This window comes from Lynx rufus, unplaced genomic scaffold (genome assembly GCF_022079265.1).
Source record: "Lynx rufus isolate CCGP_SWC_20201006 ecotype Redwood Valley unplaced genomic scaffold, mLynRuf1.p SCAF_12, whole genome shotgun sequence".
Taxonomy (NCBI): domain Eukaryota; kingdom Metazoa; phylum Chordata; class Mammalia; order Carnivora; family Felidae; genus Lynx; species Lynx rufus.
In genome coordinates, this window is record NW_025814826.1 from 46,748,001 (window position 1) to 46,820,089 (window position 72,089).

General features: G+C 39.1%; 1 protein-coding gene across 2 annotated transcripts; it reads left to right on the plus strand.

Moving 5' to 3' along the window:
• The first annotated feature begins 11,780 nt into the window (after positions 1-11,780).
• SLC30A8 (solute carrier family 30 member 8) lies at positions 11,781-58,647 on the plus strand. Of its 2 annotated transcripts, XM_047073798.1 has the most exons (9): positions 18,240-18,269; positions 19,111-19,152; positions 25,036-25,237; positions 41,479-41,625; positions 43,951-44,104; positions 48,130-48,280; positions 50,969-51,074; positions 56,688-56,822; positions 58,194-58,339. In XM_047073798.1, the coding sequence occupies exons 1-9, from the start codon at positions 18,240-18,242 to the stop codon at positions 58,337-58,339; spliced, it is 1,113 nt and encodes a 370-aa protein (XP_046929754.1). The 2 variants fall into 2 exon arrangements, with proteins under 2 accessions (XP_046929755.1, XP_046929754.1); XM_047073799.1 differs by lacking the exons at positions 18,240-18,269; positions 19,111-19,152 and adding an exon at positions 11,781-12,223 and having other exon boundaries at positions 25,038-25,237; positions 58,194-58,647.
• Positions 58,648-72,089: the final 13,442 nt, after the last annotated feature.

Genomic DNA, 72,089 nt, shown 5'->3' on the forward strand with positions numbered 1-72,089 from the left:
TGATGGACCAATTGCTGGGTTGAGCAACAGAGCTGAATTCTCTCCTAGAGCTTCTTGCTTTCTTCTTCATTTCTTTCCCAATGAAAGCGACTTCTGTGAATTTCAGCCTGTTCAGTTTGCTAGTAAACAAGTCATGAGGTGGATGCGGAATTGTATGTGCTCTTGGCTCATGGGGGAGTCATGGAACAGTGACAACCATCAAATCTTAGTGGTCCAGTAGGTAGAGGACAGGCTGGGAGTCTCCCAGCAAAAGCAAAAGGAAAGAAATAGCTTCATTATCGATGTTACTTTAACATTCACCAAACAGCAGCCTCATAAAAACCGGACAAATCTGGCTTAAGAAAGTGTGTGTGAGTGAATTTCAAGGGCAGTGAAACCACCGTGTGTGACACTACAATGGTAGATGCATGTCATTATACATCAGTCCAGACCATGGAATATACAGCACCAAGAGTGAACCCTAATGTAAACTACAGACATTGGATGATAATGTTGTGCCGATGTAGGGTCATCACTTGTAACAAATGTACCGATCTGGCCCTGATGTTAATAATGGAGGAGGCTGTGCATGTGTGGAGACATGGGGTATGTGGGAAATCTCTGTACCTTTCACTTAATTTTTCTGTAAACCTAAAACTGTTGTAGAAAATACAGTCTATTAATAATTAAAAATGACATGTATGTAATTAACTGTGGACAGGATTTTAAATTATTTCTAAAATGTACATTGAGTTGGACTACAAAAGAAAAAAAGTGTATGTGTGTATCTATAAGTGCACAAAGGATTCCATGAAGACATTTAGTTTATCCTTTAAAAAATTTTTTTAAAACATTTATTAATGTTTGAAAGACAAAGAGAGACAGAGCCTGAGTGGGGGAGGGGCAGAGAGAGGGAGTCACAGAATCCAAAGCAGGCTCCAGGCTCTGAGCTGTCAGCATAGAGCCTGACACGGGGCTGGAACACACAAACCACGAGATCATGACTTGAGCCAAAGTCTCATGCTCAACCAGCTGAGCCACCCAGGCGCCCCTTCAGTTTAATATTAAAACTGATTTATTCCCTGAATCCTGGCCTACAACCTTAGCTGGAGGACAAATTGTCCATTGCCTATCTTTTTGAATCTTAAACCTATTTTGCTGTGTATATATTTTACTTTTTAAACTAAAAGTATGTTTAAATTTTATTTACATGGTATTTACCTTCTGGTACATTTTGCTTATTTTATCTACAAATAAATTTTCAAATTTTAATGTATTTAATAATATTAAGTACTTGGAAATTGTTTTGTTACCTTTGTAGGAGGAAGAGGATTATTTTTACTCACAAGAGTCTTCTGAGGTGACCCAGTAACTGTCATTCAAAGTTTTCTGGTTAGGAAATTGGGGGCAGAAAGAAGCAAACTTATTTATTGATTGACATACTGAAAATCAGCAAAAGGAACAGACTGAGATCTTGCAGCCCCCAAATTTACTGACTGGGTACATTCGGTATGGTAGCATGTTCTCCCGAATAGTATCAGTTAAAATGGGTGGCTGGGCTGGATTCAGGTGTCAAACATGATAGTTCTGAGAAGACATACCTTCAGAGAAGAGTTTAATGTGTGGAAATAGACCCTGTTGTCTAAGCCCTTGGGTAGAAATAAATAACCTCTTCTACCCAGCAAAGACTTTGAATGAACAGCGAGTGATCAAGGGATTAGAATGGTACACTGAGAGGCCTGTGATCTTGCCTGTCAACAGCGGAAAGGATATATGTGAACAGACAATGAATCCAACGTGTTCAAATCTTAAGACTGATCAGTATACTTCACTTCAGCTGGAGGGCTGGTCTTTATTAATAAGCTAAGGTAGAAATGGCTGTGTGGTAGAAAGCAGATGAAGAACCATTCTTCATTTGCTGACAGCAGCATCCATAATAATGATGATTCTAAGAAGTAGTGAAGAATTAGTGTTCTTTGGGACATTACATTAATCATAGAATCGATTTCTCCTTCTTCCTTCAGTAGAAAATGGCCAAAAGGCACCTGACATTACTTACCAGCTTCCCTGGAAACTAACTTGTGACTAGGACGTGCAGGATAGGCCAAACCCCACTCTAAGTAACCAACTTCTATCAAAAACTCTTCCTAGTGTTTTGTCGTATGGATTTTTGTCGCATAAATAATACCGAAAATATGAGGACATTGTCATTGTGCCTTGGATATTAGTTTTTGTGGCAGTTTAATCTGGGCATTAATAATGTTTAAAATGAAATTTTTATTCTGCAAATGATGAATTATCACAATTCTGTTGAAGACTGAGAGAAAAATCTTAGTTTTAAATTCTGAAGGGTAAAGGCGATTATTACCCTAGGTACTTAAAGCTTAAAATAAGCTGTTACAAAATGCAATATTTTTCCATAACTTGCCTGTTACAATTAAATACATATTTCTGTTCTTTTTTGGAGTTAGCTGACCGTGAGGGAGACACAGACTCCCATCACCTGCTCAGTGGCCAATATCTGGGTGATCAAGTCGGGAATTTAGGATTGCAAAAGGTAATATGATATCTCACTTGCCTGCACTCGATGCAAATTCAAAGAACACATCCCCTGATGGTGGTGGAGAGACCTGTTACAACTGGATTAGCAGCATTTGAAAATGTTGACTCACTGGATGCAAATTCACTAACACCAAGAGAAGAGATGAATTAGTAAGCAGTGCCTTGTGGTTGTGCTTCCAAGCAGAAAACCCACCTGCCGTCCCTTGATGCATTTTGGGTTTGATGTGAAAAGCAATGGCTCAGTCTTTCAGGGGAAAGTTTCCAGGCGGCTTTTGTCTTGTCTTCTGGACTATCTCCTGAAAGGCAGTCTTGTCAGCCTCCAGTCAAATAAATCCAGACTTCGAGATTCAGAGGAGAAGATGAGCTATGTCTTTGCTCTCTTGGCATTCATCTGGGGACTTGTGTGAAAATCCTTCTCATAAGACGAAAGGCCCCTCAAGGTCTTTCACTAAAGGAAAGTAAACGGTACTCATAAGAATTAAATGGTAGCATTCCAGATAATGACAAAGGGGTCTCTCTCTCTCGCTCTCTCTCTCTTGTTTAATTCAGGAATTCAAAGCTTTAGGTTTTAGTGATGCTCTGTGCATATATAGATCAAGGAGCTAAAATATCAGAAAGTATGTTTTTGTCTACTTTTTTTTTATGATTCAAATAGGGAAATACTTTTCCAGACAGACCAATACAAGTGTTTGTCAGCCACAATAAAAATGCTCAGATAATAGTATCAAACATCCAAGAAATGTCCAAAAGCAGTAACAACAGAAATAAAATTCTGGTGATTAGACAAAACAGACCAATGGGATTGTTGTCCTGAAGCCAGAAACAGAATAAAACTTAGATTGGTTGAAATTTTCTATGTAAACTGAGAGATAGACTGGCTTTCTGAAGTGGTGTCATAGACAAATACTCATTAGCCACTCTGAGGAGTAATCCTCCATAAGCTCTTGCCTTGAAAACTAGATACTATGCTGGGGCGCCTGGTGGCTCAGCTGGTTAGGCTTCTGACTTTGGCTCACGTCATGATCTTGTGGTTCGTGAGTTCAAGCCCCACGTCAGGCTCTGTGCTGACAGCTCAGAGCTTGCAGCTTGCTTCGGATATTGTGTCTCCCTCTCTCTCTGCCCATGCCCCACTCACACTATGTCTCTCTCTCTCTCCCTCTCTCAAAAATAAAAATTAAAATTAAGAAAATAAAGAAAATTAGAGATTGCAGGTCCAAACTCTACCTTCGCTTCTAAAAGAGTAGAGATAGGACCAGGGAAAACAAAATGCAGATGGGTAAGAGAGACAAAGTCTCCTAAAAACCTTTTGCAAAACTTAATCTGCCAGACACCTGAAAGCAGTGGGCTGGATGGGCAGAAACAACCTCTAGGTGACACTTTGTTTGTCTCCACTGGATGTAAGAAGCAATCAGCAAGGGAAAGAAAAACTAATCGGATGAAAAGGACCCGTAGAGACGACAGAGAAGTGATCCTTCTGGAAACCAAGGTCCCTGGCCAGCCATGCACGAGGGTCCTCCTCTCAATGCAGAGCTCTTAAGGACCAGCATCCTCAAGAGCTTGCAAGCTCACCACCTAAGGGCAGCCTCCCCTGGTAGCCTTGAGTACTTTCCTTCATGCACAATCCCCTGGGATTAAAGCTGTCAGTCCTGGTCTCCCTACTGTCAAAGAAGTTTGTTGCAGTGAATTGTTTCCTGTAATGACTCTAGGGAAGAGACTCTGTCAAGTTTATTAATTTCATCAGTGCTTGGCACAGAGTCTAGCTAAATGAATTAACAAATACACACACAGACACACACACACACACACACACACACAGACACAACACACACACACACAGAGCTTATACATATATAAGCTCTCTAGAGTTTAGTGAGATGCCTGGCTCATAGCAATCACTTGATACCTTCTAAGTAAAATCGGACTTTGAATCATTATAAAGCTCTGATTTTGTTTGTTTCAAATTTATTTAGATCTCTTGCAAAAGGCAGTCAATTGATGGATTTTTTTCCCCTCTGGTAGCCCCAAAAGAACAAAATAATCTTCTACCTCATAGAAGTTTGAAATGATAGTTTGAAAAATCTTTTCTCATGAAAAATCTTTTCTCAAGTATTTCAATTACACTTTTTTCTTTCTGGTTGTTTTTGTCTGGTTAACTTTTGCTCATACAATGATGATCACTTTTATTCAAGCTGATTGAATAAGGATATATACCAGTTTTGTCATCAACATCCTAAATTATCTTTAATTCATCTGCAGTCTAACTAGACAGCTAATCTTTGACCTTCTCAAATAGAGAAGGTCAGTACACATAGGCCAAAATGATTGCTAACATCATTGTTTTTTCTTTGCCATTTTTAAAAATAAATTATATATATTTTTAGCTTCTAAGGAACTAGGTGATAAGAATCAGGAGGAATATTGACACTTTTTTAAAAAATTTAAAATTTATGTAAACTAAAAAATAAAAATAGCTCACCCATTTTTCCCACCACTCCCTCTCTCCCACGAGAGAACTTAGATTTTTGTATATATATTTATATATACAAAATTTAAGTATTTTAATTTTTAATTTAATTTAATTTAATTAAATATTTTAAATTTTATATATGAGATAGGCCACATGGGATTTATTTTTTTCTGACTTATTGCACTTAGCATAATGCCCCTGAGGACCATCCACATTGTTGCAAATGGCAATATTTCCTTCTTTTTTTAATGGCTGAATAATATTTCATTATTTACACATACCACAATTTCTTTATGTATTCATCCATTGGTGGACACTTGGTTTTTTTTTTTCATATTTTGGCTATCTTAAACAATGCTGCAAAAAGCATGGGGGTTCATATATCTTCTTGAATTAATTTTCCTATTTTCTTTGGATAAACAAATTGCTGGATGATACCATAGTTCTAGTTAAATTTCTACTTTATTCCATGGTGGCTCCACCAATTTACATTCCCACCAACAATGCACAAGGGTTCCCTTTTCTCTACATTCTTGCCAAATTTGATATTTCCAATCTTTTTGATAATAACCATCCTAATACGTGTGAGGCGATACCTCATTGTGGCTTTGATTTGCATTTTCCTGATGATTAATGATACAGAACATCTTTTCATGTACCTATTGGCCATCTGTATATCTTCTATGGGAAAATGTCTATTAAGACCTTCTGCCCATTTTTTAATGATTATTATCATAGTTTTTGCTATTGAATTGCATGATTTCTTTATATATTTTGGATACTAGCCCCCTGTCCGATACATGGTTTGCAAATATCTTCTCCCATTCAGTAGGTTGCCTTTTCATTTTGTTAATGGTTTTCTTTGCTGTGCAGTAGGTTTTAAGTGTGATGTAGTCCCACTTGTTCATTTTTACTTTTGTTTTTTTGCTTTAGATGTCAGATTCAAAATATCATCACTAACACCTATGTCAAGGAGCTTACTGCCTATATGTTCTTCTAGGATTTTATGGTTGCAGGTCGTTTGTTCAAGTCTTTAATCTATTTTGAATTAATTTTATATATCGAGTCAGATAGTGGTCCAGTTTCATTCTTTTGCATGTGGCAAAAAAGCTACCTGGAGTCTTTTGTGGTTCCATACAGATTTTAGGATTTTTTGTTCTATTTTTGTGAAAAATGCCATTGGAATTTTGATAGGGATTATGTTGACTAGATTCACTAGGTAGTATGGACAGTTTAGCAATAGTAATTCTTCTAATCCATGAGCATGGGATATTTTTTCATTTATTTGTGTCTCCTTCAATTAATGTCTTATAGTTTTCAATATACTTGTCTCTCACCTCCTTGGTTAAATTTATTCCTAGGTATTTTATTCTTGTTGATGCAAGAATGGGATTGTTTTTTTTACATTTAGTTTTCTGATAGTTCATTATCGCTATATAGGAATACAACAGATTTTTGTGTAGTGATTATGTATTGTACACCTTTACTGAATTTTTTTTATTAGTTCTAACAGTTTTTTGCCGGGGTCTTTAGAATTTTCTGTATATAATATCATGTTCTCGGCAAATGGTGACAGTTTTACTTCTTCCTTTACAATTTAAATGCCTTTTATTCATTTTTTCTTACCTGATTGCTCTAGCTAGGACTTCCAACACTATGCTTAATAGAAGTGGCAGACTGAACATCCTTGTCTTGCCCCTGATTGTAGAGGAATAGCTTTCAGCTTTTCATCATTAACAGGCTTATAATAAATGACCTTTATTATGTTTAGATACACTCCCTCCATATCTGCTTTTTTGGGAATTTTTAATCATAAATAGATGTTGTATTTTGTCAAACGCTTTTTCTGCATCTATTGAAATAATCATGATTTTCCCTTTCTTATTCTTTCTTGTACCTTTCTTATTCTAATGCCTTAAAATCATGGCTTGGGTCCTTGGAAGCCTCTCTTGCTTGCCAAAGTAAATAAAATAAAAAAGAGAGACATATACAGTTGTGAGAATGTGAAGCCGGCAGACAACTACTTTGGAGTTTGCAAGACAAAATAAACCATACCTATTCTGGAGAGTGCATTTAAGGGTTAATTAGTTTAAGACTGAAGAGTGCTTGCAAAAGGCATTGTGGTACATGGAGGCTAATCAATAAAATATATATTTCATAAACATTTTAATCACCTAGTCCCAGTACTCCTCTCTACCAAAACAGTGCTAGTTTATTTTTGTATTATTTATTTGCATCTATCAGGTTTAATAAAGTACTTCTTTTATTGTTTCAGTATCAATATTTTATCAAGTTTTTCTTTTCTCAGCAAATACAAATTGCATTTGCACTGAAACATTTCTATAGCTCAATCTTTTTAAAAATAAAAATGGCAAAAGAAAGAGTTATATAGTCCCAATTTATCAAGAAGAAAATAAAACTCAGATGGCTTTCAGTCTATTATCACGTAAAGTATGAAATATCAGGAAATGGCTTGTGTTTTATACATGTTTACTTTATATTAAAATGAAATTTTCACAAAGTTCTTTAAAATACAATCCAATTAAATTTTCAATGTCTCTGTTTTCACATTCCTGGATGGAGCTTTTGAAAAGCCCACATTGTAGTAATAACCATAAAACCACCTTGCTAAGGAAATGCTACCAAGCTTAGAAATAATATCTTTATAGTCTGTGTGGGAATACAGAAGTCTAGAATCTTCAGCAGGTGATTACAGTGGTTGAGTTCTCATTTCCTTCCTGTTGTGTCCTTTTTTATGGAGGACACATTCGGAATTGCACTTGGCTGCTAAGTGGCTAGAATGAGGAAAGCATGAATCTATTTGAGAAATCACGAATCACAGATTATTTGAGAATATTGAGCCTAGAGAGTTTGAGGGATTTTCCCCAAATCATAGAGCTGACAACAGGTTCAAGTCCCCAGGTCTTCTTTGCAATAACTTCTACTTCCTTGATGATTTCTTCTGTTCGTGGGTAATTCTTAGCCTTCTGCTAAGACTGGGGCCAGTTTTTCAGGGACAGCCAAGACATTTTACTTAGACATGGTCAAGTCCATAGCAACTCACTTCTATATGACACTGGTTATATGGCAGATATCATGCTAAGAACTTTTTTTTTTTTCCAACGTTTATTTATTTTTGGGACAGAGAGAGACAGAGCATGAACGGGGGAGGGGCAGAGAGAGAGAGGGAGACACAGAATCGGAAACAGGCTCCAGGCTCTGAGCCATCAGCCCAGAGCCCGACGCGGGGCTCGAACTCACGGACCGCGAGATCTGACCTGGCTGAAGTCGGACGCTTAGCCGACTGCGCCACCCAGGCGCCCCTAAGAACTTTTATAGACATTATCTCTTTTACTCTTCATAAGCACTCTGTAAAGAGGGACTCCACTAGTGTACCATTTTACAGATGAGAAACTGAAAACCACAGAGGCCAGATAACTTGTTCAAAGTCACACATGTATGGAAGTGGTCAAAGCAGAAACTGAAACTAAGTCATTCTGATTTGAAAGCCCATGCATTAAACCACTTTACTACATTGCCTTTCCACACAAACAAGAACATGCCAAACAGAATGAAAATCCACATTATTATTTTAAAACAAGCACATTTTCATGTCTATTTTTAAAAGACAGGTACATGTGAACAATGGCAATATGAAGTGTTTCTGAAATATGAGTTCAAATTTTGGGAATGCAAATCTCAAGAACTCAGTACTTTATTTATTAAAAATTTTTTTCTTTAATGCTTATTTATTTTTGAGACAGAGAAGTGGGGGAGAGGGAGAGAGAGAGAGAGACAGAGAGAGAGAGACAGAGAATTAGCAGGGGAGAGGCAGAGAGAGAGGGAGACACAGAATCCAAAGCAGGCTCCAGGCTCTGAGCTGTCAGCACAGAGCCTGACAGGGGGCTTGAACTCATGAACTGTTTGAGATCATGACCTGAGCCGAGGTCAGACGCTCAATCGACTGAGCCACCCAGGCGCCCTGAGAACTCAGTACTTTAGTGTCTAGGGATGATCATGGTGGTTTTACATAAATACACCCTTTCTGCAGGTAAAATATCAAATGATGTGTAAGACACATGTGTAGATTATTTTTGCACAGGTATTAGCTACTATTTGTAAAATCCTATTAAGAAATTGTTGCCAACAACAGCTAGCACTGGGGAGCTGAACCAGTTCTTTAGTCATGTCAGTGATGTTCTTGTAGCTGACAGAATATTTATTCCCAGAGGTAACTGCTATAAATTGCATTTTGCCCCTTCAGTTGCTACAAGCTTGTGATGGTGAGTAGGCGGAGAGGACAACCTGTAATTCAGGATGGTTTGGAAGCTGGTTGCCTAGGAAACTGGGAAAAGTAACATCATGCACACCAAGACTGTCAACAGGAGAAAGGATTTTTTTTTTTTGATCCATGTTGCTTTCCAAATACATATTTTGTGACTTTTGTGAGTCTGATTAGGGCCATTGGTCCTTGGTGGGCAGTGCATGCCAAGCGGGACAAAGGTTAGTCAGAAAGGACGGGAAATTCTTTATAAATATTGTGCTGACAGAATACTGAGGGGGAAGAGATAATGGTGTAGTTCAAATGAGTTTAAAAGATGACAAAGTTATCAACAGGTGAATATTTCACACAATGTGACATGCAAGCAATTCTTAGTCATAATTTACATCTAAATTTATAGCAGTGAAAACTTACTTTTTTTTTAAAATAAAAGTTTTATTTGCTGTAACCCACTCTTTGCTGCTTTTATGCTACTTACACCAGAAATTTTGGTTTACAAGGGAGTAGTTATTTTCAAGGGTAGCACTTGGAAATTCACAAATATTCGATGAAAATAATTTCTTAATATTTTAAAAATATGCGTATTTAATTTTTTGTTTTTAAATGTATCACACATGTACACATATACATTTTATAAGTGTGTATATGTGTGCACACTATTTAAGTAAATCATGAAATTGCTGATTTTAGCCTATATTGGGTCTATAAAAATGACAATTTTATATATTTCAACTTATAAATAAATAGCAGAGATCACAGAAGGTATTTTTTTTTCTTGTCCTTCTTTGCTTGGGTCCCCATTCCCTCTTTTTTCATCTCCACCTTACCCCTACCCCATATCAGTACTACCCTACCCTTCTCATATATCCTCGCCCTATTCTTGCCTCACATGAATAACCTAGTATACATCTCTGGGCTCACAGAATCATGACCAGGTGCAAATATGTCTGTGCATCTATGTATGTGTTAGTGACAAAAACTTGCGGTGTAGAATCTCAGGCTTCCAGATTAATTTTTTCCCATTGATATTTATAGCTAAATATTCTCTTTCCTGTATTTGAATACTGCTTATTTTCTCTTCCTTGCACTTATTCTTAATGAATCTCAGCCTAATTTTAAGTAGTTTCTTCACTTTTGACATTCATTCACTTGAATTCTATTTCTCTCATATGTGGTAGCAACAGCTCACAAATGACTCAAGCTGCAAAATGTGGCAACACGTCGCACAGATGGATTAGTAATTATTTTCTGGTTTCCGGCTTTGCATCCACAGAATAACCTATTGCTTTGTAAAGTAAAGAGTAAGGAAAAACGAAAAAGAAATACTTTGGATTATTCTAATGACCCTAGACCCAGAATTTCTCCTGCAAGGAAAAATGTCTTCCTCCAGCCATTTATCTGGTTTCCATCTGTCAGAACCAAGTTAATGATTGGTTAGGCAATGGATTCATATGAAAAGACCTTAGAATTTATGTTATGGATGACACTGTTTGAAATCTTAAAGATGTACAGCTTCACTGAAGATGTGATAGGAGACCTGATGCTCTCACTGTCAGCCAAAGATGACTCTCCCTCCCTGCAACTGCCATTGAATCCCATGTTCGTCTTCAGAGACAATATTTATTTTATTAGGCCATTGTGGCAGATTTCTGCTCGGTATGGTGGGCAGATTCCCAAGATGCTGGGCAACTGGGCTATTCCATGACTACCCTACTCTGAGTTTTCTTACTAGAAAGTGAGTGTTGACAGAAGGAGAAGGAAATGAGGACTCAGTGGTTGGAGATTTATGCCCTCTTCTCCAGTCTGCACTCACCCTCACCCCTCACGTGCATCTGTTCCGGTCCAGGATGTTCTTTGGCCTCCACACAAATGCTACCACAAAGGGCTATTGCCCTTGGGCTACAGTCACTTCTCTTACTTGGAAAGGAAAGTGCTGTATAATGAAATAAAATGTGAATTCCTAGGAGTTTGGGGGTTGAAGTTCTCTTGGGATTAACTCAGAAGATGCCATTCCTGAGTTGTCATTTGTTTGCCTGATAGAGTTTCCTTGAGTGAGTCTTTTATCCTTAGCAGAGGATACCCCGGCCAGGGAGAATACGGATCATTCCAGTTCTTGTAGGTATGATTGAGGGCTGTTATGTATTTAGAAGCTGAGTCTGCCCTTTACCTGCCTGTCAAAAGGGCTTCAAAGCTGCTGCACTAGGAACCGTTTCAGATTACAGACTTCGGTAACTAATGACCCATGTCCTCCCTTCAGTCGTAAAATCCCAAAATGGTCCTAGGAGAGGAGAAGTAAATCCTGATGGCTGCTGAGAGGTCATCTTAGAACTAAATCTCAGGAGAAATGCTTTTAGGTTGAGAGAGAGAGGGCCCCCTCAAAAAAAGGAAAGGAAAAGAAAGGGGAAACATGAGACTAGTATACAGAAAGGTGTTTGCGGTTCACCCAGGTGTATTCTAAAGACCAAACCCCCACATCAGCAATTAGCAGGAAACCTTTGAGCTCTTCTACCTCTGAGGAAGCACGATGGAATCAGATAGCATGGGAAGCATGGGCACACACACACACACACACACACACACACACACTTCACCTGATTCTACCTGCCGGTCTCCGTAGGAAAGGAGTTTCTGGGGGAGAGAGAATGAGACCAGCTGACAGTCCAAGGAGGCCGTAATTTTAGCAGACCTACCAAGAACATTGATGTAGGAGGCTTGTTATTCTAAATCCCGGAAGCCTTTTTAGTTTTTCTCTGGAAAGTACGTGAAGCGTTGTAATGCTGCTTTGCTCCCCAAACTGGACAGCGAGGTAAACAAGAGCAGCCTCAACAACAGCGAGGAGCAGAAGCTCTCATCCTGACCACCATGGAGTTTCTTGAAAGAACTTACCTTGTGAATGACAAAGCCACTAAGATGTATGCCTTCACCCTAGACAGGTAACAGACATCTGTTTCTGCTTCACAATTTTCTGTCTTGACTAATCAGTAAACCCTTGGGTCCTACTGCTTCAAAATTGAGAACTTTTGCTGTGCAACTCAGAGGCATTTTGTAAAATTTGGTAAACTTTTGACTGACTTGTATAATTCAAATCCTGAAGAATTCAGGATTTAATTCCTTAAATATCCTAAGTGCACAAAGGATACATTTTATTAATATATTTTCATCTGTAGTTTATCTTCCAGAAAATAGGCATATATACGATCCAATGTGTTTACCTTTCTTTTCTTCAAGTTATTCCATTTTTAAAGTCCTAGGTAAATCTTACTAAATTGCATTTAGAAAAAAATTAAGGCTTTTAAACTATGTGACTGAATTGTGATTATACTGATCTTTAAATTAATTGCTATTTTCTTAATCACAAAATAACATAATCAAATATATACAACTATAATAAATATAGCTGAATTTAATGTGATATATAGTTCTAGTTCCATTTAATATCTCCACATTACTACATGCAATATATTCATTCATTTTTCCCCTTATTTAACTACTATTGATTAAATACACCTGGATATATAACAGGAAGAAGATATTCCTACTCTCAGATCTCTGTCCTCTTGAAACTTTGAGTCTAATGTGGAACCTATATAGGGAATAGGCAATAACAAAACATCATGCAAGTGTCATTCTGGTGGTGTTTAATGAGAATATCTCAAAGAAAAGGTATTAGCTAGACTTTAAGGGTCAGAGAAAGCTTTTCAGAAGTGCTAGAGTAAGAACTGAAAAATGAAAAGGAGTTAGAGAGTAAGGTTAGGAAAACTCCACAGAGAAAATAGGGTTAGAGAGAGGGAGGCAAACCATAAGAAACTTTTTTTTTTTTCAAATGTTTATTTATTTTTGGGACAGAGAGAGACAGAGCATGAACGGGGGAGGGGCAGAGAGAGAAGGAGACACAGAATCGGAAACAGGCTCCAGGCTCTGAGCCATCAGCCCAGAGCCTGACGCGGGGCTCGAACTCACGGACTGCGAGATGGTGACCTGGTTGAAGTCGGACGCTTAACCGACTGCGCCACCCAGGCGCCCCAAGAAACTTTTAACTATAGAGAACAAACTGAGGGTTACTGGAGGGGAGGTGGGTGGGGGATGGGCTAAATGGGTGATGGGTATTAAGAAAGGCACTTGTGATGAGCATTGGGTGTTATATGTATGTGATGAATCACTAAATTCTACTCCTAAGACCAGTATTATAGTATTTGCTAACCAGCTAGAATTTAAATAAAAATTTGAAACACACACAAACACAAAAGAGAGAGAGAGAGAGAGAGAGAGAGAAAATAAGGTTAGGGGACATTTTCCAGACTGAGATAATTGCCTGGAAAAAAACAGAGACATATAAGAATAAGAGTTTGGTGTGTTTGGGGAGTTCAACCTGAATGAAGAGCAAAGAGAAACATGCTTAGTACATATGGATGAATGAATGGAAATCTGAAATGAATTCATGTTAGGAGCAGAGCTTAAGAGAATACACACCCACTAATAATATGTATAATGTTTTTGTTTGTTTTGTGGAACCAAATTAATATTCTAAAGAGTAATAACATTGTGTTTGAGAGCATCAAATGTTTGAACAACAGTAAAGGGACTTTTTATAGGACATTTATAATTTTGGTTTAAAAATATATGATAGATTCTAGCACATCTATTATCTCACATTATAAAAATTATTTTTCTTAGAAAAATAATATTAGATGTGACTTATTAAGACCATAAATAACCAAACCTCATTTTAGGTCAGGCAGAAATTAATTTTTTTTTAACTTTACTCATTTTTGAGAGACAGAGAGAGACAGAGCATGAGCGGGGAAGGGGCAGAAAGAGAGGGAGACACAGAATCCGAAGCAGGCCCCAGGCTCCGAGCTGTCAGCACAGAGCCCAATGCAGGGCTTGAACTCATGAACTGTGAGATCATGACCTGACCAAAGTTGGACGCTCAACCGACTGAGCCACCCAGGCGCTCAGGCAGAAATTTCAGGCAACCAATTGTTAACACTATGGACACTATTAATAAAGCATCTCTATGTTATTAAAATAACACTATTTCCCTTCTCATTAAAATAGACCATTAACACTCTGTTACACAAATAAAGCCAATCATTTATAGTTACAGGGTCTCTTTCACTTCCTAAATGGGTATGATTTTCAGGATATGGTGATGATAAAAACTGTCAAACTCATTTTAATTTTGTTTTCTTTTTTTTTTTTCAACGTTTATTTTTATTTTTGGGACAGAGAGAGACAGAGCATGAACGGGGGAGGGGCAGAGAGAGAGAGGGAGACACAGAATCGGAAACAGGCTCCAGGCTCCGAGCCATCAGCCCAGAGCCCGACGCGGGGCTCGAACTCACGGACCGCGAGATCGTGACCTGGCTGAAGTCGGACGCTTAGCCGACTGCGCCACCCAGGCGCCCCTTAATTTTGTTTTCATATAAAAACAGTTAAACCTGGGAGAGATGATTTATCCTGATTCCTGATTTATCAGTTAGGAACCTGAATGCCAAAGAGAAAAATTGCCTTTCTTAAGGGCAGATATCTAATTATGACAGAGTTAGGGTCTGGATCCATGCCTCCTGTTTGTGAATTCAGTGTCTGCTACCTCCTCCATATCTCCTGCACACACACTTTCATCTTGTGCCCTCCTGAATCCTTAATCTATTTCCTCCTGAGGTCACATAGACTTTGATTTCCTCAACAATCATTTTATGATTCGTAGTTCTGTGGGTCAGGATTTCCTCAAGGCCCCATATGAGGTCAGTGAGGTTTGCTCATGAGGGTGCATTCTGCTGGTGTCTGAACTGTGCCAAAAGATACAAGATGGCTTTGCTCACATGTCTGGGAGCTTTGTGTCAGCTTTTGGTTAGTCTTCATTCTCCTTCCTATGGCCTTAAATATCCCCTCCCTGTAAAGGAGCCTGCTGTGGACTGGATATTTGTATCTCCCCCATCCCCCAAATTCATATGTTGAAGCCTGAACTCCCATGTGACTTTCCTGGAGACAGCACTTTTAAAAGGTGATTAAGGTTAAATGAAGTCATTAGGATAGAGCCCTGATATGGTAGAACTGCTGCCCTCATAAAAGAGGAAGAGACGCCAGAGATCTCTCTCTCTCTCTCTCCACCACGTGAGGATGTAGCAAGGCAGCTATCTATAGACTAGGAAGAGAGCTTTTGCCAGAAACTGAATTTTCCAGCACTTTAATCATGGACTTTCAGACCATGAGAAAATAAATTTCTGTTGTTTAAGCTACCCAGTCTGTGTTATTTTGTTATAGCAGCTTAAGCAGACTAACAAATGGTCCAGCTTTAATTGGATGGGATTGTGGAGAGATTTATGCCTCAGGGCATTGTTGAAAACACTAATCAATAAATGATTACATAGGTCAACTGTTAGATATGATACCCATTTAAACAGAGCATCCAGAAGCTTAACAATGAGACCATGGAAAGAGAGAATCACAGCAAACATGATTAAAAAAGATCAGCATCCCTGGGCTGGGGTGGGGGTAGGAGGTAAAGATGACTGTGTGCATCCCCAAGGCTGCACCCTTTTGCAAATGATAACAGAAGCTGTACATGTAGGGGATGTCAGAGGAAATAGATTCCACTTAAGTAGACAAGTCATTGCTAAACAAATAAAAAAACAAACAAGTAAACAGCAGCAACAACAGGCCCACAGGAGATCAATATCCAGAACTGCTATAGTGTATTATCTAAAACATCCAATTTTAGGCAAAATATTTTAAGACATGCAAAGAAACAGTGAAGAATAATCCATAAAAGAGCAGGTAATAGAAACTTCCTTTGAAAGGGCCCAGAAATGGAACTTAGAATTCAAAGATTTCAGAGCAGTCATTATAAATATGATTAAAGAACTAAATGAAATCAATTAAAGAGAGGTATGATGCAATGGTTCATCAAGGAGAGAATGTCAATAAAGAGACAGAAATCATAAAAAAGAAAAAGAATAAATGGAAATTCTGAAGTTGAAAAGACAGCATTACCAACAATAGCCAAATTATGGAAAGAGACCAAATGTCCATCAACTGGTGAATGGATAAAGAAGATGTGGTGTGTGAGTACAATAGAATACTACTCGGCAATGAGAAAGAATAAAATCTTGCCATATGAAACAATGTGGATGGAACTGGAGGGCATTATGTTAAATAGAATAAGTCAGTCAGAGACAGACAGATACCATATATTTTCACTCATTGAGAAACCTAACAGAAGACCATAGAGGAAGGGAAGGTGAAAAACTAATTTCAAACAGAGGGAGGCAAACCATAAGAGACTCTTAAATACAGAGAACAAACTGAAGATTGATGGAGGGGTGGGAGAGAGGGGAAAATGGGTGATGGGCATTGAGGGGGCACTTGTTGGGATGTGCACTGGGTGTTGTATGTAGGCGATGAATCATGGGAATCTACTCCCGAAGCCAAGAGCACACTATATACACTGTTAGCTAACTTGACAATAAATTACATATTAAAAAAAAAGAAAAGGACAGTAAGTAGAATAAAAAAATTGTTAAAGGGGCTCAGCAGTAGATATGAGCTGGCAGAAGAATGGGTGAGCTTGAGGATAGATCAATAGATATGCAATATAAAGAACACAGAGAAAAAATAAGGAAGGAAATGTAACAGAACCTCAGGGAAATGTGGAAATCATTAAGTGCCCTAACATAAGCATAATGGGAGTACCAGAAGGAGAGGGAAAAAAAAAAAGGAGGAGAAAAATATTTGAAGAAATAGTGGCTGGAATCTCCCAAAATTTGGTGACAATATTAATCCACACATCCACAATGGTCAACAGATTCTAAGAAAAATTAAGGAAAAATGGATCTACTCTGATATATCACAGTGAAAATGCTGAAAGGAAAACACAAAGAGAAAATCTTGAAAGCAGCAAGAGAGAAGAAAAAGATTCATCATGTTCAAGAGCATCTCAGTAAGATTCACAGCTGAATTCTAGCAGAAACAAAGGAGCTGGAAGGTGGTAGAATGTCATATTTAAAGGGCTAAAAGAAAGGGCTAAAAGAAAATGACAAAAAGGGCTGTCAACCAATCATCTTATATCTAGCAAAACTATCTTCTAAAATGAAGGTGAAATGAAGACATTCCCAGGTGAACAAAAACAGATGTTTTTTTGCTTGTAGACTCACATTTCAATAAATAGTAAAGAAAAATTTTCAAGCTGAAAATAAGACACCAGACATTAATTTGAATCAACACATAAAAACCAAATAGCATCAGTAAATGTAATTATAAAAGATAGTGTATTTACTTTTCTTTCTTCTCTTAACTGATAATAAATTGCATATATAAAATGTATATAATATTAGATGAAATGGAAAATTTATACAAAGATACAAACTACCAAACTAACTCAAGAGAAAATAGAAACTCTGTGTGGATCTATAATAAATAAAAATAATGAATTAGTAATAAGGAGATTTCATGCAAAGAAAATCCCAAACCCAGCTGTCTTCACTGGTGGTTTTTACCAACATAAAAAGTAGAATTAATACCAATTCTTCACAAATTCTTCCAACAAATAAAAAAGAATGAGCATTTTCCAATTCATTTTATATTTCAATATTTCACCAATAGCAAAACACAAAACTATCACAAGAAAATAAAACTACAGGTCAATATACCTTATAAATATAGATTCAAAAATCCCTGCTCCTACTACTAACAAACTGAACACAGCAAGATATAAAAAAATTATAAACCATGGCAAAGTCAGATTTATCCCAGTAATGAATTCTTGATTTAACATTTGAAATATAATCAAAGTAATATACCATATTAATAGAATAAAGGACAAAAACCACCATATGATTATCTCATTAGATGCAGAAAAAGCATTCAACAAAATTCAACAGCCTTTCATTACAGTGTTCACCAAACAAGGAATAGAAGGTAACTTCTTCAACTTGATAAAAAGCATCTATGGAAAATCTGAAGCTAACATTATACTTAGTGGTAAGGCCTGAAAGCTTTCCCCTAATATCAGGAACAAGACAAGGATGCCCATTGTCACCATTTCTACTCAGCAATTTATTGAGTGTTCTAGCCAAGGCAAACAGGCAAGACAGAAATAAAAATGAAAATAAAAGCCATCCAGATTGGAAAGGAAGACATAAAACTTAACACCACGTGCAGATAACATCAACTAGTATATAAAAATTCTAAGGGATCCACTAAAAATCTTTAGAGCTAATGAACAGGTTCAGTAAGGCTTCAGGTAGCAAGATAATATCCAAATAATAAACTGTATTTTTATATGGTAGCAATGACTAATCTGCAAATACAATTAAGACAACAATTCAGTTTATAATAGCATGAAAAAGAATAAAATACTTAGGAATAAATTTAACAAAGTACAAAACTTGTACACTGAAAATAACAAAACACTGAAATTAAAGAAGATTTAGATCTTTATTTAGATCAATGCAAAGATATCCCATGTTTGTGTATTGAAAGACAATTTTAAGATGGCAATATTCTCCAATGTAATGTAGAGGTTCAGTGCAATCAGTACTAAAATCTCATCTGCCTTTTGAAGAAATTGACAAGATAATCCCACAATTCATATAGAAATAAAAGGGGCCTAGAAAAAGTGAAACACACTTGAAAAAAAAATTTGAAATCATTTCCTGATTTCAAAAGTTAATACAAAGCTACAACAAATGACAGCTAAATGTAAGAGCTAAAACTATAAAACTCTTAAAAGAAAACACAGGCATAAAACCTTATGACCTTGGGTTAGGCTATGGTTTCTTAATATGGCACCAAAAGCATAAGTGATACAAAAAAATAGATAAATTACAGAGCATCAAAATTAAAATCTTTTGTTCTGAAAACAATACAACGAAGAAAATGAAAATACAAGCCACAAATTGAGAGGAAATATTTGCAAATTAAATATATCAGAATATATAAAGGACAATTACAACTCAATAATAAAAAGATAAATTGGCCAATTTAAAAGTAGGCTTTGGATAGACACTTCTCCAAGAAAATATACAAATGTGTAATAAACACATGAAAGATGTTTAACATCATTAGCCATCAGGGGAAATGCATGTCAAGACCACAATGAGATAGTACTTCATACCCACTAGGATGGCTATAATCAAAAAACCAAAAACAAGTGTTGGTGAGGATACAGAGAAATGATAGCTCTCAAGTATTAAATGTGGGAATGTATAATAGCATAGTGTTTTGAAAAACATTCTGGCAATTTCTACAAAATGTTAAATATAGAGTTTCCTTGTGACCCAGGAATTCTACTGCTAGGTATTTTTTCAATAAAAATGAAAACATACTTCCAAAAAAGCTTGTATACAAATTTTCATAGCAGCATTATTCATTATTATGAATAAAGTAAAAACCCCAAATCAAAACCACCTAAATACCCATCAAATGATTAAAGAAAATGTTGTATATCCATGCAATGGAGTGTTATTTGAAAATAAAAAGCAATAAAGTACTGATGTATTGATACTTTCTAAAACATGGATAAACCTTGAAAACATTATGCTAAGTGAAAGAAGTCATTCATAAAAACCACATGCTGTATGATTCCATTTATATGAAATGTCCAGAATGGGAAAATTTATGGAGGCAGAAAGCAAATTAGTGCTTGCCTAGGGTAAGGTTGTATGTAAGGAGATTGGGACATTGGGGAAATATTGCTAACGGGTACAAGGTTTCTTTTTGGGATGATGGAAATGTTCTAACTTAGATTATGGTGATGGTCGCACAACTCTGCAAATATGCTAAAACCCATTAAGTTGTATACATAAGTGGGTCATATGTGTGGTATATGAATTATACCTTAATAAAGCTGTTTCAAAAAGGAGAGGGTAAACTGAATTCCTGTTCTGGGATAAGAAATTACATCTGATGCTGCAAACATTTCTATTCTCCACTCCCTCTAGCTCTCCCCTCAAAACACTTCTTCACATCACTCATATATTTCATAAACATCGAATCAAGTATAATCTCAGCAAATATGTACTGATATTTACTGTGTTCAAGACAAGGTCCCAGGAGCTGAATACTTAGGACTCTTTCTAGTGCAGACAGAGCACAGTGGTTGATAAGGGGAAATGGGCCAGGAATAGTTAAGGGATTTATGACTGTTTTCTCCTTCTTTGACATTTATCCTCTCCTTAGGATTAGAGAACCAAGCCCCGGGGTCAATTAATACAAAACTGATGATTTGTATGATTTATTGTCATTGGAGTAGAATCTAGAATGATAGATGTGGACAAAGGGGCAACAAAAGAAAAGCCTGCTTTTTGTTTATTCAAGCTTTGTTATAAAAATGCTTAGCCTAAAAGTTATTTCACAGTAAAACTTGCTTTATTCTTTCTCAAGAACAATTACAATAATGTAATGTAGTTTGTGACAATGGTAGACTAACTTAAAAATTCACACTTTTTGGTGCATTTACCTTGTTCCAAACACACTTTGAAATATTTATATGAATTAACTAAAATATCACAGCTGCCCTGTGAGAGAGGTGTTATCATTATCACCATTTTGCAGTCAGGAAATTGAGGCACAGAGAGGTTAAGTCATTGTCTTCCAGTCATATGATTAGTGAGTGGTAAAGCTGGGAGGTGACTTAGCAATGGGATGTCAGAGCCCAAATTCGCAGCCCCCTCGCTGTGCTGCCAGTCACTCAGCCCATCTCTGAAACTGATATGCCCTTATCCTAGCTGCTGTAACCAGAAATCCATGAGCCATCCTCCGGTCCCTCCCCTTCCTCATTCCCCCTTAACTGATGCTATTGATTAGTATGTCCTGTGGATCCTACGTCCCAAATAGCACTCAAATATGGCTACTTCTTCCCATTTACTTTGTCACCACACTGGTCCAAATCATCAGCCTCTCTGCTTCAGCCAAACGTGGTCTCCATGTTTTGCCCCTTTATACTCAAACCTCCCAAGCATCACCCAAAGTGATCATTTTAGAAATGTGAACCACCTAATGTTACTTCCCTGCTCAAAACTTGCCAACTTCCTTCCTGTAGAATTTGAAGAAAAGTAAATCCTTTTTTATTATTTTTTAACGTTTATTTTTCAGAGAGAGAGAGAGAGAGGAGAGACAGAGAGCGTGAGCGGGGAAGGGTCAGAGAGAGAGGGAGACACAGAAACCAAAGCAGGCTCTTGGCTCTGAGCTGTCAGCACAGAGCCCGACGCGGGGCTCAAACCCACTAACCGTGAGATCATGACCTGAGATGAAGTCTGGCGCTTAACTGACTGAGCCACCCAGGTGCCCAAGCGAATCCTTTTTTAATGGCTCAGAGTTGTGCATGAGCTAACATCTGCCTACTTCTCTGACATCATCCAATGTTACTCTTTCTTCACACCACAGTGGCCACATATGTAGTTCCCTTTCCATCAAGCCAAGCTTTTGAACAAGACAATCTCTTTCTTGCCTTTGTGCCCTTGCCCCAGCAACACCCTCCACTTGATGTTTCTCTTGCATGTAGGTCTACTCCCAGTTACCCTTGAACTCACCATGGCAGTATCTCTACAGAAGTGCACCCCCATTACCACTCTGTTTAAAGTAGCCCCACCTTCCCTCACCCAGTCACTGCCCATCATACCACACAGCCTCTGAAACTATCTGCTGGCTTACAGTTTGTGTCCCTCTGCTAGGATACAAGCTTTTTAGGTCAGGAGCTTAGTCTCAAAGACTATGGTGTCATTAGCACCTCTGATAGTGGAGGCATGTTGCAGGCATGCAGCACATATCTGTTGAATGAATGAATGAATGAATGAATACATGAAGTGTGGGAAATGCATGGTGGGACCCAAGCTTTCATCTCCTGTTCTAACAGTCATAGTGACTGGAGGTTCTTGGGAGAAGTGATGTGAAAGTACAAAATGGGATTGATTTTATATGGTCAACATATGAAATAAGAGGGTGAAAAGTATTACCAGCTCTATTTTTAGAGACATAGAATAAAGGAGTTTAATGTCTATCATCAAGCAAAAATGAAATACAAAAGAAAAAGAGAGGCTTCCCCAAGATTACAAAACAAAGCTCCATTTTCTAATTCATATTTTAAGAAATAAACTCAAATTTGTAGGCTATTACAAGAAAAATTTGGAATATTTCCCTATTTCTCCTGTTTTTCTCCCCCCCTTTTTTTTCTTTGATACTACAGTAAATATCTTTGCTCGGGTCTACTATTCCTACCCTTCTGAGCTTCAACCATCTTTGAATTTGTGGGAATCTATGGTAATTTATTCACAATTCGTTTTTTGATGCATCATAGCATTTGCTTTGTAGAACCTTCTTAAAATTCTTAGGATTCACATCATTTTTTATATCAAGAGCCTATTCTGCATCTATAGGTACCCAGGCCATTTGGCTCTAATGAGGTGATGAGAAATGTATTTTAATTTTGGATTTCAAGTTTGGGGAGGATTATGGACCCTTTTAGGAGCCCAGAGAAGACTGTGGGATCCTGCATCCCCCCCCCACCATAAAACACACACAGACACACATATGAACACACTGCATCCAATTTCAATGGACCCTCTGAAGCCCACCTTTGGATCCCCTGCTTAGTACCTTGAAGAGCAATCTCAGCTCAGAGTGAATCCATATTGGTTAATCTCAGAGTCTGGGGCAACAAAGCAGGGTTTAAAAGTAAAATTGGCCAGATTTCTTGTACTTTTCTTCTTGTGGCATTGCCCAGAGGCTGCACCCTTAGTGGGATTCCTGCCTTGGTCTGCCTTCTGCACTGCTCCAGAATAAGTTCTTTCTCCTGGTCACCACCTGGTTTTCTCTGACCACAAGATTCATGAAAAGTATAAAATAAAGCAAAGCTTCCTATGGCTTCAGCAAATCATATGGTCATATGAACAGTGCCAGAACAATTGGTGACCTTGTCTTGGTCATGTTGCCTTCTCTGCACAAAGGAAGGGAAACTTCTATCATGCTTCCTTTTTAGTTCTCATGCTCCTCTGAGTTGATGGCCATTGGTGACCCACACTGCTACATGACTTTTTTTAATTATTATTATTCTAAGGGTATGTATCACATTACAAAGGCAAAGACTTATAAATATTCTATGTGCCTATTGCCAAATGGTTCCTATTCTAAAAAAGGAGATTATTTGGAACTGTTCAAAATCCTGAATGCTATTAACATCATCAGAATCCCAGTTCTGCTGTTTGCTGGCTATTTGGCCTCGGGCAATTACTTAACCTCTCTGAACCTTCATTACTTCAGCTAACAAACTACAAATCAAAAACCACACTGAGATATCACCTCACACCAGTCAGAGTGGCTAAAATGAACTTCAGATGCTGGTGAGGATGTGGAGAAATGGGAACCCTCTTGCACTGTTGGTGGGAATGCAAACTGGTGCAGCCACTCTGGAAAACAGTGTGGAGGTTCCTCAAAAAATAAAAAATAGATCTACCCTATGACCCAGCAATAGCACTGCTAGGAATTTACACCAGGGATACAGGAGTGCTGATGCATAGGGGCATGTGTACCCCAATGTTTATAGCAGCATTTTCAACAATAGCCAAATTATGAAAAGAGCTCAAATATCCATCAACTGATGACTGGATAAAGAAGATGTGGTTTATATACACAATGGAATACTACTTGGCAATGAGAAAGACTGAAATCCTGCCATTTGCAGCAATGTGGATGGAACTGGAAGGTGCTGAGTGAAATAAGTCAGTCAGAGAAGGACAGATATCATATGTTTTCACTCATATGTGGATCTTGAAAAACTTAACAGAAGACCATGGGGAAGGGAAAGGGGAAAAAATGGTTACAGAGAGGGAGGGAGGAAAGCTATAGGAGATTCTTAAATATAGAGAAGAAACTGAGGGTGGATGGGGTGGGGGAGAGAGGGGAAAATGGGTGATGGGCCTGAGGAGGGTGCTTGTTGCCATGGGTGCAAGTGATGAGCCACGGGAATCTACCCCAAAAAGCAAGAGTCCACTTTCCACACTGTATGTTAGCCAGTTTGACAATAAATTACATATATATAAAAAAAGAAACTGTGGGATTGACTAAATGGTACCTATAATCTTTCCATCTATGAAATTCTAGAATTCTATTCCAGCCTGTAAATAATGCTTTATACTTGAGAAGAACTGATATATACTGCCTGCTTTAGGAAGTTTAAGTAGGTTCAACTCACAATACAGCTTTGATAGATTGGTAGAGAGTGTGTGCAAAGCTGTGTTAAGAAGGATTCTGGGGGTCAACAGGGGCTCAACAGGAGAAAGTGCTTTGATCTATTAACAGTGTTGGTGTGGAGAAGAAAGGAAGAGTTTGGGCATGTGATAGTATTTGAATCTTCAGACTGGCTCATACGCACATATCTAACATTGCTCTTCACCCCTGCTTTTTAAAATTTGTAACACAGGGTCCAAAATCCTTTCAAAGTGGAGTAATTTGTAAGGAAATGCATCAAAATGTATCTGCTTCCTTTCTCCTGTTCCTTTAACATCTCTTAATCACTGCTGGTATAGCTTGGCTGAATAAAAAAGCAAAACCTTTAGTAGTTGAGACTTCAGAAGGAAATTTCTTGCTTGTTCCTTACACTTGATATTTCTTATAGAAGGAGCTGTGAACTGTAACTTCCTATCTAGTTAGCAAATGTCCTTCTATCAGTTCTGAGAATGGGTAGGGCTGTCAGTGAGGTATTTGTTTGCAACCGTGTTCACTTCTTGCTTCTGTCAAACTCATCCATAGCGTGGAACTCCAGCAGAAATCCTTGAATAAAAATCAATGTCCTGGAGAGAAGCCAGAGGAGCTGGACTCAGGAGCCATCTATCACTGCCACAGCAACTCCAAGGCCACAGAGAACAGAGCAAACGAGCAAGTCTATGCCAAGTGGAAACTCTGTGCTGCTTCAGGAATATGCTTCGTTTTCATGATTGCAGAGGCCGTGGGTGAGTATTATTCAAAAAGACTTCTCTGATTAAACTAGCAAACAGACAAAACCCCACATCATTGCAAGAGGGTTACATAAGTTCTTCTTTTAAAGAAAGATTTCATATTTTCTGTAAGTATGGAGTAACAATATGCTCATTGTAGATAAGTTGGAAAATATTAAGAAACAAAATAAAATTCATTACCATCCCACATTTGAGTACTAACCTCTAATAACATTGTGGAGTATTTTTATACAATATATTTTTCTATTCATAACTCGGTTTTTAAAATATAACTGAGGGCATACTGAATGCTTTTGACCATGCCATCAAATATCCTTCAAAAACATTTTTATGCCTGAACAATATTCTATAATATGCTCCACTGTAATTTACATAACCATGTCTGTATTGTTAGAAATTTAAGGAGTTTTTTTTTTCCCCCTGCTATGAACAATGCTGCAATGAAAACTCGTGAATAAAACTCCGCCTGCCTCTCTGGTTAATCCCTTGAAAGAGATTCCTAAAAGTGGAAAAATTGATTGAAGGATATAAATATTTTTATTACTTCTTGATTCATACTGCCAAACTGCTACCCAGAAAGCTTAAAACAATTCATATGTCTGCCTGTTGTACATGAGCATTACTGTCCAAATCTTTATCAAAACTTATTTTAATCTGTTATTTATTTTTTTAAGCTTATTTATTTACTTTGAGAGAGAGAGAGAGAGCACAAGCTGAGGAGGAGTAGAGAGAGGGAGAGAGGGAGAGAGAAAGAGAGAGAGAGAGAGAGAGAGAGAGAGAGAGAATATGAGAGTCCCAAGCAGGCTCCACACTGCCAATGTGAAGCCCAATGTAGGGATCGAACTCACAAACTGTGAGGTCATGACCTGAGCTGAAACCAAGAGTCTGATGCTTCACCGACTGAGCCACCCAGGTGCCCCTTAAGCTTTTATTTATTTATTTTTTAAAGTTTATTTATTTTTTTGGGGGGGGAGGAGAGAACATGCAGTAGCAGGGTTGGGGCATACAGAAAGAGAGAGAGAACCCCAAGCAGGCTCTGTGCTGTCAGCGTGGAGCCTGACATGGGGCTCAATCCTGTGAACCGTGAGATCATGACCTGAGCCAAAATGGGGTTGGATGCTTAACTGACTGAGCCACCCTGGTTCCCCATATTTTAATCTTTTAAAAATCTTTATTCATGTATAGGTGAATATGCTTTATTTTAATATTCATTTCTTTGTTACTGTTAGAATATTTTTTGCAAGCTTATTAGTAATCTGTATTTCACTTTGTTGATGCATTTCCTGCTTGCCTCTTAATGTCTCCTGATCATTTGTTTTTTAGATAATTTATAATGTTCTGTTCTGATCTCTGAGAGCTCTTTATACTGTTAGGATATTGAAATTTTTATACTTGTTATAAGTACTTTTCTAGTTTTTTGTTTACTTTTTAGTTTTTGGTTTGATGTGGGTAAGTTTTAATGTTTTATATATGTAATTGTATGAAACATTCCACTTTGAGCTGATTTCTTTTATTGCTCTCACTACTTTAGTGCTTTGGTTCCTGCCTACTGAGAAGACAAATACCATTTTGTTGTTCAATTTTTTGCATGTAATTTCAAATTATTTTGTGAGATTAAATATTCTCTAAGGACTAAAGATTCTTTTTCTAAATAGTTAACAAAGTTTTCAGCATTATTTATAGAATAATTAATCACTCCTTCCATTGATTTTTGATGTTTTTTTCATCACTTATCAATATTTTATAAAGAATAGGGTTTGGTTCTAAGGTGGGTTTCATCAATCTGTATTGCTATTCTCTGTTAGTAGTAAAATATTTAATTAACATACATTTATATGTTATAATATCTGTTCTTTCCTTATTATTCCTTGTTTAATAGAAAAAAGGAAAAGGCTACTTATTTCTGTTTATTATTCTAATTGAACACAAGAACCATTGTATTCTGTTCCCTCCAAAATCAAATAATATTTTTACTGGTATGTAAGTTGATTTGGAAACAAAGATCTTTTAAAGATACTCAGTTTTCTCTTCTAGGAACATGGCGTTTCTCCATTTACCCAAATACTCTATGTCTCTCATCAATATCTTGCAATTTTAGTTAGTTTGCTTATTTGTTTGTTATAGTACAGGGACAGCCTATTTCTTGCTAAGGTTATTTACATGTGTTTGTTTTATTATATTTCTCTTTTTTTCAATAATAAAAATATGGTTCATATTTTTACCATGTTAAATAATATCTTATGCTAAATCAAATCTTATGTTCAACTAGTTAACTGTTAAGTGAAATGCTTCCTGAGAGGTTAAGTATTTTCACTATGGTAATGAAGTGGGTTTTTTCCCCTTAGTTTTTAAACGATAAACAAATAATCAAGGATGCTTGTTGACTTTTGTCAAGTACCTTTTCTTTTAAACATATTCTGTTAAAAAAATTTTTGACACATTGCTGGTGTGTGTTATATTCAGAGATTTCCTAATATAGTACAATCTCTGCATTTCTGGCATTACGATGATAATAACTAATATTTATTTAATGCTTACTATGTGCCAGAAACTGTGATGAATGCTTTCCATCGTGTTACTTTACTTAATCCTGTTGAAATCCCTGAGAGGTAGGTCTATTATTATTTGCACTATGTAGATGAGGAACCTGAAACACAGAGAGTAAAGGTCTCTACTGGAGTACCACAGCTCGTAAATAAGTGGGCAGGCAGCCTGAATTCTGGGGCTCATGTTCATAGGCTCTCATTACAGTGCCACTCAAATGGACTGCGGTGGACCATTCTTTCAACGCATTGCTCAATCTGGAACACTCATTTTATCTTTAGGATTTTTTTTATCTTTATTGATAATTGAAATTTAACTATAGTTTTCTGTTATGGGGCTATTTTTCTAAGTTTTTGAATTAGAGTTACACATATGAAAATGAAAAGTTTAGTTTTAATGAGACTTTTTATAAGAAAATGGAAACCATTTTTGTAACATTGTAACTATCTCTTCCTTTTTAAGAACTACCTGGTAAGTTGTCTAGCTTTGGAGACTTTCTTGGAAATAATTTTTAACATATCTTTGTTTGCTTCTTCCTCATTTATTGATGTACTCAAAATTTCTACTTCGTGAGTAAGTTTGGGTCATTTGTGTTTTCCAAAGTCAGCCATCTCAATGAAATTTTCCAACTTATTATCATACAATGGAACATGACAATTTAATACTAAAACTCTCTAACTTATTCTACTTTCTCATTTTAATATTGTTTAAATATTTTCTTTTCCTTGATTTAACTTGGTAGATGTCTAATTTATTGATATATCTATTTATCAAATATATTATTATCTAAATTTTTCTTTTATTTTTAATTCATAATTTTGCCTTTAAAAATATGTTACTTCCTCCATCTTTCTTCAAGGTTGTAGTCTTATTGCATGTTTTAATATCTTGAGTTATATCCTTCTCTGATTATTTTTATCCCATATTTTTATTAATAATAAAATTATGTTTAGCTATGCACTTGGTCTAAGTTTTGACTTTATTATTTATTTGACTTAATATTTATTTATTTTAAATTATTTGAATTTATATATTATTTTTGAGTTTATTTTATTTTATTTTTTAATGTAAAAGGAATACCAGAAACTACCTGGCATATAGTATCATAAGCTATGACTACCCTATTACCACTATTACCGTTATAATGTTACTAATTTTTTGCCTTCATTTTCTATTATACAAAAGGCGGACCAAATTAGTAATTATTTGAGACTGGAAGAAAACAGAACTTGCTAACTTTTTTGGTTTGTTTGTTATTCTCATTTGTGTTTGTTTTTTGTCTTTTGCACTATCATAGATAGCAATCAGAATTAATTGGTTTCTTTTTTTCTGCTTTTTGCATTTATATTTTTTTATATGAAATTTATTGTCAGATTGGTTCCCATACAACACCCAGTGCTCATCCCAACAGGTGCCCTCCTCAATGCCCATCACCCACCCTCCCCTCCCTCCCACCCCCCATCAAACCTCAGTTTATTTTCAGTCTTTAAGAGTCACTTATGGTTTGCCTCTCTGCCTCTCTTTTTTTTTCCCTGTCCCTTCCCCCATGGTCTTCTGTTAAGTTTCTTAGGAACCACATAAGAGTGAAAACATATGGTATCTGTCTTTCTCTGTATGACTTAATTCACTTAGCACAACACTCTCAAGTTCCATCCACATTGCTACAAAAGGCCATATTTCATTCTTTCTCATTGTCAAGTAGTATTCCAGTGTATATATAAACCACAACTTCTTTATCCATTCATCAGTTGATGGACATTTAGGCTCTTTCCATAATTTGGCTTTTGTTGAAAGTGCTGCTATAAACATTGGGGTACAAGTGCCCCTATGCACCAGCACTCCTGTATCCCTGGGGTAAATTCCTAGCAGTGCTATTCCTGGGTCATAGGGTATATCTATTTTTAATTTTTTGAGGAACCTCCACACTGTTTTCCAGAGTGGCTGCAACAGTTTGCATTCCCACCAACAGTGCAGGAGGGTTCCCGTTTCTCCACATCCTCTCCAACACCTATAGTCTCCTGTTTTGTTCATTTTAGCCACTCTGACTGGCATGAGGTGATATCTGAGTGTGGTTTTGATTTGTATTTCCCTGATTAGGAGTGATGTTGAGCATCTTTTCATGTGCCTGTTGGCCATCTGGATGTCTTCTTTGGAAAAGTGTCTATTCATGCCTTCTGCCCATTTCTTCACTGGATTACTCGTTTTTTGGGTGTGGAGTTTGGTGAGTTGTTTATAGATTTTGGATACTACCCCTTTATCCAATATGTCATTTGCAAATATCTTTTCCCATTATGTCAGTTGCCTTTTAGTTTTGTTGATTATTTTCTTTGCAGTGTATAAGCTTTTTATCTTCATGAGGTCCCAATAGTTCATTTTTTGCTTTTATTCCCTTGCCTTTGGAGATGTGTCAAGTAAGAAATTGCTGTGGCTGAGGTCAGAGAGGTTTTTTCCTGCTTTCTCCTCTAAGGTTTTGATGGTTTCCTATCTCACATTCAGGCCCTTCAACCATTTTGAGTTTATTTTTGTGAATTGTGCAAGAAAGTGGTCTGGTTTCATCCTTCTGCATGTTGCTGTCCAGTTCTCCCAGCACCATTTGTTAAAGAGGCTGTCTTTTTTCCATTGGATGTTCTTTCCTGCTTTGTGAAAGATTAGTTGGCCATACTTTTGTGGGTCTAGTTCTGGGGTTTCTATTCTATTCCATGGTCTATGTGTCTGTTTTTGTGCCAATACCATGCTGTCTTGATGATGACAGCTTTGTAGTAGAAGATAAAGTCTGGGATTGTGATGCTTCCCACTTTGGTCTTCTTCTTCAATATTACTTTGGCTATTGGAAGTCTTTTGTGGTTCCATACAAATTTTAGGATTGCTTGTTCTAGCTTCGAGAAGAATGCTAGTGCAATTTTGATTGGGATTGCATTGAATGTGTAGATAGCTTTGGGTAGTGTTGACATTTGAACCATATGTATTTTTCCAATCCATGAGCATGGAATGTTTTTCCATTTCTTTGTATCTTCTTCAATTTCCTTCATAAGCTTTCTATAGTTTTCAGCATACAGATCTTTGACATCTTTGGTTAGGTTTATTCCTAGGTATTTTATGCTTCTTGGTGCAATTGTGAATGGGATAAGTTTCTTTATTTGTCTTTCTGTTGCTTCATTATTAGTGTATAAGAATGCAACTGATTTCTGTACATTGATTTTGTATCCTGCGACTTTGCTGAATTCATGCATCAGTTCTAGCAGACTTTTGGTGGAGTCTATCAGGTTTTCCATGTATAATATTATGTCATCTTCAAAAAATGAAAGCTTGACTTCATCTTTGTCAATTTTGATGCCTTTGATTTCCTTCTGTTGTCTGACTGCTGATGCTAGAACTTCCAACACTATGCCAAACAACAGTGGTGAGAGTGGACATCCCTGTCGTGTTCCTGATCTCAGGGAAAAAGCTCTCAGTTTTCCCCCTTTGAGGATGATATTACCTGTGGGCTTTTCATAAATGGCTTTTATGATGTTTAAGTATGTTCCTTCTACCCCGACTTTCTTGAGGGTTGTTATTAAGAAGGGATGCTGAATTTTGTCAAATCCTTTTTCTGCATCGACTGACAGGATCATATGGTTCTTATCTTTTTTATTAATGTGATGTATCACATAGATTGATTTGTGAATGTTGAACCAGCCCTGCATCCCAGGAATGAATCCCACTTGATCATGGTGAATAATTCTTTTCATATGCTGTTGAATTCGATTTGCTAGTATCTTATTGAGGATTTTTGCATCCATATTCATCAGGGATATTGGCCTGTAGTTCTCTTTTTTTGCTGGGTCTCTGTCTGGCTTAGGAATCAAAGTAATGCTGGCTTCATAGAATGAGTCTGGAAGTTTTCCTTCCCTTTCTATTTTTTGGAACAGCTTGAGAAGGATAGGTATTATCTCTGCTTTAAATGCCTGGTAGAATTCCCCAGAGAAGTCATCTGGGCCTGGAATCTTATTTGTTGGGAGATTTTTGATAACTGATTCAATTTCATCACTGGTTATGGGTCTGTTGAAATTTTCTATTTCTTCCTGTTTGAGTTTTGGAAGTGTGTGAGTGCTTAGGAATTTGTCCATTTCTTCCAGGTTGTCCAGTTTGTTGTCATATAATTTTTCATAGTATTCCCTGAAAATTGCTTGTATTTCTGAGGGATTGGTTGTAATAATTCCCTTCTCATTCATGATTTTATCTATTTTGGTCATCTCCCTTTTCTTTTTGAGAAGCCTGGCTAGAGGTTTATCAATTTTATTTATTTTTTCAAAAAACCAACTCTTGGTTTCATTGATCTGCTCTAAGTTTTTTTAGATTCTATATTGTTTATTTCTGCTCTGATCTTTATTATTTCTCTTCTTCTGCTGGGTTTAGGCTGCCTTTGCTGTTCTGCTTCTATTTCCTTTAGGTGTGCTGTTAGATTTTGTATTTGGGATTTTTCTTGTTTCTTGAGATAGGCCTGGATTGCAATGTATTTTCCTCTCAGGACTGCCTTCGCTGCATCCCAAAGCTTTTGGATTGTTGTATTCTCATTTTCGTTTGTTTCCACATATTTTTAAATTTCTTCTCTAATTGCCCGGTTGACCCATTCATTCTTTACTAGGGTGTTCTTTAACCTCCATGCTTTTGGAGGTTTTCCAGACGTTTTCCTGTGGTTGATTTCAAGCTTCATAGCATTGTGGTCTGAAAGTGTGCATGGTATGATCTCAATTCTTGTATACTTATGAAGGGCTGTTTTGTGACCCAGTATATGATCTATCTTGGAGAATGTTCCATGTGCACTCGAGAAGAAAGTATATTCTGTTGCTTTGGGATGCAGAGTTCTAAATATATCTGCCAAGTCCATCTGATCCAATGTATCATTCAGGGCCCTTGTTTCTTTATTGACTGTGTGTCTAGATGATCTATCCATTGTTGTAGGTGGAGTATTAAAGTCCCCTGCAATTACCACATTCTTATCAATAAGGTTGCTTATGTTTGTAATTCATTGTTTTAAATATTTGGGGGCTCCTGTATTTGGTGCATAGACATTTATAATTGTTAGCTCTTCCTGATGGATAGACCCTATAATTATTATATAATGCCCTTCTTCATCTCTTGTTACAGCCTTTAATTTAAAGTCTAGTTTCTCTGATAGAAGTATGGCTACTTCAGCTTTCTCTTGACTTCCAGTAGTATGATAGATAGTTCTCCATCCCCTCACTTTCAATCTGAAGGTGTCCTCAGGTCTAAAATCAGTCTCTTGTAAACAGCAAATAGATGGGTCTTGTTTTTTTTATCCATTCTGATACAATATGTCTTTTGGTTGCAGCATTTAGTCCATTTACGTTCAGTGCTATTATAGAAAGATATGGGTTTAGAGTCATTGTGATATCTGCAGGTTTCATGCTTGCAGTGGTATCTCTGGTACTTTGTGGTCCTTGCAACATTTCACTCACAGAGTCCCCCTTAGGATCTCTTGTAGGGCTGGTTTAGTGGTGATGAATTCCTTCAGTTTTTGTTTGTTTGGGAAAACATTTATCTCTCCTTCTATTCTGAATGACAGACTTGCTGGATAAAGGATTCTCGACTGCATATTTTTTCTGTTCATCACATTGAAGATGTCCTGCCATTCCTTTCTGGCCTGCCAAGTTTCAGTAGATAGGTCTGCTACTACCCTTATGTGTCTACCTTTGTTAGGTCAGGGCCTGTTTATCCCTAGCTGCTTTCAGAATTCCCTCTTTATCCTTGTATTTTGCCAGTTTCACTATGATATGTGGTGCAGAAAATCAATTCAAGTTACGTCTGAAGGGAGTTCTCTGTGCCTCTTGGATTTCAATGCCTTTTTCCTTCCCCAGATCAGGGAAGTTCTCAGCCATGATTGTTCAAGTATACCTTCAGCCCCTTTCTCTTGCTCTCTGTTTGATTGCATCACTTAGTTCTCTAATTCCCCCCTCATACTCCTGGATAGTTTTTATCTCTCTTTTTCTCAGCTTCCTCTTTTTCCATAATTTTATCCTCTAATTCACCTATTCTTTCCTTTGCCTCTTCAATCCATGCTATGGCCGCCACCATTTTATTTAGCACCTCATTTATAGCATTTTTTAGCTATACCTCATGACTATTTCTTAGTCCCGTGATCTCTGTAGCAATAGATTCTCTGCTGTCCTCTATGCTTTTTTGATTCCCAGCAATTAATTTTTTGACTATTATTCTAAATTCTTGTTCTGTTATATTGCTTGTATCATTTTTGATCAATTCATTAGCTGTCACTACTTCCTGGAGTTTCTTTTGAGAATTCTTCCGTTTTGTCATTTTGGGTAGTCCCTGCAGTAGCTCCAAACTGCAGGGAGCTTCCCCTGTGCTGTCCAGAGTAACTTGTGTTGGTGGGTGGGGACGCAGTCAGACTCAATGTCTGCCCCCAGCCCACCACTGGGGCCACAGTCAGACTGGTGTGTACCTTATCTTCCCATCTCCCAGGGGCAGGACTCACTGTGGAGTGGTGTGGCCCCTGTCTGGGCTACTTGCCCACTGCCAGGCTTGTGGTGCTGCTTAAATGGGATCTGGCCAAGGGCGTATTAGCCGGGGTGGATCCGCAAGGTGCACAGGGGCGGGAGGGGTAGGCTTAGCTCGCTTTGCTGTTGGTGGTCCTCTGGGGGAGTGGCCCTGCAGCACCAGGAGGGAGGCAGGCCTGTCTGAGGTATGGATCCACAGAAGCAGTGATGGGCGTTTGCGGGGTGCAAGCAAGTTCGGTGACGGGAACTGGTTCCCTTTGGAATTTTGGCTGGGGGATGGAAGAGGGAGATGGCACTTGCCAGTGCCTTTGTTCCCCTTTGAGCTCAGTTCTGTCTCCCGGGGCTCATCCTCTCACCCTCCCCACTCTCCGAGAGCAGAGCTGTTGACTTGTAACATTCCAGATGTTAAGTCCCGCTGGCTGTCAGAACACACTCCGTCCGGCCCCTCAGCTTTTGCAAGCCAGACTCGTGTGCTCTGCCTTGCCAGGCGGGCTGCCCCTCCACCACCCCAGCACCCTCCAGCCAGTCCGTGTAGCACACACCACCTCTCCGCCCTTCCTACCCTCTTCCATGGGCCTCTTTTCTACGCTTGGCTCCACAGAGTCCGTTCTGCTAGTCTTCTGGCAGTTTTCTGGGTTATTCAGGCAGATGTGGGTGGAATCTAAGCGATCAGCAGGACGCGGTGAGCCCAGAGTCCTCCTACATCACCACCATCTCTCTCTCCCCCCAGAATTAGTTGGTTTCTTAAACCTATGGAGTCTAATGGCTTGTGTACTCGTATTCAGACTTTTATTTATTTTTTAAGTGTTTATTTATTTTTCAGGGAGAGAGAGAGAGAGAACATGCACAGGTCAGAGAGGAGCAGAAAGACAACAGAACAGAGGATCTAATGTGGGCTCTGTGTTGACAAAAGAGAGCCGACATGGGGCTTGGACTCAGGAACCATGAGATCATGACCTGAGCTGAAGTCGGACCAACTGAGCCACCCAGGCACCACTTTTTTTTCTCTGACTTTTTTGTTTTGTTTTTTTTTTCATTTATTTATTTTGAGAGAGAGAGAGAGAGAGAGAGAGAGAGAGAGCGAGCGCATGAGTGGGTAGGGGCAGAGAGAAAGGGAGAGAGAGAATCCCAAGCAGGCTCCATGCTGTCAGCACAGTGCACCACTCAGAGCTTGAACTCATGAACCATGAGACCATGACCTGAGCTGAAATCAAGAGTTGCATGCTTACCCCACTGAGCCACTAAGGCACCCCTTTTTCAGACTTTTATACTTTTGAAAACTGGAAAAGAACTTCAACTCATCCAGTCCAAGACAAATCCAGGGTTGGCAAATAATTTTCTAGTCAAAGATTATAAAATTAATGGACACCACACAATTTCTAGACCCACAATAAGTCTTTTGAAGGAACCAACTTAATAGTTTGGTGAGGTTGCAAAGAATTTACTTTTAGTAGTTCCAATTAGAAAATTCACTTGGAAAAGCCACTGACACTCATGCCAGATGTGTATTCTTTTTTAATTATTCAAATTCATAAGATCATGGACAATACTCTGTTGCTCATGTAAGAGATGGACAAAATGGAAAATCTAAAAAACAGAATCCATTCAAAATGTGATTGGAGGGGCACCTAGGTGGCTCAGTCGGTTGAGTGAGACTCTTGATTTCGGCCTGGGTCATGATCCCAGAGTTGTGGGATTTAGCCCCACGTCGGGCTCTGTGTTGACAGTGCAGAGCCTGCTTGCGATTCTCTCTTTCCCTCTCTCTGTGCCCTCCCCAGATTGCATAGGTGCTCTCTCTCTCTCTATTTCAAAATAAATAAACTTTTAAAAGTGTGATTTTAAAAGGTGATGTTCTGGAAATTCATAGCTTTCCAGATAAAGTACTGACACCACCCCATGCAAACACAATTCAGTTAGATAAACTGGCTCGTTTTCTCCATTACTTTCTTCCTCTGCTTTCCCCTGAATCCAGGTAGATGGTGAAAACAGATGGCATCTTCTTCCCAGTATGTCTAATCAACAGTCTGAAATGAGATGGTCTCCCATTCATAAAACTCACTTTTCTCCTCATACCTTTCCTATGCCCTGGCATTCTGCTTTAAAATGACATATTTCTAGGAGAGGAGGGAAGAAAAATTATTCACTTGGAGTGAACAAATCAATCTCCCTCTTCCCTCTCATTCTTAATAATTAATTCATCTATGAGTTCTAATCTGGATGTTGTCAGTAAAGGAATTAAATGGATACTCACAGAATCATTTGGAGTTTGAGCTGCATTGATTTTAGGTTGATTTTCCTAAAACATTGCTCTCATCATGTTAATTCTGTCTCCAAAATTCTTTAGTGGCTCCTTCTTGCCTAATTCAGTGCTTCACACCCTTCTCCCCATCCTGGCAAGCACAGGAAATTTTACTGATGACTGGGGTACACCCACAAGGGTGTTGTAGCAGGAAGAGGCTGCTTCAGAGGCTTCCTCTGTGCTAGGTCCCACTTGGCTGCCCCATGTGAAAAGAGATTGGTATGTTCGAAAGCTCTGGCACCCTGGACAAAATGAAAAATTCTTACTTTGACTTTCAAGTCATTCCACCATGTGGCTGCCAAACTGACTATTAATCCTTTACTGCTTCACTACATGACTCTTCTGTTTCAGCTGTTTATTCATCCTATGCAAAATAATCGTGGCACCTTAAAGTCTCTGTAGCTTTTGCTTATGTCTTTTTATCTGAATGGAAAAGGCCTCTCCTCATGCCCCACAATCATCAAAACCCTGCTCATCATTCAAGACCCCAACCAGACCTCATCTCCTCCCTAAAGCCATTCTCAATCAGGTCAGAGAATGCAACTGTTATTCTCAGGTTACTTTTGGGAATCTAGGATGTCCACATTCAGGATATAGGATTTGAGACAGGACTTGAAGTTTGTGTAGGAATTGAGGGGTGGCTAAAAGAGAGAGGTAAAAAAAAGGCCTTGCAGAGAGTGGTCCCTGACTATTGCTGTGATCCAGGAGGTAGTAAATATCAGCCTTGCCTGGAAAGAGTTTAAGTGGGTAGGTCTCAAAAGGACAGGAAATCTGTATTCTTAGAAAGTAATTCAACTGAGGGGCACCTGGGTGGCTCAGTCAGTTGAGCATCCAACTGTGGCTCAGGTCATGATCTCAAGGTTCTTGGGTTTGAACCCCACATCGTGCTTTGTGCTGCCAGAAAGGAGCTTGCTTCAGATTCTCTGTCTGTCTCTCCCTCTCTCTCTCTCTCTCTCTGCCCCTCCACTGCTCGCTTGCACACACACTCTCTCTCAAAAATTAATAAACATTTAAAACAATTAAAAGAAAAAAAAAGAAAGCAACTCAAGTGATTCTTGATGCCACTGTAGCGGTAAATATTGCCTATTCAGGAAGCTTCTTCCTATTCACTGTGCTAATTCCATTTCTGGTCCTCCTGGACCAAAAACCTCATGCTCACAGGCAAGGCTGGGTTTGAGGTTCCAAGCTGGATTATTCCGTCTCTGGGTCTTTTTATAGGGAGGATAGATGGAGGACTCTCTCTATCCTCTGCAAATACTATGCTGTAATGCTATAAACCTGGAGCTTCCAGAGGCCAACCTTTCTTGCTAAGGGTAAAGTAGTCTATCTTCAGTAGGACAATAAATAACAATAGTTAGTGACAGAGCAGAGTCCCTCAAACATTATTTGAACCTTAGGATTAGCCTGCACTAGATCCAATCCCACCCTGATTTGTTCTCAGTTATTTGACCCAATAAATTATCATTTGGTTGTTGTTGTTGAAGCTAGTTTGAGTTAGGCATTTATGATTTACCATGAAACCTATCTAAGAATCTATCTAAGTCAGCGATGTAAGATAAAACACAGTGAATGGAGAATAAAACTAGACTGGTAGTTGGGGGTTCAAGAAAGAGGGTGAAGCCTGGCTGGGGAATCCGGATTAATTCTATAGGCCTTGTGGAATAAGCTGGCATTTAGAACAGGGGAGAACCAGGTCATAGGGCTGTGTTTAGAGAGAGAACTGGCCATGGAGCAGATTGGAGGAAGGAATTAAGGAAGGCCATAGGCATCAGCGTGTCCACTCCTAATGGGCCTTTGAGCCTGTTGAATTGGGACTCTTTCTGACTACTTGTGAAAATTACTAGTCATGGAAAGGCCCTAACATGCACATGTACACATGTATCCCTATTTGAAAAGGCAGATGTACAGACACTGAGACCTCACAGAAATCAGCTCAAGTATGGCTATTACTGGCAGCAATTGGGAATGGTCAGAGAGAGATGCCCCGATGCAGGACTGTTTAGAGTGCAAAGAGTGATGGAGAATGCACGACGTTGCTAGATTGGAAAACAGCTGGGGGCTGGCTGGGGAAGACAGTAAGTAGCTCGGCGTACAAAAATTCTCTTAGAGAAAGCTATGGCTGGGGGGTTTGATACCCACGAGCTTTACTGATAAGGGCGCTGGCTTCATACTATAGTCAGGGTGTCTCAGAGCCTTAGGGTACTTATATTTTTTGAGGTTCTTGGTATTAAAAATTTAGGAAGTATCAAAACACACCTATGTAAACTGTGGTGTGTTTTAATTACTTGTTAAATAATAACTCCATGTGTTTTTGATATGCCACGTTATATAGTATAATAATGCTATTCATAAGATAGTTAAAGGATTTTAGAAACATGAATTAATAGCATACAGTAGTTGTCCAGTAATAGGACACAGCCTGATGTTGTCAGAGAGACATTTACTTCTTTCGATCCCATCAGTATGTCTCTGTTGCCCCACACAAAATGTTATGTGTACGTAATGCACACCTTCTGGAGCTGAGGTGAATATGAGACCCAGGCCCAGTGGCTCCCCTGATGACCTCCTGTCCTGACACCCCACAGGCGCTAATAAGAATGTGTTTCTAGAAGGTAGTCCTTAGTGCCTCTTCTATCTTGTTACCAGTGCATTGCTTTCTACATCTTGCCATATCCATAAATGAGTGCTCCTGTCTTACTTCATGACTTCATGGCATTTTCTTGGCTATCACTGTTGTGTCTTAACCTCCAGTTCCTTCTCCCTCTAGGTCAGCCTCCACACTGCTGGCAAAGATGTCTCTCTTAAATACAAATCTGAGCATGTCACAACCTTATGCCTCAATATCACATTAGATTCCCATATTCCATATCCTTATCCATAGAATAGCATTCAAATTCTTTAGCAGGACATAATTTCCTATAAGAGGGTCCCCCAACCCACTTTTCAACTCTCATTTCTGGTTTTTCTTCCAACATTCCACACCTCTTGCTATTCCACAAAAGTGCCATTTTCTTTTTTTCTGTTTTTGCTCCTGTTCTTACCTCTTCCTGAAAAACCCTTCCCTTCTGGCACATTCTTACCCTTCTGTCCTCTGAAAAGCTCCTCAATGCTGCCAAGGAGGGCAGCTTTCTGATCCTCTGGCCCATTGTACATGTCTTCAATACAGAGAATGTTAACAGTGAGATCACTGAAGGGAGGGACTGTGATTTAACTTTGATTACCTTGGTTTACCCCATCCCTGTACCATGCACAGCAAGGGCTCAGTAAATACTGGCTGGATGACTGTGTTAATTGTTGGTAATACCCCATGCTTTCAGAAGCAAACACAAGTTCAGTCAGAAACTACCTCTTGCAAACAGTTTTATCCATAGAATTCATCTCGATGGCTCACAGTTTTCTGGACTATTCTTATATATAAGCAAGGATGGTTGCAAAAGAGTTCTCACTTCCCAGGCCTCCATCTAAGTATGTTTCTTCCAAAGTAAGCCCTTTTTCTCTCTCAGTTGCCTCCTCATTCAGCTGAGCCTGTTGAAGGACCCCTATAGGACTTCATTTCCTTGACTTAGGCTACAATTTGAGCCCAGCACATGGAATCATCACCACCATTCGTTGTTGAGATTGCGGCCAACTACTTATCTACATGTAGTCATTCTCTGTGTAAGAAATAATGCATTATTAACACGGCTTTATTATCAGACCCAAGTTTGGCAGATAGAGCAACATTAGAGGGTAATTGGAAGAAAAGCTGATTTGTTAGCAAAATGTTGCCTTTTGGCTAATGAATCATTCTGATTTTTTGCACTGACAGCTCAGTAACAAGCTTGAAGACTACTTTGCTTCAGACCATTAAACTTTGACAAACCAGTGATTAACTACAGCTAGAGCCAGTGGTCTGTGGGGATTATTGCAATTATGAGCCATATCTATAACTTTTCAAAATCATTAGTTGAGACAAGGTGGGTTTGATGATGGAGGGGCTACTGACGGATAGGCTCCATTGCCTCGTCGTACACAGGCAATAAACAGCTGCTGGAAGACAGTCAGTCAGCAACAGCTCTGTTTTGGGGGAAGCTCTAGTGAGAAGCCTTTCTAGTGAAAGGCTGCTTTCAGAGAATGAGCCTTGTTTGGGAAGGAAGAGACAAGAATTTCTTCTGACTTGTAGTTGGAGGCTGGAGGTCTTTTCTCTAAGGAGAACTCAAAGGCAGTAGAGAAGGCAAACCAAACAGACAGAAAAGCAAGGTGGGACCACCATGGCTTGGGTTCTCTTCCTGTGCTTTATTGGATTGTTGTTACACTCAGGGGCCCCAGTGGAAGGTGCCTGCCCTTTTCTTTACTGCTCCCTACTATTCATAATAGGGATCTTGAAATAAGGTGAATAATATAAATTAGTAGGGCAGAAGGAAGTGGTAAAAAAAACTGTGGTAAAATTGCAACTCAAATACAAACACAGCTGTGGGCTGTGACTCCTGGGTTACAGGCAAAAGTCCAAGTCCTCAGCCTTAAGTGTAAGACTCTTCAAATCCAGCCCTCACGTCTCCAGACTCATCGTTTTGTATTTTTGAACTCTTATGTCCCAGTCCAACTGTGATGTTCTCTAAATGTGATGTGACCCACACTTTCCAATCTCTGTACCTTTGATCTCCCTGGAATGGCTGCAACCTTGAACTTCATTTCTATTTGTTCAAATCCTATCCACTCTCTGGGTATCTGTTTCTTATAAAATTGGGAAGAAGAGGTGGATTAAATCAACATTAAGACCCTTTCTCTGATCAAGTTTTGTGAGTCTGTGGCATATTTCACCAACTACGGTTGATATGCATGTGAATCTAGTTGCATTCTGGGACCCTTAATCCCATGTAATGTTCTGTATCCCCCAGGTGGGCACATTGCTGGGAGTCTTGCTGTCGTCACAGATGCTGCCCACCTCTTAATTGACCTGACCAGTTTCCTGCTCAGTCTCTTCTCCTTGTGGTTGTCATCAAAGCCCCCTTCGAAGCAGCTGACGTTTGGATGGCACCGGGCAGGTATAGTTCACCCACTGAGCATTAATGTCAAGGTAGTGCTGCAAGGTCAAACCAAGGATAAAGACAGAAGAGACAAAGCAAAGCCTTGTTCAGAAATCCCTTAGAGGCACGTCTGATGTTCAGGATAAAAAGGATGTGTGTTCTCAAGGGCACTTTGGCAACAAGCCAGATTAATTGCACTACCTCTATTTCAGTGGAATAACAGGAACACAGGTATCACTTCTGCAACCGCCCTGGCCCAAGGGTAACATTCATCAAGTTACTCTGCATCTGGGAGGGAGGATGGGATAAAGCATCTACCATTTTGCAAAGTCAGGCACAGAGAGCCCAAGAGAGCTAGAGAGATTGAAGAACTTCTCACAGGTAAGTCGAGAATAGAACGTGAAGGAGAATTTAGGGCAGAGCAAGGGTGGCCAACATGCTGACACGGTGGCCAGCCTTCACTGGTGCCTCTAGATACAGACCACAACGTACACACTGACAATTGTGGACTGTGGTTTTTCAAGTTTAGAATGGTAGGAAGTTCTCGTTTCACACGAAACAATTTATCATAGCAAGTGTTTTGGATCGCCTTTCCCTTAACATCCGGCAGTGGGGGGAGAGGGAGAGATGAGACAATAAACATCAATAAAAAGAATTTGTGACAATGTGACCTGAAGATTCTTTTCAGTCCCTGAACAGTGCTACACTTGGGAAACCTGTATTTTTGGCTGAGCGCCTGTCATTTGTACGCATTTTTACACGTACTCTCCCCTTTCTGGTACTATTGGTCAAAGCTCTTTGGTAAACATGGGATGTTTTATAAACACAGGCACAACCCAGAATTTAGAATACTGCTTGTACTTTCTCATCTTGGTGATGGAAGCTCATGAGCATTGACGCTGTAGAAAATCAGGGCTGTTCAATAGCACTCTCTGCTTTAAGACAAATGTTCTATGATACAGAGTATGATGTGGCCATAGAGCACTTTAAATGTGGCTACTGTTACTGAAGAACTGGATTATTTTATTTTATTCTATTTTATTTTATTATATTATATTTTAGAGAGAGCACATACCTGCATGTGAGCAGGGGAGGGGTGGAGGGGGAGAGAGAGAATTTTAAGCAGCCTCCATGTTCAGTGCAGAGACCCTGACATGGAGCTCAATCTCACGAGCACGAGATCGTGACCTGAGCTGAAATCAAGAGTCAGACATTTAACTGACTGAGCTGCCCAGGCACCTGGAAGAACTGGATTTTTAATTTTTTAATTTAAATGGATACAGCCACATGTGATGATGGTTACTGTTTTAGGCAGTACTGCTTAGACACACAGGTGAAAATGAACTAGCTTGTCAAATAGGTAATTTCATGGATGACTTTGTTTAGGAAGAAGCTAAGTATAAAAAGTGAATTTATTTAAAAAAAAAGTGTTAAGTGGCTAATAAGACAGGTGTCACGTGGACAGGTTGCATGTAAATGATTGAAGTCTGGGATACAATAGCCCCACACTGGGAAACAATACTTTACATGGTTCTGCTTTGACAGGGGAAAGATCAAAAGTAGGGAAAGTCCCCAGCAACGGACTCTCAGAATACTTCTGTGCCCTGGAAGGCTTTTAGTACCTGCCTACAAGGTTGAGTTAAAGATCAGGGAGAGGTATTAAGGAACTCCACAGTGAGCAAATGTGCTTTACTCAGCCTGCAGACTGAACACTATCTTATCTTTAAATATTAATATACATGTCTCTGCTCTGATACTTCTTTTCGATATGGTTGCTCTTAAAATGCAGTTAGAGTGTTGATATACCTCTGAGCTTGCCTCCGTGTTTATAATATGTTGGGTTGGCAAATGAAACTCATTTTCATCAAGTACCCTCTGAAGCCCTCCCTTGTTACTATTTTATTCCACACAAGGTACCGCTACTGGCAAATTGTAAATGTTTTATGGTGAAATTAAGAGTTTCTAAATACATTTTACTCTTTGCCTCTCATTATTTCATCTCCTAATAAGTTTCAATCATTTTAGCACCTGTTTAAATTAAAATCCCCGAGGCAAATAGCAATGGCAGATAGCAATTAATATGCTTTAAAAATTTGCTAGAAATTACTTACTAATATGGAGCATAATGAACTCAGATGCTGGTGTTTAATGAATGCAACACTAAAGTGAATCATCTTAGTGCTAAAATCCATCCACACATTTGGAACTTGTTAGTTTAGAGCCTCTTTTCTCAGGGGGACAGGTTGGGGGGAAGCAAGGAACATCAATGTCTTATGACTCTTGGGAGATCAAGGTGATCCACAAATTATTTGTGTATGGGTGTCTGTGTGCTCGAATCCCTAGAGATCCTTGGTGCCCTGCTGTCCATCCTGTGCGTCTGGGTGGTGACGGCTGTGTTGGTGTACCTGGCATGTGAGCGCCTGCTGTACCCTGATTACCAGATCCAGGCGACTGTGATGATCATCATTTCAGGCTGTGCGGTGGCAGCCAATATTATGTAAGTCACCCCGCCCATAAAAGCTTGTTTTTAACCCTGTGTGGACACAGACAGTGGGGTTTTTCTTGATGTTCGTTTTTGCTTGATTTTTCCATTTGTGGAGATGGTGAATTGAATAAACTGCCAATGAGGTAGTGCAAAGGCCGGGATCTGAATCTAGACCCAAGAGGCCCAGGATTGAGCTCCTAGCCAGTCTGCACTCTCATACGTATTGATGGTTCCATATGGGAAATGACTTACTCCTATTTATTTAAAAAATTTTTTAAAAAATGTTTTATTTATTTAAAAAAATTTTTTTTAACATTTATTTATTTTTGAGACAGAGAGAGACAGAGCATGAACGGGGGAGGGTCAGAGAGAGGGAGACACAGAATCCGAAACAGGCTACAGGCTCTGAGCTGTCAGCACAGAGCCCGACATGGGGCTCGAACCCATGGACCGCGAGATCGTGACCTGAGCCGAAGTCGGCCGCTCAACCGACTGAGCCACCCAGGTGCCCCAGAAATGTTTTATTTATTTTTGAGAGAGAGAGAGAGAGAGAGACAGAACTGAGTGGGGGAGGGGCAGAGAGAGAGGGAGACACAGAATCTGAAGCAGGCTCCAGGCTCTGAAGTGTCACCCCAGAGCCCGATCCGGGGCTCAAACCCACAAACCGTGAGAGATCATGACCTACGCCGAAGTTGGACACTTAACTGACTGAGCCGCCCAGGTACCCCATCCGATTTGATTTTTGTTACATGATCACATTATGGGTTCCCAGAGTGCTGGGTTGGAAGGGATCTTAGATTTTGTTTACTCCAGTCCCCTTTCTACTTTTGAATTCTCTTTTGCAACATCCCCATAAAATAAATAGTCATTAGTGTCATATATTTTAACAGAACTAGTAACAGAGAATTTGTTCCTCTCAAAAGCAGTCTATCTTATCTTTGTATCATTGTAAGACTGCCTGAAAACTCCTTCTTAAGCTCTATTAGCTAGTCACTGTCTTTAGTTTCCACCTTTTGGTCCATTCTCTTATCCAGGCAGTCTTAATTCATTCTTATGAGACATGTGATGTTACTGGACATGTGATCATTTCTGTATTGATCTGCTCTTACCCAAGTAAGCTACTTGATTGTTCATGACAAGGGTGCGGGGTGGGTGCTGTTAAGGCCAGGCCTTTGGTCTTTTTTGGTTGATTTACTCCTTCCAATCTGATAGCCTGATTCTGGGCAACCCAACTTAAAACTGCATCATCTACCTACCTACCTACCCTACCTATCAATTATCTGTGGTCAACAAAATAATGGCTCAAAGATTTCCTCAAAGATTTCCATATTCTAATCCTTGGAACTTCTGAGTATGTTAACTTACATGGTAAAGGAACTTTGCAAATGTGATTAAGTTCAGGATGGATCTTGAGATGGGGAGATTATCCTAGGTTATCTAGACAGGCCAAATGTAACCAGAAAGATCCCTGTGAGAGGGACACTTGAGGTCAGAGTAAAGGGAAGATGCTGTATTGCTGGCTTTGAGGACAGAGAAAGGATCCTGGAGCTAAGGAAACTAAGTGACCTCTAGAAGCTGGAAAAGGTAAGATAATGAATTCTCTCCTAGAATCTCCAGAAGGAATGTAGTCCTGCATACCCATTTTAGAACCATAAGACAATATATTTATATTGTTCTAAGCCACAGAAGCTTTGTAATAATTTGTTATAGCAGCAAAAAGAGACTCATATACACTATCTATGTATCATCTATCTATCTTGTGATGCAACATGATACATGCTGTGAGGTAGGCTTATACCTGAAAGTGAAGAAGAATCACATTTTAAACAGTGTCTTTTAAGGAAGGCACAATGGAATCTCTGGTATTAGAGGAAAATCCGAATGTGTACATTTTGAAAACGCTCCTCAGGTCACTCTAATACCCATACCTTTTGCCTGCGTCAGTTCCTCACCTCTTAGTGTGCAAACTGTTGCTCGAAATATCTAAGCTAACCAATTAGAAGAGTGGTATTTGACTGCTATTACTGAGTAGATCCCTATTTCCATCCAGCTAACTTGAAAATGTGTTTCATATTGGCACTGGGAGAAAAAGTGTGTAGAGTTCAATGCAAATCTATCAGCACAAGGAGACAAATAAGGCAGAGCACATGTGTTGCTGACTGGGGTCAATAACATCATCTTTGCATAAAGAGAACAGTATGTCCCCAAGACAGCAGGGACAATGAAAATATTAATAATTTCCCAAGAGGCATATGTCACATAGGTTGTGTCGATGCTACATGAATATGAAGGATACAGCTAGCTAACTTCCCCATAAATCTAGAACCTTGATAATCGAGTTTGCCTTTCTAAACAGATGCCATCCAAATTTTCTTCCTACAGCAACTGCTTTTGAACTTTGATCTTAACATTGCAGGTGCTTTTCCTACTTAGAAAGATAAGGAAATTGAAAAGTGGTGACTTCCCTGTGCAAGTAGGTAGTTATTTATAGAAAAAGATATTGAGTGACTATAATGTTTCTCCTAGAACTGGGATTATAGTTTCAAGTGCTGCTAGATGCTGTGTTGTCTGAATACAGAAATATCAGAACCATAATTTGGGAATAAATCAAACCTTGCAGACTCCAAATCAGGACAGAAAGTTCTAACAAAAGTTGCAAAGGGATTCTAGGATAAAGATTACTGACAGAGCCTTAAGACTGTTGCATGCTAAGTTTTCTCTGCCTGAAATATTTCCTCCTCTCCAGCCTGTAATTTAAATCTAATATAATCTTTCAAATCCAACTCAATTACTTTGTTTAACTAAATCAGACTTCCCTGTTATATTATCTATAGTATCTGTTCTTACTAGACTTATTAAAATGAGAATTTTCCACTTATGGGTGTCTTTTTAAAATCTATGCTATCTCCATCATACTTAAAGCCACACCGGGGAAGGTTCACGTCTGTTTCATTCACCTTTATACCCCAAGCATTTAACAGTGGCTGGCACACAAGAGTCCCTAAGTTGTTTTTTTTTTTTTTTAATGAAATGAGTAAAAGAATGAGTGACAAGGTGATGAGCACACATGGATATATCTAGAAAGAGAGTATGTTAACTGCCAGCCATATTAAGCTGTCTGAGGATTCATAAATGGTAATTATTAATTAAGGGTGAATTTCTGTCCAAACACTGACCATCTAAAAACTGTGTATTAAAGGGGTGCCTGGGTGGCGCAGTTGGTTAAGCGTCCGACTTCAGCCAGGTCACGATCTCGCGGTCCGGGAGTTCGAGCCCCGCGTCAGGCTCTGGGCTGATGGCTCGGAGCCTGGAGCCTGTTTCCGATTCTGTGTCTCCCTCTCTCTCTGCCCCTCTCCCGTTCATGCTCTGTCTCTCTCTGTCCCAAAAATAAATAAACGTTGAAAAAAAAAAAACTGTGCATTATGTAATGATCAAATATTGCTGGATAGCAGTCATTCTACTTTGTGGATAATGACCTTGGGTTTAACAGACACTTTACCAGCAAATAGACTGGGATGTATAGTACTAAATAATATTTTTTAAAAACTTTTGTTCCAAAATAAAATCAGGTACATAATTTATATGCCTAACACTTATCTCTTTGACTTGGGTAGGAGATGTTAAATTTTGTAATATGTTATCTATAGAGAGAGAATGAGGCCACAGCTCATACTCTTAGGACTGTATACACATATGTGTTTATATATATATACATTTATATATACATTTGCATATATATACATTAATATATATTTACACACATATATGTGATACATTAATATATTTTAGTCTCTTGTTAATAGCTAATATGGAAGAGAAAACAGGTGAACCTTTGTTGTCTGTCCTTGTGTAAAAATTTAAAACTTGTATGATACATTTGTTTTCAAAATTAGTCCAAAATAGTACATTTTACAGCATTAATATTTCAACTATCTTCCATCTTGGATAACACATGCGCTTGTCAACTGCTTCATTATGCTGCATAGGTTTTCAATGGCTAATCTCATGTGTGCCAAGAACATCCTTTTCTCTTTCAGACTAAGTGTGATTCTGCACCAGAGACATGCTGGACACAATCACAAGGAAGTGCAAGCCAATGCTAGTGTCAGAGCAGCCTTTGTGCATGCCCTTGGAGATCTATTTCAGAGCATCAGTGTGTTAACCAGTGCACTTATTATCTACTTTAAGGTGAGTATGTTTGAGTTTACTCACTGTCATAGTAAGTTTATAGATTAGGTACTGCAGAAGCTGACCTGCCAGTATTAACCTAAATGAGGGTGGCCAGCCTCTATTTACCTATACCAACTACTTTGCAAGGTTTAAACAAACAACACATATTCAAAGCCTGAAACCTTAGACTTTCCAGATTCCTAAGTACTATGTCTCCAAATGTAGGGCTGCCAGTCTTCCAAGAAAGTAGTTCCTTTTGTCATGGAGTTAAGATGAACAGCAATGGAACCATGAATACCTTAGGATTCTTGGGTTGTAAGCAACAGAAAGGATGTCTAGCTTACTTAAGCAAAAATATATTTATTAGTTGAAATGTATTGGATGTACTCTTGGATAGAAATCAAGGTAGAAATAAGGACAACATTAGGTATCTTAGATTTCAGAAACTATGCAAATTCTGTCCCAGGTACCAGTGCAGAAATGACTGCGAGTCAACCAATTTTTTTCCATTTCTTGGCATTCTGCTGGAGATTCTCTTTCTCTGGGAAAGAGAGCCCACCAGACCTAGCTTGGGTCTTGTACCTGCTGCTTGGCTGGGGAGGAAGAGCACCTGATTGACTGTCCCACCAATATCACCCCCCAGTGGGGGAAAGATAATTCTCCCCCTGCCCCCGACAAATCAGGGTGTTAATGGAAAGTTGAGATGGATCTTGGATGAAACTCTGACCCTAAACAAACATTTACTATAGATCTGTGTTTCTTGTACCAAGAACTAACAGAAGTGGGTTGGGGTGTAGGTGGGGGAAATGGAAAAGAAGAGCATTGAGCTCTGTTGTTTGCACCTTGATTGTCCAGTTATCAAGGACTCTTTATTATTTTTACTAAAAAATGAAAATACATAAATAAAAATTATAAAGACGTATCTGAATTCAATTGAGCAAATATTCACTGAAAGCTTTAAGTTTAAGGCAAAATCATTCACACTTGTCCTGGGTAGTGGAGTTTGAGAGTTTCTCAGAAGTAATGAGGCATGGACTTTTCTGTGGGACAAAACTTCATCAAGGGCAGAAGGACACGTATCTCTTCTGGAGCTAATGGCTCCAGTGGTGAGACAGGGCAAGAATGAGGCCTCAGCTCATACTCTTAGGACTTAATCAAAGATGCCTGTCTCAAACATTTCTCCAAAGAAGACATCCAAATGGTCAACCGACACATGAAAAAATGCTCAACATCACTCATCATCAGGGCAATGCAAATCAAAACCACAATGAGATACCACCTCATACCTGTCAGAATGGCTAACATGAACAACTCAGGCAACAACAGATGTTGCCAAGGATGAGGAGAAAGAGGATCTATTTGAACTGCTGGTGGGAATGCAAACTGGTGCAGCCACTTTAGAAAACAGTATGGAGGTTCCTCAAAAAATTAAAAATAGAACTACCCTATGGTCCAGCAATTGCACTATTAGGTATTTATCCAAGGGATACAGATATGCTGTTTTGAAGGGGCACATGCACCCCAATGTTTATAGCAGCACCATCGACAATAGCCAAAGTATGGAAAGAGCCCAAATGTCCATCGATGGATGAATAGATAAAGAAGATGTGGTATATATATACAATGGAGTATTATGTGGAAATCAAAAACAATGAAATCTTGCCATTTGCAACTACGTGGATGGAACTAGAGGATATTATGCTAAGCAAAATTAGTCAGTCAGAGAAAGACAAACATCATATGACTTCACTCATAGGAGGATTTTAAGATACAAAAAAGATGAACATAAGGGAAGGGAAGCAAAAATAATATAAAAACAAGGATAGGGACAAAACATAAGAGACTCTTAAATATGGAGAACAACAGAGAGTTGTGGGAGGGGGTTGTGGGAGGGGGGGATGGGCTAAATGGGTATGGGGAATCTACTCCTGAAATCATTGTTGCACTATATGCTAACTACTTGGATGTAAATTAAAAAAAAAAAGATGCCTGTCTCGAACATGTGCCATCCTGAGTAGGGAAAGAAAGGAAACAACCCCAGTCTGCCATGACCAAGCTCCAGCTGGGCCTTGGTCATGTGCAACCTCTGGGCAGGTGATACCCTTTCTTCTCATCATAAGGAAGGCTGAAAAGCCATTGACTATTATATAAATTTGTGCATATTTTCATCACATACTCTGTGCTTCTATTAACAGAAAAGTCAAATCAGGCCTTCAGAAAGAACACTCAAGGCCCCTCTCCTTTATGTCTTAAATTTAATTTTTAAATTTCTTCAGCCACTGATAGTTTTTTTTTTTTTTTAATTTTTTTTCAATGTTTATTTATTTTTGACAGAGAGAGACAGAGCATGAACGGGGGAGGGGCAGAGAGAGAGGGAGACACAGAATCGGAAACAGGCTCCAGGCTCTGAGCCACCAGCCCAGAGCCTGACGCGGGGCTCGAACTCCCGGACCGCGAGATCGTGACCTGGCTGAAGTTGGACGCTTAACTGACTGTGCCACCCAGGCGCCCCCAGCCACTGATAGTTTAAAGCTTAAATGAAGGATTGAATCTTCAGGAAATCTTGCCTCTGAGTTGGATGTCAAGTTTCAGGGAGGTGAAAGGGTGATAGAAAAAGAAGCAGGGAGGTTTACTCATTTTATTATAAATCAGAATTTCTGCATGGAAGGCCTGAATTCAGTTAACCTAAGTCCCTATATTTTCTAGCCAGACTATAAAATGGCTGACCCAATCTGCACATTCGTCTTTTCCATCCTGGTTTTGGCCAGCACCATCACTGTCTTAAAGGACTTCTCCATCTTACTCATGGAAGGTAGGAGTGATTTTATTATTATTTCCAGGATCGGTGTTTCTCTTCCCTATAATCACAGAAGGGAATGGCATCAAGGCAAATCCACTGTTAATTTGCATTATAAGGAAAATCTAAATGTATAAGGATTTTTTGTGAAAACAAATATTATGATTTTTCTTCATATGGGAACAAAAAGAATTGCCTTCTCTTTTTTCCTTCAGCAACTATTAAATGATATGGCATACGATAAAAACGATATGTACAAATAATAAGGATAGGCACTGAGGGAGATATTGTGAAAATATAAATTTCTCCCTAGATATATGGAAAAGGCCTAAGAAAAATTGAATAAGCTATCTCTTAGGCAGCATTATAGCTACTATTAGGGCTTGTCTAAAACCCTTGTTAGACCAGGCCAGCACTCAAACTTCAAGGCATCAGAATCACTTGGGGTCTGTTAAAACACAGATTTCTGGGCCCATCCTGATAGTTCCTGAACTGGTGGGTCTGGGGCAGCAGCTGGGAATTTGAATTTCTTTTTCTTTTTTTTTTTTAATGAAATTTATTGTCAAATTGGTTTCCATCAACACCCAGTGCTCATCCCAACAGGTGCCCTCCTCAGTGCCCACTTTCCCCTCCCCCCCCCACCCCCATCAACCCTCAGTTTGTTCTTAGTATTTAAGAGTCTCTTATGGTGTGTCACCTTCCCTCTCTGTAACTTTTTTTTCTCCCGTTTCCCCCACCCCTGGTCTTCTGTTAAGTTTCTCAGGATCCACATATGAGTGAAAACATGGTATCTGTCTTTCTCTGCCTGGCTTATTTCACTTAGCATAACACTCTTTGGTTCCATCCACGTTGCTACAAATGGCCAGATTTCATTCTTCCTCATTGCCAAGTAGTATTCCATTGTATATATAAACCACATCTTCTTTATCCATTCATCAGTTGATGGACATTTAGTCTCTTCCCATCATTTGGCTATTGTTGAAAGTGCTGCTATAAACATTGGGGTACAAGTGCCCCTATGCAACAGCACTCTAGGAATTTGAATTTCTAACAAGACGCTGATGCTGCTCGTCCAGGGACCACACTTCGAGAACCACTAGAATGACCTTTTCACACTACTGAAGGATTACTACACAAAAGGCACAAGAATGGAACCTAGAAAAGTCCATCAGAATTAGAGGTTTGCATCATATCAAGCAGTTGGATGATCAAGAATATCCAGACATTGGCTTGAACTTTTCTTTTTTGTCCAGCACATTTTGACATAAGGCAGACAGAGTTTCAGAGTGCACGTGCCTTCACAAAAGCCCACATTTCCTTAGTGTTCACTGTTGAGTACACGTTTAAGAGTTTTGTTCCTTTGGGCACTATAAACGTTGGAGGATGATGATGCTGACAACGGTGAATCACAAGATGGAGTCAAGCGTCACTAACAAATGAACGTCCTCTTTCTGAAGGTGACAATATTTGGTTTGTCAAGTCACAGATGCATCCATTTCCTTTCCTGAGGGCCAAGCGCTGAGCTGCAGCTGTTGTTCCTATTAGGGAACTTTGCTGACTTACAGGTGGATAAAAGGCAAATGGGTATCCATCGGAGATGAGTATTTTCCATCCCTGTCTCGCAGCATAGCTCTTCTCAGGTGATTATCTCTTCTTATTTAAGGAAAACGTAGCTAACTTAAAACAACCTTCAAAAACATTTATTTTTGAAAGAGAGTGTGAGAGCGAGTGGGGGAGGGGTAGAGAGCAGAAGACAGAGGATCTGAAGCTGGCTCAGACCTCAGGAGCTCTGAGTGCAGTGCTCCAACACACGAATTGTGTGATCATGACCTGAGCCGAAATCAAGAGTCGCTTAACTGACTGAGCCATCCATGTGCCCCAGGAAAATGTAGCTAATTATTGAAGCTGGCAGGTAACTCCTACCTGGAAGAAGCTTTTTTTTTTTTTAATGTTTATTTATTTTTGAGACAGAGAGAGACAAAGCATGAACGGGGGAGGGGCAGAGAGAGAGGGAGACACAGAATCCGAAACAGGCTCCAGGCTCTGAGCTGTCAGCACAGAGCCCCACCCGGGGCTGGAACCCATGAACCGTGAGATCATGACCTGAGCCGAAGTCAGACCTTAACCAACTGAGCCACCCAGGCACCCCATTTTTTAAACTGGGTTTTCAAATTACGTTAGCATACAATAATACTTGTACTTAATAAAGTTTTATAAAAATATAGAAAGGAATAAAATTATAAAAAGTCTTTCCATTTTTTTACCTTTGAATTTTCAGTCCCATTCTTCAGAGGTAATACCTACTGATAAGTCATCCCAACATATCTGTGCATTCACACACACACACACACACACACACACACACACACGTCTTTTTTTATACAAACAGAATTTTGCATTGATACATAATTTTGCTCTGCACCTTGCTTTCTTTACTTGGAGGTCTTTCCATATGAGCATATATAGAGATACACCCTATTCCTTTTCATGATACAAAGTATTACACTGTATGCATGTACTTGCTTATTGATGATATTACAAATTATGGTGTAATTACCATGTGTGCATATATATATATATATATATATATATATATATATATAGTGCTTGTATGTCTGTGGCATAACTCCTAGAAGTGGCTTTGCTATTTCAAAAGTTATGTGCATTTAAAAATTTGATAGATGTTGCCATTTCTACCAAAAACGCCATATCAATTTCTTTCCCACCAATAGGATTTGACATTTCCACACATCCTCACCATCACTGAGTATCATCAAAATGTTGATTCTTTTGTAATATGATAGGTGAAAAACTATATCTTATTGATTCCATATGCAATTCTTTCATTATGAGAGATATTGAGTGATTTTGCATATATTTATTAACTTGGGTAATTATTTTTTAAATACTAATTAGCTATTTTCCTGGATGCATTGATATTTTGCAGGCTCTCCCTCAGGAAAAAAAGTTTCTAATATATGATGAAGCACTGAAGCCAGTGGGAACATATCTTCTTGTTTGTTGATATTATTTTACAGAGTAAAATAAGTAACAGTGAACTTGTGTTCTCCATAAAAGTAAAGAGATAATAGAGGCAAAAGAGAAGGGGGTAGTGGAATAGTGCGATTTCATCTCAAGGGTCCTAGATGAATGACAATAGGTCTTCAAAGGGTCAAATGAAACTCCTCAGAGGTGACACATTAGGCCTACTAGTCAGCTTTGGGTTGGGATACTTAGAGTCTACTATTGCGTAACATTTCACACTGACAGCCTGGCCTTCAGAGTCTGACATCTCCCTTATCTATATATCCTAAGCAATGCTTCTTAACCTCTCTGATTCCCAATTTCCTCTCCTCAGTGAGATAGGAATTGTAACATTGATAATTAGCTCTTAAAGTTCTTAGAACTACTAAGTAAGACAATCACTATGAATACAGTACTTAGCACAAACCTTGACATATGGCAGTTTCTCAATAAAGGTGGGTTATTATCATTATAATATAACAATGTTACAATATAACAATGTCACCCACGAATCCATTCTATGGCTACTCTGAGAACTCTTTTAATTTGTTTCTAATGCCTGAGTTCACAGAGTAAAAGAACATGTTGACCAGCTCTTTGTTACCCCATGAAACAATATGAAGTGGGATTAAACTAAACTCAAACTGTACAGAATTTTAATATTAGCCTCAAGGAGGAAGTCTCCATGAGCAAGGTTCTTAAATCCTGAAAAAGGAGGGTTAAGGGTTCCCTATTCCTTTAGTCCTTTAAAGGAATAGGGAACCTATTGGGAACCATTGGGTGGCTCAATGGGTTAACTGTCCGACTTCAGCTCAGGTCATGCTTTCGTGGCTTGTGAGTTCAAGCCCCGCTTCAGGCTCTGTGCTAACAGTTCAGAGCCTGGAGCCAACTTCGGATTCTGTGTCTCCTCTCTCTCTGCCCCTCTCCTGCTTGCACTCTCTCAAAAATTAATAAACATTAACAAAAATTTAAAGTTATTGTTGACTAGCTGCTCATTATAATCATTTGGGAAGCTTTTTAAAAATACTTGTGCCTAGGCCCCCCATACCCAGAGATTCCAATTTAATTGACTGGGGTAGGGGCCGGTTTTGTGTTTTTTAACATGCAGCCAAGCTTGAGAACTACTGCAAGGCACAGCTGCCCAGTGGCTCTTAATGTTAGTGCAATGGTTCTCAACCTTGGTTGTATGTTAGAATCACCGAATGAGCTATAAAAATACTGATGCTTCATCTTATCCCCAGAGGGTCTGATTAATTGGTCTTGGGTGTAATCTGGTGATCAGGATTTCTAAAATCTCCTCTGATGATACTAATGTACATTCAAGTTGGAGAGCCATATCAACCATATCGAAAGTGTGTCGATTTCAGAGCTCATCCATAGAAATTTTCTTTAGGGGGACTGGAATGAATCTAAGGCATATATATATATATATACATATATATATATGTGTATATATATATGTGTGTGTGTGTATATATATATATATGTATAACAAACACACCAGGTGTTTGTGTCTATATGATTGAAGTAGAAGCTAAAAGGTGGTCATCCTTAATAATCTTTTCATTCTCTTTGGGTTAGTTGGCAGGGATTTAGTTATTGCATCAAATAGCCTTATCATTGTCATTCTGGTTGAGTTGATTAAAAAAAATAGCTTTATCATCGTTATGCTGGTTGAGTTGATTAAAAAAAAAAACAACTTATGTTAAACTGATGTGTTTTCCAATCCTAACCACCCATTAACTTGCCCTCTCTCTAGCCAAGGCAAGGACCCTTAACACTTCCATATCCTCTCATCTTCCAAATGACGGTCCTTGTAATGTTTGAAGAAAGTGATCCTTCTTCCCTTAGCCTTCACTTCTTCAAGCTAGAGAAACCCCAGTTCCTTTAGCCAAAAGAATAGCTGATTGGCTGCCAGGGTCCCTCCCTCCCTGTGTGCCCCATACCATTCCTTTAGAAGCAAGGATGGTGTCAAACTCTGATCTTATATGACCCAGACAGTAAACCCTGACTAATGTACCTAAATAAATAAGAATTCTATAAATAGATGGTATTACAATGTTAGGATCATCTATTAACTCAGTTTAGTTAGTGACCTGTCAGATAACTACTATTATGTAGCAGTATACAAAGAACAGATATTTTCCCATTTTCTCCTCAAAGAATTTAGTGTACATATTGCTCTTATCACCCCTCTTTTACTACAGATGTGCTGAGGATCAGAGAAGTTCCATGATTTGAGTAAATTCATGGTAGTTGTGGTCAGAGTGCTAACCAGGAATTATTTGATTCCAAATCCCATGTTCCCTCATTTTGCTTTTTAGAGCGTATGCAAAGATAACTGGAAAAAGCTCAGTTGGTTTAATAACACACCCTGAAAACCAAGAATGATTACTATTGTTGGTTATTGCATAATAAAGTCTTTCATGTTGAACCCTTTGAAAGAGTCAGTTGAATTTAATTTGTAAACATCTGAAGTAAGAAACCAGAAACGCGGAAGACAAGTTGATAATCCTGGGGAAAATTTTGCAGCCCCACTTAGCCATGTTAATGAGCTGTAGTTAGTTAAATAACAAAGAGCCTCCCTCCCTTTCCACTTGTCAGGTGTGCCAAAGAACTTGAACTACGATGATGTGAAAGAGCTCATCTTAGCGGTGGATGGAGTGGTGTCTGTGCACAGCTTGCACATCTGGTCTCTAGCAATGAACCAAGTGATTCTCTCGGCTCATGTTGCTGCAGGTCAGTGAGTTTTGTAAACACCCTAACAAAATTCAGTCCTTGCCCTGTAAACTCAATAATTTCCCTCCTTTTTGTACAGCTGCCCTTCGTGTCTGTTGCCTGTCAAAACAACCGTGGAGTGTTTCCTATTACCAAAGCCCTTTGAAAAAAGCCCTTGTCAATGTTATCATGGCAACAGTGATACTGAGTACATCCCTTGAGGCAGACTGCAGAGGGTAGTGGGTAGAATGAATGGCTAAAATGCCACCCAAAGTTCAAGGTCTTCAACTCGGAAAATTAGATCTCACCTGTTTGACTTGGTGCCCGATGAATTAAATAATGGGATGAGCTCAACAATAAACTTCATTGAGTTATTTCCTGTGTCTGAGATGATCTGCCTATTACAGAAGATTAAAAAAATGAAGGAGACCTAGGTCCCATACTTAAGATTCTAACAGGTTAAAAGATGTGCTAGTAGGAATTAATGGTGATTCCCTCACTGGATGGTTAGAAATTCTGTAACCATGTGAGATAATTCTTAGGATTTGGGGTTTATTCTAAAAAAGTACTTTCTCAAGTAGAATGTGATTTGTGCACCATGTGTCCTAGAGCTGGGGAGATAGGCAGTGGGGGAGGGGAAGCCTCTCACTGCTTCAGGAGACAGCTCAGGCCAAATGATATGTTAGGCTGCTAAAAAAATAATTCAAGAAGTTACTTAGAGGCAGGGTACAGGATCACTGGCGACAGGCATTTGAGGACTATGCTTTCTCTGATATCCTCGGCTTTGCTGAGAGGCTCAGATGTGGCTACAGGTAATTTATAGCATCTACTACACCAATATTTCACTGCAGATGGCAGAATCTAGTAAACAATCAGGTTACTATGGAGGGAATCTTACAGCTTCCTGATACCTTTTGGGACAAGAGAGAAGATGGCAGTGAGGTTCCTGCTCAAAGAAGAGTCTGTAGGGAGCTCTAAATGCTCCCCTGTTCCTATCACTGGTCTTGGTATAAATGCTGACTAGATACAAGAGCTTCAACGCAAAGGTCTCTGGGGACTGGTGGGAAGGGCTATATAAAAAATCAGAGCTTTGTCTTGGCTTTTTTCAGGCCTTATCTCCCCTTCCATGGTCAGGTTCTAGGAGGGCCAGACCCAAGAGAGAACTGTGGGCAGGAAGAGTTTCCATAGTGATGGGTACTTTGCTGCACTAGAATTTCCCCCTGTCTTGTCTGTGTGGATATAGCTGATTATCAGAGCCAGAGTACTTCCCCTGAGTGCTCCGCCTGTGGCCCTCCCCACCAGGTTAAAGACAAAGTGCTTGAGGCTGGAAATTTAGCCGTCACCCATGTGTGTGCAATCAGTGCCCCTCTCACTGTGGTTCTTTCTCAACAGCAGCCAGTCGGGACAGCCAGGTTGTTCGAAGAGATATTGTAAAAGTCCTCAACGATAGCTTTACTGTGCACTCACTCACCATTCAGATGGAATCTCCAGCTGACCAGGACCCTGACTGTTTTTTCTGTGAAGAACCCCGGGACTAGTTCAGTCACAATGTCAACTTCCAGAGTTCAATGGCCCACTATACACTGCTCTGCAGTTTCTAGAATATAAGAAATAAAGAACCAAAGGAAGAAGTTTGAGAAATTCATGATACAGTACAGTGCACATTTTATCCACCATGAATGAAGATGCATATAGATTCATTAATCAATTGGATTATCAACTCATCAGTAGCTGTGTTCAATTACAGGAATGTGTGTATGGACTATTCCTGACTGGGGCTGAAGTAACAGCTGTTTGTAACCACAGGCAATAAAAAGTTCATCTCCCTTCAGTGATGTATCCTGAGGATGAGTGGGTAAAATTGAACTTGGGAAAGTCTTATTAGGAATCAGTGCCCAGGAAAAGTCACAAAATTCTCCTCAAATGGGAGAAAAAAGCAAACTAGGAAGAGCTTAAGTTAAAAGAGATGCTGGAAGCTTAACACCCCACTAGACCTTGACTCTCTGGCCAGTTTATAATAGGATTTGGAGCAGTTTCTTTTTACTCCCTATCAGCATCACCATTCCCTAAACGGGGTAGAAATGTCCTCTTTCCTTCTCACAAATTATGTTTTAACATGTCTAAAACTATTGAATGGTATTTTGCTTCTCTGTGTAAAAGCTCTGGACAAATTAAAAATTATGAAATTGCTGCTTTTTGAGTGTTTTCACTTGGTGTGACCTAATAACAAAACAAGGAGGCACAGAGCATCAGAGTTCTTATTCCAGATCATATGGAAAATAATTTAGTCAAATAATTAAGAACTCACAGGTCTTAAATAATATTTATGGAATACCAACTATTGTCCAGGTATTGTACTAGGCTTTTCAGATGTGTCACCTCATTTCATTTGAGTGACAACTTTAGAAAGTTGCAATTAATACCATCGTTATATAGACAAGGACATAGGCTCACAGAAGGTAAGTTATTTAACCGATATCATTATTCATTCATTCAAAAACAATTTTTTCAGAGCACCTGGGTGGCTCAGTCAGTTAAACATCTGACTCTTGATCTTGGTTCAGATCATGATCTTATGGTTCATGAGATGGAGCCCTGGGTCGGGCTCTGAGCTGACATCCTGGAGCCTGCTTGGGATTCTCTCTCCCTTTCTCTCTGCTCCTCCTTCACTCCCTCTCAAAAATAAATAAATAAACTTTAAAACAATAGATAATCTTTCAATACAGGTTATGAGCTAAGCATTGGTGAACTATGTCAGTATGGCCTTTGTGTTCATGGAGCTCCTCCCCTTTTGTTGGGAAGACAGGCATTCCACCAATAAACACCAAGAATGTACTACAAATAGTGGCAAATGATGAAAGGAGAGAGGCTGATTTAGGTTGGTGGAGGTCAATGGGGAGCCTCTCTGAAGAAACAGCACCCAAGCTGAGACCTGAACAGTAGGTGGTAGCCAAACGAATTGTAAGAACATTCTGGATGAAGCAAGAGCATGAATGGATACCATGAAGAAAGTACTTGGTGTGTGGGAGGAAATGAAGATGGCCATTGTGGCTGGAGGGTAATAAGTGAGGGGTGAGTTAAAAAAACATTGAGGACATGAAGCAGGAGAGAATGACAAGTCCGGCTGGCAAGGCAAAATTCTCTCATTCTGAGTCATTGATTGTATAATACCATGCTTCTAGCCCTGATTGTAACTCAACATCACTTGTAGAGAGTAAAATAAAATAAAGATGTGCAGGCCCACATCCTGGAAATCCTGAATCAATGGATCTGATTTGGAACTTAAACTTCTGTACTTTTTTTTTTTTTAACATACCCAGAGATGTTTTGAAGAACAGCCAGGGTCTAGAAGAACTTCAATCAAAAGAGGTCACTGAGTATGGGAATTCAGACACATAACCAGGATACCTACAATAATATCTTGAATTGCAAACACATGGATGGGGCACAGAAAAAGTGATGGGCATTGCTGTGTGGGCATGGCTGTTGAGGCTTCATGTCATTGAGGTGACAGTCATGTTGGACTTTGAATAGATCTGGAGTTTCTGTAGACAGATGAAGAAAAGGGCATTCTAGACAAAGGGAAGACTGTATGGAAGGCATACTCAGGGTTACCTGTTAGTTTTTAATTTGAAAAGCAGAATATATGTGGCAAAGGAAACTTTCAACTCTGATTTTAAAACTATATACTTTTTACCACTTTACCATTATTAATATTGTAGAGAACAAGAGTTATGTCTCTGATGATTTTTATGTCACTGTCAGCATCTAGCAGGGTGCTGGAAACCTAACAGGCATTAAATAATTGTCGAGACAATGACTCTGGGGCCGTTCATGGGTCTTGTCATTATTTTTCATTTACATTTGTATTTTTCTGGAAATTTGAGGGCCAAGAAAACATTGACTTTGACTGAGGAGGTCACATCTGTGCTATCTCTGCAAATCAATCAGCACTGCTGAAATAGCTACTTAGCATTCTGCTGACAGCTTGCCCTGCTCAGTGGAGACAAATAGACTTGTCCCCCACCTCAGTGAGCACGTTTAGGCAGAATTAGAGCCACTAAGGTTCCTAATGTCTCCTGCCTCAGCTGGCTCTCCAAATTCGAGGGATAGTTCATGCCAAATCATATCTCCTGTCTCAAAGACCATTGAATGATTTTGCTTTTCCATATTTTGTGTAGGACATAGCCCTTAAGACTTGGCAAACACACAAATTCTGGTGTAATTGTTCACTCTGCTTTCTTTTCAAAATCTCATTTATCTTTTATGTCAGAAACACACTGAATGCCAGGTAATCATAAGGTAAGGGGATTTGTATGTCAACCAAAGGAATTGCCCCATGGCTCCTAGCCATTTATTCTGTCTCCCTGAAATTCTACTTCTTTTGTTGGCTAGATTGAAAACTCTGGACGGTAGATGTTTTGGGGATAAAGTGCAAGACAATCTGCAATGGGGATTTTAAGGATTTGAAGATGAAAGGGCAGATGACACCAAGGGACTTTATGCGCCATGTGTCAGTTTTGAAAGTCTGCTTCCCCCTTTGTCTCTTCCCTGCAGTTCAGGATCATGAACTCTAGGCCACTGACATTACTGGAATAGTGTAGTGGAATTCTTTACTTTATGCCATTGCATTCTCTCTGCCTGTCAAAACATCTTTCAAGTCATTCAAAGCAAGACGCTTTATTCTTCAGGCCAACTTCACCGCCATCCTCCACATCTTTAATATGCTTCTCTGTCATCCAGCATCCAGTCAAGATTTATCTAGGACTCTATGGTGATGTTAGGGCCCATAAAAGAAATTGATGTGTTCCATATGTTTGGTTACAGATGGGAAATGGGAATGTCGAAGGACATTGAGGAGAGAATGTTTGCACTTTGAACATCGTGTTTGTAGTTAGATTGCCTGAATTTGAATCCTAGCTCTTCCCATTATTAGCTCTGTGGCTTCAAGCTGGTTACTTAAATGCTCTGTCCCTCTGTTTGCTGATCAGTAAAAGCTCGCTATTCAGATGTGTGAGAATTTAATAAGTTAGGACACTTAAAGACATTGGACTTGTGCATAGCATGTGGCTAACACTCAGTAAATACTAACTTCTATTTATTCTTATTTACAAAGGGAGTGCATATGAATGTGTGCATGAACACAGATTTATATCATCCTGGCTTTTAAAAGGCTTTGAATCTTCAACACAACTCCCACAAGAGAGTGGCAGAATTATTGGTGAGAATTGAACAGCCCTTTCTCTCATGGAGCAATTGATGCTTGCTGAGATAAAGGTGTCTACTGAGAGCATTGCCTAGTGAGGGAGGCATGGAGTCATTAAAATAAGTCCCTTTCTGACACACTCTGAAAACTTCTACTTTTATCTTTAAAGTAAACACCTAATTAGTCACTCAAAGTACATTTATTAATAAAATACAGCTGTCCAGTTCAAGAAGGCAGAGTCACAGATCTCCCAGCCCAGTTCAAGAAGGCAGAGTCACAGATCTCCCAGCCCTCTTCCCCTGCTTCTGAGATGTATCCCTTCCTTGGTTTCTTTTTCTCTCCCAGCCACAACTTGGCTCTAACCATGTGTTTCCTCCTTTTGGTTTCTAAATTGTCATTAGCATGTAGGCACCATTTCCTTACCTGTTAAGTTTGGCAGAGCCAACAAAGACCTTTAGCACTCAGGTGTCCCAAAAAAACCACCTGGCATGTGCATTTTATAGATTCTTGGAGAACACGGCTCTCTATCTATAGCTCCACCCCGTGAACTATGAGCCAGAGAATCCTACACAGAGACAAGCCTCATTTTCTGCCATTAGGTTTAAAGTACCTTCAGGAAATGATTTTCTCAGCTCATTTCCCTGAATTCCCTGTGTTGGATCACAGGGCAATCTGTTTAAATGACTAATTAGAGAAATCATTAAAGGCACCAAGCAAATGTCTTTGAATACCCACATCCCAAGTTTTACAAGTCCTGCTTGATGTGACAGTGATAAAACCACTTAACAGTCCAGCACAGGCGGATATTTAAAAAAAAAAGAAAAGGTGACCATATGTAGCTCAGTTTCTTAACTTTCAGATTTCACACTTAACGTTTGTCATTCTGTTATTGGGCACCTGTTTGAATTCTATTTTAAAATGTTAATGTATGTTGTTTAAAACAAAATCAGGAAAATGAGAGAGTTTGGTTAAGTCATCATCTTTTTGTCACTAAAATCATGGCATAAAATGATTCTCATAACACCAGTCAAGGCTGTAATGAGAATATATTCTTCCACTCTCAATCTTTTATTGGAGGATAGAACCCATTGAGGAAACAGATTGGTCTAAGGGAGATGGAAGATGATCTAAGAATCGTGGGCACTGTTGAAATCATCTTGGTCATTGGTATGAAACTCCAGTGGGGAAAAGGATGGTGGTCAGAGACAGTAGTAGCCCTTGACAGTTGTAAAAAACAAACATACTTGTGCTTCTTCACCCATAAAGGCCAGGAAGCGATGAGAGATGTTGAGCTGAATTGCACTCCTTTCAGGTATGTCAATCAAGCCCTAAGAGACAATGTTTCAGTATAATTGCCCTATATTTCCTTTCTTCAAAGGGATACCCATTTGCTAAAAACATAATTATCCTATTTGAGGCCATTGAAACCATGTGGTTGTTGTACACAGTCCAATGGTCCCTTCAAGTGTTATTTTCCTAGATCGTAGAGTTTAGAAGGTTTTGGGGGTATTACAGAAGAAGAAAGGGCACCAGCCGTACTGAAGAGATTATAAACCACGGTGAGTTAGCTTGTACAAAAGAATCAGGATCAGATGTGACTTTGGGATCTTGTTCAAAGTTGAACAGCATTCTTCAAATGGGAATCTGTAGGCACTTAAGAAGCTAATGCCCTGTTTCTTTTCCATCCTCTCTTTTATTTTTTCAGAGATGAAGAGTGGATTTTATCTGGCATGTACAGGAAAATGATGAACAGTAATTTCTGTTACTGTCCCATTCTCCACTCCACATTTGTCTTTGACATGAAAGAAGGCTATAGTCAAAAAATATGAGTACCCTATGTCGATATTTCTTTAGAGAAATACTTTCTATGAATAATTAATGGCCTAGACAGATTAAGTGTCTTTTTCTAGTTTCCACTTTCTCATAGAGCTCAGCACCTTGTATGAATTTGGATGGGGAAAGGACAGTTCAGATTTCCTTGGCTCCATGAGCTCTGAACTCATAAACAAGAAGCAGATTCTCTTTCTATTCAATCTCTAATCCTTTATAAACATAAAGACATAAAGAAGATTTTTTAAGATCTTAGATTAGGTCATCTTTAATGTTGACTAAAGGGAAAATTCTGAGGGAGGCACTATGATCAAACGCAGTTGATGAAGACATCTCCTCCTCCTCCTCCTCTTCTCCTCCTCTTCCTCCTTCCCCTCCTTTTACTCCTTCTTTTCTTTCCCTTCCTCCTTTCTTCTTCCCCTCTGTTTTCTCCTCCTCTATTATAATTATTATTTTCATAGCTTTTAAGCACTCTGGAATTTACCATTTATACCCCAATGATGGAGAATGTTTTACTTAAGTACAAACATTTGCACAATAGTAGAGACACTTCAATATACAGAGTTTGAAGAATATGACTAATCTCCTACCCTGAGACTTCATTTTATTAATTTTTAACTCATACAATTTATTTTCCAACTCATTTTACTGGTATTTATTGATCAACTACATGTCAGACACAAGGTCCGAGAGTACAATATTGCTTTAGATATGTTTATGTTACTCTAGAAGACTTACATTTCTATCACGAGTTAAGAAATGACTGCATTACTAAATGCTGAAGGTCCTAAAAAAATTTATACTCAAATGCTACACATCAACTCTGAGAAGTAAACACACCTGCATGGCTTCTCCCCTGGAAAATATATTTCATAAAGGTATTTCTCAGGTGCAGTCAAGTCATGAAATTAGTCACATTTCCTGATGAAATCTTACTGATTGTTCCAGAACTTGAAGTATTTCACTTCACTTCTTTCTCCAGTTACTGAGATATCAGTGTGTCTCATTGTATAATAGCAAATATTGGGCAATGACTTGAGGGTTAGATGAGCTTGGAATGTTAGTACTGGAACAGGTAAGATTAAATAGGAAAAAAATTAACAAGAAGGGAAATAATGTGCATGCTGAAAACAATATGGCATTGATGAAAGAAATTGAAGAAGACACACACAAATGGTAAGATACCATCTGTTCAGAGATTGCGATATTGTTAAAATGTTTATACTACCTAAGGCGACCTATAGATTCAATGCAACCTCTACCAAAATTCTAATGACATTTTTCACAGAAATAGAAAAAACAATACTAAATTCATATGGAACCATAAAAGATCCTAAAAAGCCAAAGCTATCTTGAGCAAGAAGAACAGAGCTATAGGCATCACACTCCCTGATTTCAAAATATATCACAAAGCTACAGTAATCAAAACAGTATGGCATTGGCATAACAGCAGACATATAGACCAATGGAAGAGAGATCTTAAATATAAATCCATGCATTTATAACCAAATGATCTTTGACATGGGTTCCAAGAACACATAATTGGGAAAGGACAGTCTTTTCAACAAATCGTTTTGGGAAAACTGGATATCCACGTGCAGAAGAATGAAACTGGACCCCTGTCTCACACAGTGTACAAAAATCAACTCATAATGGATTAAAGACTTAAGGGTAACTCTTGGAACACTAAAACTATTTGAAGAAACATAGGGGAAGAGTTTCTTGACCTTGGCCTGGGCAATGATTTTTTAGATATTACCCCCAAATCACAGGCAACAATAGCAAAATAGACAAGTGGGATTACATCAAACTAAAAAGCTCCTGCACAGCAAAGGAAACAATCAGCATAATGAAGAGACAACATATGGAATAAAAGAAAATATTTGCAAACCATAAATCTGATAAAGAGTTAATATCTAAAATATATATGGAACTCAAACAACTCAATAGCAAAAATCAGATAACATGATTGAAAAATGAGCAAAGGGTCTGAATAGGTATTTCTTAAAAGAAGACATGCAAATAGCCAACAGGTATTTGAAAAGGTGCTCAACTTAACTAATCACCAGGGACATGAAATCAAAACCACATGAGACATCACCTCACACCTTTTTGAATGACTATTCAAAAAGACAAAAGATAACAAATGTTGGTGAGGATGTAGAGGAAAGAGAACCCTTGTACACTGTTGGTGGGCCTGAAACTGGTGCAGCCATTATGGAAAGTAGCATGGAAGATCCTCAAAAGTTAAAATAGAATAACCCTATGATCCAGGAACCCCAATCCCACTTCTGGGTATATATCCAAAGGAAATGAAATCAGTATCTTCAAGGGATATATGCACTCCCATGTTCTTTGCATCACTATCAATAGCCAAGATATGGGAACAACCTATGTTGTCTGCTGACAGATAAATGGATAAATAAAATATGGTGTGCACATGTGCACATGCTCATGCGCGCGCACACACACACACTGGAATATTATTCAGCCTTAATAAAGGGAAATCCTTTTGCAACAGCAGGGATGAACCTTGAGGGCATTATGCTAATGAAATAGCCGGACACAGGACAACTACTACATGGTGCCACTTATATGTGAGATCTAAAAAAGTTTAGTTCATAAAACCAGAGAGTAGAATGGTGGTTGCCAGGGGCTGAGGAGTGGGGAATGGGGAGATGGTCAAAGGGTACAAAGTTCCCATTAACGCAGGATGAATAAGTTCTGGAGATCTGATGTACAGCATGGTGACTGTAGTTAATAATACTATATTATATATCTGTAATTTGCTAAGAGAGCAGATCTGAAGTGTTCTCATCACACATACACACATAGATGGTAACTACTAAAGTGATGTAAATGTTAATTGGCTCGATTGTAGTAATGTTTTCACATAGTCAAAAAAATCAATGTGCACATCTTAAATATATACAATCGTTATTTGTCAATTATACTTCAATAAAGCTGGAAAAAAAAGAAAAAGAGAATGGGGAAAGCTGACAGGGTGGGGTGGGGTAGGACTGGGAATCTTGAATTATACAATTTATTAAACAAAAAAGTGAATGGGGCCCCTGGGTGGTTCAGCCAGTTAATTGTCCAACTTCAGTTCCAGTCATGATCTTATGGCTTGTGAATTTGAGCCCCACGTCGGGTCCGTGCTGGCAGGGCAGAGCCTGGAGTCTGCTTCAGATTCTCTTTCTCCCTCTCTCTCTACCCCTCCCCTGTTCATGCTCTGTCTCTCTCAAAAGTAAACATTAAAAAATTATATAAACAAAAAAGTGAAGCTGTCAAATAGGCAGTGCTTATATGAGTCTACATTTCAGGAAATAAATCTGGGCTACAGTTACAAAAGTAGTGGTTTTGCTGGCTCCACATGGTTATACAGGAGGCTATACAGGATGGCCATGAAGGCCATCTTATAATGGTGCCATGTGGAACATTTAGCCTTTGTGGTAAAGGGGGAGAGAGAGGAGAGATAGGCTTGTTTTTAACCACATCTTAAACTTGTCACTTGCAGTGCCTTTAAACTGACACATCTCATTTCTGCCTTGAGTCCACTGGCCAGAATTCATCCCAACCCAACTGAAAGGAATCTGGGAAGTATAGGTAAGCACGTGGATTATTTGTACTAATGGTCACTCAGAGAGGAGACAATTGCTAGAGTGGTATACGTGGATAAGCAGGAGGGGAAGGATTCTGTGGTGCAAGTGTTGGGACTGGCTCTAGGGGGACACTGGGTAATTTACCTACAAACCCAAGATTGTACAAGAACAGAGCTCTGCGGGTTGGTGGGCAGATGTGGTGGAGGCAGCCTGGCATGTTCTTCTGGTTGCTTCAGTTTTCTAAGTGAAGGAGGAAGAAAGGTCATTAACAGAGTGTGACAATAGAGGAGGTATTGGGGATTTAAGGCAAGAGGAGGAAGAGTGAAATAGTCACCAAGGACGGGGAACAGTGGAAGGGCAATGATGAGAGAATGACAGTGCTAAGCCTTTGTCTCTCAGCTCCCAGCTGTCTACACTTGGCTTCACGATGCTGGGGTAGGGATGGCGTTAACTACACTTCTGCTTTGTTGGCTGCTTCCTGTTCAGAGGCCCTGGAGGGGGACCAGAAGCCTGCAGGGAAGAAAAGGAGACTTTCTTCTTGTTAGCTTCCTGCCTGATTTTCTCCTGATCAGTGTCAACCAGCAATGCTTCTTTAGCCTGGCTGTGGCAGTTCATTCTGGTGGCAGCGGTCTTTCCAGTTTACATTTTATCCACCACTCACAGAACCAGCCTCATCACAGAAACTCAGAGCAAAGCAGCAGCTTGCTATATTCCTTCCTCAGGGGTCTAGACCCCAGCTGCACCATGGCCACCCCAGGCTAAGACACCAGCATCAACTGCTCAGTGCCTCCATCTCAAGGCACAGAGTTTTAGTTTCTTGGGGGTTTCCTTCTCTAGGTCTGAGTTCTATTAGTTTCCCAAGTCCTAAAAGTGTCAGCTGCTTATGGGGTTCTGTGTTTTATATTTTAGTGTTCTCTTTTTGCCTTCCAGTTCTTCAATACCTAGTTAACATATTTATATGAAACATAAAATAATAGAGAATAACTAATGTGGTCTCATTGGACCCTGATCGACACAATGGCTGTCTGAACATGAGAAAGCTATTCGACCTACCTAAGCCTTCATTTCATCACTGATAAATGGCTTAATAATACCCACTTTATTTTGTTAGTCATGACAATTAAATGAGTTGTGAGGATTAAAGTACTTAGCACAATGCACTACTTGGAGTAAGTTCTCAATAAGTTTTAGTTTTTTGAACTAAAATATAAAGTTTACTTTTTTTGGGGGGGGGACCTACTTAGATGGTCCCTTGTCCAGGAAGCTTTCCCTGACAGTCTACCCAATGCCAATCATTCCATCTTCAGTGCTATACTTTCAACTAGATACCTGCTTGTGCTTTTGCCTTTGACTCTCTGTATCGTGTCTGTGGTTTTTATATTTGTTTCCCTCCCTGTTCATCATATTTATGATGAATAATAACACCTAGCATATGGCCTAACACAGAAAAGTCTTCAGTGAATTACCTTATTCAGAGTAACATACCCTTGTCCAGCAGACTTTAATGGTTATTAATTAAGATGGCAAAACACTTAATTCTTTCATATGTTTTTTTTTTAAACACTAAATATGTGCACTTAAATTCTAGCCTTGGATTCATTCACTCCTGGTTCTAATCCAGTACATTTTTCTAGCTGTTTTGACTACATCATGAAGTAAAGTTTTTCACAATAAAATGGGGATACCGACACCTATACCACAAGGTTGTTGTGATCGTGAGATAACTAATGTGACATCCTCATTGTGGCCTGCACATAGTATGGACTGAGAACATAAAAAATTTCCTCTTTCTGTGAACTAGAAGCCTGCTTTAAAGATAAACTTGTTGGGGCGCCTGGGTGGCTCAGTCGGTTAAATGTCCAACTTCGGCTCAGGTCATGATCTCACAGTTCATGAGTTTGAGCCCCACGTTGGGCTCTGTGCTGACAACTCAGAGCCTGGGGCCTGCTTTGGATTCTGTGTCTGCCTCTCTCTCTGCCTCTCCCCCACTTGTGCTCTGTCTCTCTGTCTCTCTCAAAAGTAAATAAACATTAAAAAAAATTTTTAATGAACTTGTAAATAAGAACCCTGATGCAGTGTCATAGAAGGTATGGGTTCTTTATTTTAGAAAAATTAATGTGGACACCTGGGTGGCTTAGTGTTGAGCATCTCACTCTTGATTTTGGCTCAGACCATGATCCCAGAATCTTGGGATCAAGCTCTGAGTTGGGATCCATGTTAAGCATGGAACCTGCTTGGGATATTCTCTCTCTCTCTCTCCCTCTCTCTCTCTCTCTGTCTCTCTCTCTCTCTCCCCCTGCCCCTCTCCCCCACTCGTGCTCTCTATAAAATAAAATAAATGAAAGATTAATGCACTCACTTAAAGTATCATATGATCAAAGTATGCCAGAAAAAAATCTCTGGCCCATATCAGATGACCTTTAAAAATTAGATTAGTTCTGTTGAGTAAACTATTATTTTAAGGAATTGGTAGAAATAAATAGGAAGTGGAAAAATAGAAGGGAAGAAGGAGTTTCCAAACAAAAAGAGTGAGGCAGTTATAGTGCAAACTTGTGGGATCTGACAACATTTGGAAGAATAGATGGAGAGCACGGAAATATGGGGTGAAGGATGGGGTGTGGGGTAAGAGAGAAGGCTAATAGGTTGGGGATAACAAAGGAAAACTGCTTTCTAAGTTACATACAACCTGACCAGGGGACATTGAAATAATGTGATGCAAGGAAGACGAGATGGCATTTCCCTCCATGATTACTGATGTCAAATAGATATTAGGTATTTGAAACACTAATGCTGATGTAGGGCAGAATTTAAGTCACCCTAAAATTGTCTTTGCTTTTTCATTCTTTGTTTATTTAATGACTGTTTGTTTAGTGGTTGCTGAGTATGCCCTAGGCTGTGTGATAGGCATGGGATCCGAGAGAACCATGACACTCACTCTCTAGTGGGGAATATGGACAACAGACCAATCAATGAAGACTTTAATGAGAAATTTTCACATAACAATAAATGGTGTGAAAATAGATAAAGAAAACTTCATTTAAAATGGAGTCAGAAAACCCTGAAGTGGGAGATCTCACACACACGTGGTCCTCACTGCAGCCTGCATCACCAACAGGAAGGAGGAAGATGAAAAATATTTCAACAAGGGAGGGCACTTCTCACATAGGAATTCATCTCCTGCCTTTACAAAAAGGCAGGAAGATCCCGCTCTGCCCCAGCAACAACACACTACTGACCACCTGCAGCCAATGAGCAGCTGCACAACCTCAAACTATTGTTCTCCAATCAACTTTTGTTCAGAATAACCCTCCCCAAGTTTCTCCTAAAACCTAATAAAAGGTGACCTTCCCCTTTCTCTTCAGACTCGCCTATGTTTCACCATAGTTTGCTTTCCCTGAATTACAATTCCTCTGTTATTCTCAAATAAACTCTTTTTTTTTTTTTTTTTTACTTAAATAAGATTGATCTTCACTCTGTGTAAAGTTAGCAGTGGTAAGAAGAAAACCAAATCAGATGATACAGTAATGAGTGAGATGGCATAGAGGGAAGCAGTTATCTATACAGCGTGGTCACATAGGTCCTTTACGTTAGATGACACATGGGCTGAGCCTGAATGTCCAGAAGGAGCCAGTCTTGCAAAGGAGCAGAGGAAAAGGGAGGCCAGCTTGAGCAAAGGCCTGAGGTAGGAAGAGCTTGACAGGCTTGAGGAAAAGAAAGGCAGTCACTGTGCCTGAGCCTCGTGAGCAAGGCTGGGGGAAGAGAGACAAGTGGGGCTGGAATGGGTAAGGTCTCTGAAGGCCATGGCAAGGAACTGAAATTTTAGTAAATGCAAAGCTCTCCACTGGATAGAAGGGGAAACTGCAGAAGCTTGGCAGGCTGCAGTTGGGTAGGTTTGTATTGTTTTGGCAAAACACATTTTCAAATAAATTGATCAAAGATTGACCAAGTACCCTAAAACCCCTTATAAAGAAAGTCTTTGTTTTTAACACATACTCAGACTGACACACACACACACACACACACACACACACACACACACAGTAAAGCACCACTCTCGGGGAAATATAACCCATGATCAGTGTCAGGAGAATCACCAGGTGGAGGTGGGGGGGTGACATAAGTAGTCAATCACATCTCCATGCTCCTGAGATGCATCTCTTGTTTGGAGTCCCCACCATTGAAACAAGATAATTATAAATAAACCCATACTTGTCTATCTTTCCTTTTTGGCTATGATGCCCTGGCTTCCTCCTCTGGGTCTGCACAAGCTGTCCCTTTTCCTTCATACAGACACCAGGGAAAAGCTATGGTACCCAGTTGATCCTTACCATGGACTTTAAGACCCATATCCTATCCACACCTAATCTGGGACAATCTTGGCCTCCCTCCAGAGAAGGAATTTTAAAACTTATTAACCAAGTACATAGGTACAACACTTATTTACAAATCTTGTGCCTTTTTAAAAATTAAGTTCTGACAATATACATTACACACAGGATTAAAACCTAGACTTCTCAGTATGGGTTCATCTGACATGATTTCATTTTCCAGTTTCATCCACTATCACTCTTCCCAAGCATCCTATACTTGTGGCTCACTGAGCGTCTCAAATCTGTTCCCAAGTAGGCCATACTTGTTCATGACTCTGCA

Excerpts from the sequence above, each read along its gene's own strand:
- SLC30A8 (XM_047073798.1), top strand. The coding sequence starts at position 18,240 with ATGGAAAATCTGAAGCTAACATTATACTTA. Across the intron at positions 25,238-41,478 it reads CATGATTGCAGAGGCCGTGG|GTGGGCACATTGCTGGGAGT; the intron begins GTGAGTATTATT and ends TGTATCCCCCAG. Across the intron at positions 48,281-50,968 it reads CACTTATTATCTACTTTAAG|CCAGACTATAAAATGGCTGA; the intron begins GTGAGTATGTTT and ends TATATTTTCTAG.